General features: G+C 41.6%; 2 protein-coding genes and 1 long non-coding RNA gene across 3 annotated transcripts; 2 read left to right on the top strand and 1 right to left on the bottom strand.

Moving 5' to 3' along the window:
* The first annotated feature begins 358 nt into the window (after positions 1-358).
* Positions 359-9,834, top strand: CAV2 (caveolin 2). Its single transcript, XM_064422334.1, has 3 exons — positions 359-578; positions 706-893; positions 7,665-9,834. The coding sequence occupies exons 1-3, from the start codon at positions 426-428 to the stop codon at positions 7,813-7,815; spliced, it is 492 nt and encodes a 163-aa protein (XP_064278404.1). The 5' UTR covers positions 359-425; the 3' UTR covers positions 7,816-9,834.
* A 6,286-nt stretch (positions 9,835-16,120) lies between these two features.
* CAV1 (caveolin 1) lies at positions 16,121-35,388 on the top strand. Its single transcript, XM_064422332.1, has 3 exons — positions 16,121-16,311; positions 16,998-17,162; positions 33,041-35,388. The coding sequence occupies exons 1-3, from the start codon at positions 16,282-16,284 to the stop codon at positions 33,380-33,382; spliced, it is 537 nt and encodes a 178-aa protein (XP_064278402.1). The 5' UTR covers positions 16,121-16,281; the 3' UTR covers positions 33,383-35,388.
* Positions 35,389-44,119: 8,731 nt separating this feature from the next.
* LOC135301846 (uncharacterized) lies at positions 44,120-46,436 on the bottom strand. Its single transcript, XR_010363578.1, has 3 exons — positions 45,925-46,436; positions 45,750-45,851; positions 44,120-44,779 (listed from the first exon to the last, which is right to left on the bottom strand). It is a non-coding gene; the product is annotated as an uncharacterized LOC135301846 (long non-coding RNA).
* Between the last annotated feature and the right edge of the window lie 25,653 nt (positions 46,437-72,089).

Below are 72,089 nucleotides of genomic sequence, written 5' to 3'. Positions count from 1 at the left end.
CCACCTCTCCTCCCCCGTCTTTCCCTGTTTCCCCTACAGCTGCAAAGGGACCACAGACACGGCCCAGCGTGGCCCAAGCACAATCCCCTCCGCTCTCTGTTCCTGCTGCCTGTTGTTGCGATGCCACAAGCGCTGACAAAGGCCAGCCGGGCGCCGCAGACGAAGGGGAAACCCAGCGCGGCCGGGGCAGCCCCGGGGAGGGCTCGGCGCTCACCGAGCGGCGGCCAGGGCGAGGGGCAGGGGCTGCCGGAGGGCGCCCAGCCCGACCCCGGCCCGCGGGTCCCGGGGCTCCGCAGGGCTCCCGCCGGCGGCGCGGCCCGCGGGGCGTGTCCCGGGCAGCCCCGCTCCGCCCCGGCCCGGCCCGGCGGGGCAGCGGCGGCGGACGGGGCAGGGCCGGGCCGGAGCCGCGCAGCGGCGGCAGCGCCATGGGGCTGGAGACGGAGAAAGTGGACACCCGCATCTTCATGGACGACGACGACAACTTCCCGCGGAGCGGCGGCCCCGCGCTGTCGGACGCGGAGAAGTGCGCGGAGGACGAGCTGGACCGCGACCCCCACGGGCTGAACTCCCACCTGCAGGTGCGGGCCGGGCCGGGCCGGGGGCGGGCGGGGCCGGGGCCGGGGCTCGGGTCCTCGGCGAGGGGCGTCCCCCGCGGGCTCTCCGGGGCCCAGCTCCCCGTGACGGTAGAGCCTCCTCTTCTTCCAGGTGGGGTTCGAGGACGTGATCGCGGAGCCCGAGCTCACCCATTCCTTCGACAAGGTCTGGATCTGCAGCCACGCTCTGTTTGAGCTCAGCAAGTACGTGATCTACAAAGTCCTGACTCTGGTCCTCGCCATTCCGATGGCCCTGGTTGTGGGGATCGTCTTCGCGACGCTCAGCTGCCTCCACATCTGGTAAGGGCGTGCTGTGTCCGGGCTCTGCCGACAGCCCCCGAGCTCCCCTCCTCTAGCACCCATTGCTGCCCAGCCACCGGGCACCGACTCTGCACCGCCAGCCAGATCACCTAATACTGGCTGCTTTATTTCTAAGGGAACAGGAAAGGAAACATTGCTTTCTCTGTGATTCAGTTCCCTGCCGTGGTTTTACCAGCGGTCTGTCATGACTATATAAGCTCCTTGGGGCAGAGAGCCTGTAGTCCCTCTTGGACAGCACCTACAGCAATGCATTCCAGCCTTGGCTGGCTTCTGGATAATAGCGACTGAATTTGTTTTCTAAACTGAAGTGCAGAATTTGTTCAAACGTGTATTTTAAATTAATTATGTAGGCAGAAATATAACACCTGAAGTTATTACTAGCTTCTTAGTACCGTTACCTCTTCCATTATTTTTCTCACAGACTGAAGAAAGCTTTTGAGGGCCCAGCTGGCTCTATTTTACTGCCATGAAATGTAGTTCCAGTGCCTTGCATCTGGTGCATAGCTATCTTTAGATGCAGTGCTCCAAAACCCTTCCACCTAAGCAAAAAGCCCTGCTGAGCTCAGGAAAGCTGCTTCTGGCCATGGCACATACACCGCCCATCCAAGTCACAGCAAACCTGTGTACTTTAAGCATAATATGATCACAAAATGTCAGGAAGAGTACTTTGAGACCAGAAAGGAAGATGATGGTGGAAAAGGATGAAGGGCAGGGAGTATAATGAGGTTGAGGAAAGAACTGAAAATCCAAAAGGCTGTAGAGGAAGGGATGAATGCAAATTATTGACATTGTTTCTGCAAACCAGGATTTTCTGTATACATGAGTTTTGGGTAAAGTGTAATTTGATTTGGGTAACCCTTGAATCCTTTTCCTTTTATCAAGGAAAACAGAATACAGAAACTGGAAGTGAACTCAAAACCGTAGGAATACATTGATTATCTGAACCTGTGGTGGCAATCTCATGGGTGCAGATTTCAGTTTTTGGAAGTACAATGGAAGCTTGTGTTGGTGACATTGTCAAGCCACTTTGAAAACTGATTAACTTGAATTTTGGAACAGAGTGTTTGCATAATATCCAAAGGAGTTGCCGTACAGTTTAGGGAGGCCCCCTTGCTGTATCTCTTGTTCCCAAATTGTTACAAACAAACAGTTCACAGGCATAGTGTTGCCCAGATTTTTAGATTTGTCAGCTGTCTCTCTGTCATAGTGTGCAGTGCGACTCCAAAAGGGTATGGTGAGTATATATAGATCTCCAGTAGTGAAATATCTGTGGAAAAATTCATCAATGTCAAATTTATTAAAACTGTAGTACTTTTTTTTGTGCTTCAGAAGGATCTTGTATCTGAATTTCACAGACTGGATACAGGATTTTACTGGTCCAGGGCTCAGAGGTCAGTTACTATTTATGCACGTAGTCTCTAGTGACTATCTCAGGAACTGTGGGTTCTCAGTACATGTGAAATAGGACTGTCTGAATGTAGCACTTCACTTGAAAAGTTTCTCTCAACTTCTTGTGAACACACTTGCTTCCCCAACAAATCATTTTCTTTGCCCAGGTTCATTGTCAACATAGAATTCATCTTTGGTTTTGATCTTCCTTGCACTGGGATGGATGTGAAAGAATCACATAACTCAGTAGTGCTATCTGCATCCCCTTGGACTCCATCCAGTACTACCGTCCAAAGGCCTCATATTCCCACAAACTCAAGCTGGATTTGTTCCAACACAAAGGTGGAACACACTGAGACTAAGTTGGCATCTCTAAGTTGGCACCTCTTCATGTTCCAGATATCATGCGAGTGAGGAGTTCAATGTTGCTGCATTTGAGAGGGTAGTGCAAAAGCAGTGCACATTTAAAGGCCCTAAGTACAGGGTACTAGTTCTCTTGTAGTCCCATTGGGTCTGAAAAAAAAGTAACTCTGTTTTGTACGCGAAAGAAAGGGAATTCCATTATAACTCTGTCTTCAGCTGTTTAAATGTCATGGGAAGACCCTGGGGCAAACCCACCCAGAAGTCTGCCACTAAGAGTCTCTGCTTCACTTTTATCATCCAAGCCAGTGATGTTGATATGTTGTAAGGGAGCCTTTTCTGGGGCTAAATTCAAAAGTGTTTCAGCAACTTCTGAAGGTGCTCAAGCAGAAAGCTCTGTTGATGTCACACATGTTGTTGCAGTTTCATCAGCGTGTTAAAAATCCACGTAAGTCTAACTTAGCATGTCTCATGCTCAAGGGTGCCTTGTGAATTGCCCCATCACACCCTATCCCACCTGATAGTAAATGTTGTCATTCATCTTCAAAAAGAAAGCTAAGTAAGAAAAATACAGTAATACAACTAATTTTCATTTTTGACCATATAGGTGGAGCATATTGTGTTCCCAAACTGGGTGCTTGAGCCAGAATCTGGTTTCACACGACACGGTAAAAGATACTGATGGGCTGAACCTGGGCCAGCTAGCAGGCTGATGTTCCATTTACAAGCAAGTTCAGGGAGGTCAACTTCACATTTTTCCTTTACTGATGGCTGCCATTCTCACCAGAGTATACAGGCCACGCTGAGTTGTAACATCTTTCTGTGAAATGAGCAAGTTTTTAAATATGGCCTCACATTGTAGCTCTTAAGGTTGTTGATTTTTGCACATGAACAGAACACTGGTTTTACAGGCGGCTCATGCAAACTTGTTACATTTCTTGTAGATCTGAGACTGATTTGTATTCCAAGACACATGTTTGCAACCTCTTGGAAATTAACACTTGAATGTCATATATGCTTTTTTGTAGTCTTATCAGAATAGCATTCGGATACTTTGCATATTTACACTAAGAATTAGTGATCCATAACTTGAGCCTGGGATCTGAGATGGGCTCACTCAGCTCTGTACATCATAGGCTAAAGCAGTACATATTCACAGCACTTCTCCACTTGAGCTTCCTTTCACAGTGCTAAGACAGAGCCATGGACTTACATGAAAAGCAGATATGGACATGTGTTATTTCTTTCCTTTTTGTATTCCACAATTTCATTTACATAACTGCTGCTATCACATTCAACCCTAAAACCGTGTCCCTACTGACTGCTTAAAATCAAAATAAATTACACTACAGCTAGGAAGGCCTACCTGTTAATCAGGTGGTGCTGTCTTGATGTCCAGTACATATCCCTTGGTTTAGGAAAAGGAGGTATGTGAATGATGCTTCTTTTGGAGTAGTTTTATCTTTTCCAGTCTATCCAGGTCCTGGAATACATAATATTTGATTTTAATGCACTTCAAATACTGTGTATGAATTGTGAAAGGCTTTGGTGGTTATCCATTGCCTCACTTCTCCCAATGGTTAATGGCATGCAACAAGAAACTATACAACTGCTAGGTAATTTTTAGCTATCTTTTCACAAGACTTTTAATTCACAATCATGGTGTAGTACCTGGAGTTAGATAATTTAAGCACAGAAACACAGAACATTTGAAAAATAATATTAAGACATGTCTGAGATTCCATTTTGAAAAACATTACAGGAGAAGATGTGAATCTTCACTTTGAAGCCAGAACCTGAATTAATGGTGCATGACTACTCCAACATTGTTCTCAATTCTGTAAAAAGTTGATTCTCATTATCAGTGGGAATTAAATTGTGCTCTGCCTTTTTCAAGAGGTGTTTGGTTCTTGACAGTGTTCGATAAGGGCTTAGCAAGTAGAAAAAGTAACATGAGCAAAAGTGAGAAATGTTGAGAGGTATAATTTTGTAGATGTCATGCATTGAACAGAATAAAGAGAAAATAGGATACGAGGGAAAAAATGGAGTAATTGGCACTTTCAGTTCAACAGTTCCCAAAAGACACAATTCATCCCACTTGGTCGAAGGAGGGGTATTTTATATCATATACACATAGCAAGACTCAATGAGAGGTCATATAGGTGCCTGTCTTCAGCTTAAATTCAACAGACCTTTTGTTTTCTTCCCAATGTGGTATTACATGGTAACACTAGCAGTACCAGTGGGGCATCAGGGTAGCTACCATGTCTGTGAACAAAAGTGCAGACCAGGCTAAATCCACAGCAAAGGATGGGTGCATTATATTTGTCAGGTCACAAAAACAAACACATGGCTTCTAATGGCGTGTGATTCTTAATTTTTAAGTGTGACTGGTCACTCCACGGACAGCACATTACACCCCCTGGTAACCTGGAAATATCGCTCTGTCGGATAAGACATCCTGTGCAGAACGGGACATAGACTTGTACACATGTAAATACACATAACTTAAAACTTAGAAAATTCCTTTTATGACTCACCTTGGTGTAAAGGATTTTCTTCTCTGAGGAAAGAGGTTTGAATAATTGTCCTATGAGTAGATAGGCTTTTATTTTAAAATTGAAAGTTATTTACATTAATTAGCTTTGGTTGCTGTTATGTCTCGTGTATCCTCCTATGGATTCAGCCTACATTGGGTTTTGCATGCATTTACCATAAATTTAAAAATTTAATAATAAGTGCTTAAAGATTATAAAACATTGCCAAAACATTTTAATATTTCTTTTCCTTGAGATTATCAAAATAGATTGAGTTCCAATAATCAAAAATATGTTCAGTTCCAGTACTGTGTGAATGACCTCTACAGCAATTTCAAGTGCTATAATCACTGCTTCTCCAGCCTTCTACATCTTTCTGTGAATCTTCTGCATACTGTGATATTTGTTTTATTTGTATTTTGTGTAATCCTGTCAACAGAGAGTCCAAAAGAAATGTGTTTTCTGCTTCTCTCCAGTTCAGTTGTGTTTTTAAAAATCAGGCCAAATTGATTATAGATGGTATCAAAGGAACAATTACATTGTCCTTATAAACTATCTGAAATGGAAAAGAGGTAAAGTCAGCACAAACAAAATAGCCATTTCTGGTGCTTTCCCTGTGTTGCTTGGAAAAATAGCCTTTTTTTTTTTTCTTTGCATTATTGATGTTTATGAGCTGTATTCTAACAGGTTAATTCCCAATTTTTTGTTCTATAAATTTTATATTCTATATGCAGTGATATTAGAGGTGGTTATAAACACATAGTTTACAGGGTTCAGTTTAAAACTAGAGGCACAATTTTCCAGTAATGCTCACAGTGCTATATAGGGTGTTTCAGCACAGACAAAAGAGAAGGTTTTAGAAAAACTATTCTTGTTTAAATCCATCTGGGCTAGCTTTGAGTAGAGCATTTGTGTACTAGTATATGGCTTGCATTGAATGACCAAAGCTGTTGGATAAACAGTGAAAATAATTAATTTTGATTCTGTACATTTCTAACCTTCAAAAATTTTTAAATGTGGTAGGTTTTTTCTACTTTGTTAATCTCGGGAGTATGCATTGTAAATACACAGCAACTTTTTTTCAGACTTATGATGAAGTATTAAATTAGGTGTTTTCTGTCATTCCAGTCAAAGCTAGTGAAAGTTCTGCAGTGGAATTATGCAAATGCAAGACTGGGAACCTAAATTTTGAATACAACAGTAAAGTAGAACAGAGTTTATTATCATTGTCAAAAGAATCTATAGCTTCTTTTACTTAGTTTAGAATTAAATATGTTCAGTATGGTAGAGACTTTTTTAAAACCTTGTACTATTAGAACTTCAGTATTATTTATGTATAGATTTAGTTTGTCTGCACCCAAGTAAGAACAGCTTAGTGAAATGACCAGAGGTTTAGGCCAGTAAATGATTATGGAAGGAGAATAACTTAAAATATTGTGGTCAGTTGTCAGGTATCCACTGGCCCCGCTGAGCTGCCTGTATGTGCACTTCTGGCTCTCCTCCACCGTTAGCATGCTTGGCTCAAGACACCAGTAATGACATTGCTTTGGAATTGGCACACGTGGAGAGCAATCCCCAGATGCTTACCAAAGCTCAGCAGATGAAAGCACAATACCTTCTAGTGTGCACCCTGAGTGAATAAAAAGATCTTATCCCCTGATGAGTTCTGACCATATTCTAATGTTAATTTCTCACTCACGAATGAAGAACGTTACAGGATCAGCCCATTTTTCTGAGATGTGGTGTGTACCTGTATTGTAATAGTCTGATGTAACTGGATGTTGCCTCCTGTTTCTGTTTTACTGTAGCATCTTGTAACAGGGATAGGTAGGAATGAGACACCAGTGGTGTGATGTGCATGCATGCCTGTTCATTTGTGTGTGCCTGTGAGACAGATGGATAAAAGAAACACCAGAAGAAGCAGCAGAGCAAGAACAGATTGTAAAGGCTGCTTCCAGTAAATCAAACTGGAGAACATAGTGTTTCTGTCAACCCCTAAAGACCCACATTCAGTATGACCACAGCACAAGTGAGTCCTTAGGGGATGACTGCTCTTCAGCCACGGTGGGTGGCAGCAGGGCTATGGCAGATCATGTACACCAGCCCTGCCAGGACCAGGGAGAGACAGCAGAAGTTCATAATTCTAAATGGTATATAAAGAAATTGCCAGTTAGTAAACAGAGACACAATGAAAAGAAACCTGGTGTTGCACTCCCATGTTGCATACAAATGATTCTGGCCAGAGAACCACATGCACATTGAGGCCTTGAGCAAACAAAATTGATGGAGAATGACTGCGAGAAAGTAGGGTCAAGTTGCTTAAATACTTATATTTATATTATGAAGTTATAAAAGGTAAAGAACCACTTCTCTTCCTTAAGATGTCACACTTGTGTTTCATTATCCTGATTTCCCTGTGCTGTAGCAGCACCAATCTTCAAACTTTTCATTTTCTCTTTTGCAGGGTTGTGGTGCCTTTTGTGAAGACCTGTCTCATGGTCCTGCCTTCAGTGCAAACTGTATGGAAGAGCCTGACAGATGTTTTTGTTGTACCATTCTTTCATAGCCTAGGCCGGTGCTTTGCCATGGTTAATATACGCCTGGACCAAGAGTAAACATCAGAGATGTGACACTGCTGTAGTTGTAGCTGGTGTTATACTTCCTTGCTAACCTAACATACAAGCACTTACCATTCATTCCAAACTGAAATTACAATGGCTGGTTTAAGTGGGAACATGCTGTTTTTATTAAAACTCATTTATTATCAGGGAGATCCATTTAAGAATTAATAGGCAGTTTTCATAGCTCACTATTTTAACAACAGGGTGATCGTGGAGTATATTGGCAACACTTTATTTTAATGGTAGGTTGATTGGTAGATTACATGAGAATTCTCATGGAGGACTAAAAGCCACCACAGTGATAATGATTGGTGTTATTGCTATAAATAAATAAATGAATAGGCTGTGATACCTTAGACAAAACTGATCTCTAGGGTTTCACACTGACTTTACTGCAGTTCCACCAGGGATCATTTTTGGCCTCTCTATGCAGAGTGATAAACCCAGTCCTCTGTTATCAGCAGTTAAAGTGAATGTGACTCATTGCATAAACATACAGGGAAAGGAACTGTTGTGTAATTCTCCGATATTGGGGGGAGGAGAGAAGCTCCCTAGAAGTGTATCCCTTAAAATAAGGTGTTAGCTCATGACCTGTAACATTAGCTAATCTGTATATTTTATTTAATGAGAGATTAACTTTGCTGTATATTTTGTACCTTTGTAAATGACAGTTGATCAGGTTTTTATGAAGCATAGTTTCTCTAGTATTTGAATTCTAACCAACTTATTAAGCAGCAAGTGAGACACTGCAAAAATTATTTTAGATAACTAAAATTTCTTTTTCTAAATTAAGTAGATTTTGAGTGTTGCTGTGCAATTCTAATATATTAATTATATATGATTGTGTGTAAAAGCAAAGATTATATGTGTTTTTATACACAATAATGCAAAAGACTTATCTGTTTATGCAAAAGAAATATCTGTTTATGAGAAATAGTTTTTATTAAAAATTGGGTGTAATAAATGCTACCCTGCCTATTTCTGTATATTATTGGTGTGAACTTTGTGATATTTAAAGCAATAGACACTATGCTAGCACTTTAACTAGGTAGAAAGCTCTTGTAGAAGGCAAGTGAATGTACTTGGTATCCTTGCCTAATTCTCCTAACCTATTGACTTGACTCTCTCTGTTGCTTTTTTACTATTTCAAAATCTAGCCCCTGAAAAAGACCCTTCTTTCTTCTGCACCTAATATGACTTTTTAAACCTGAATAACATAAAATGTGCAGAGGTACATTAAAATTACATTAGCCTTCTGGTGGGCTTATGCTGCTGTTTTATTTAAATACAGATGGTAAGTTGCAATTGTAAAATGTTTGTATTATTTGGAATGTTATTTTCTAAAATGTCTCAAATTTCTTATCAAACAAGAGGTATCTAATAAAATAATAAAATTTCAGCTGTTTCCCATTTTCAAATTCATTTCTTTTCAGATTTTTCAGCTTTTAAACAAACTCTTAAAATGCCAAACACCATAGAGTACGATGCAGTTCTTCCAAAATATCTGAGAGGTAAAGAAATGGATGAGTATCAATACAGTTCCCCTATTATCAACTGCATTTAATGTATTTATAGTAGAAAATGACATATCTCTGTGTGCAGTTAAGCCCATACAGAATGATTGCTATCTCTGAAGTAGGTCTCTGCAGAATTTCAGCAACATTCAAAATAATGCTTAATGCTTTTTACGGGCGCACGCTTTCTTTGCAGATGAGCTGCAGAATTTTCCTTTTCTTGTCTGCTGGCTTGTTAAAGCTACCTGGATATTCTTTGTAAATTAAGAACATCTTTGTATATTAAAAGTAGTTTTAGCATTTGTGCCATTTAGAGAGGGATTCATATGGCTTTAAAAAACTGGATGTTAATGATTAGTGCCCATGAAAACTGGTCTTGTTCTTTTTTATTCTGCAAGAAGTTAGCTTGTTTTTCAGATGTGTTCTTCAAAATACCTTTCTTGTGTTAAAAATGGAAATAACGCTTTTGAAAATAAAAATTGGCCAGGCTAGGCTTGAACTCTTTTGAGAGTTATTTTCTTTTACAGCGTCCAAGGACTTTTACAAAGATATTTTCCACTGAAAAATATCCCCTTGTTGAATTCATTTAAAAGAGAAAAAGAAAATAAATCAATCAGTACTAGTTCTTGTATCTAAAAGGAGTCCTATAAAAGCCTAAGCTTTGAAGGAACCCAAGTCTGCAATTCAAATTTTGAGAATGAGGCCATTCCCCAGAGAAAGATGTATCATTTTATGGTATGCATTTCTGGATATATGCATTCTTAAATAGCTTACTGAAGTCAACTGGCTCTAGCTACCACAATTAAGTAGAATGGCTTGGTTTGTTCTTACTTTGATTTAGACTTGTCATTGATGAGTTCATTTCTCTAGCTGCTACAAGACTCAAGCAAGCTTGTAATTAAAGCTCTTTGTTTCTTAGATATTTATAGCAATATCTTTCTCTGGAACAGGTGTGCCCTTACTATCAGGAAGTAAAAAGGGCACTCTCAGACTTTGGGTAAAATACTGGATGCTTGGCAAATACTCATACTTTGTCCATAAAAGGAGTGGGAGGAAGTAGAAATATTTACAGACTCTCCAATACTCCGGTGTGAGTCTGCCCCAGGCAACTCTGGCTGGCAAGTATTCTCAGGGTTTTATGGTTCTGACATACATACTGAAGGTCTGGCACAGCGTATACTGTGAATTCCTCACATCACTGTTGGACAGTGGACTGAATGGGAGCTGGCTCTGAACTGTGCTCTTCGATGTAGGAGCAGGTTTGTCTCCAGTTTGTTTGAAATGTGGACAAAATGTCCCTTAAAAACAACTTACAAATGAGAATTTAGGCAAAGGAGTCCAGAAACTGAGTCTCATTGTCTGCAACAAATGTAAGAAAATGTATGCCCAATTCAGATTACTTTGATGCATCTTCATGTCTGTGGAATGGGGAAAATGTTATTGCTCATAACAAGGGTAGATTTTCCATCATCATGGTAGAGCTATTACAAATAATAAGTGTGAGGTGTTACGATTCCAGCCTGTCTCTTGTTACTGCAGACCTTAGGTCTACAACCATGAGCTGGAAACTCAGTTCTGACTTGCAAAATGTTCCAGCATCTTGTTTTTCCTGAAGATCACAACTAACATTCAGATCTCACCCTGGATTTCTGTTTATGGACTTACTTCACAGAGAAATTTAACCTACCTGCTTATGAGAGCTGTTTCTGAAAGTGCTCCTAATTTGATTGTGGAACTTCTATATTTGTATCTTATCTTTCACCACCCTAGTAGTTCACCATATAAATTGAAACAAATTCTTAACAGAAACTTTGATGTATTAGTAAATGAAGAGCCTGTTCCCACCTATCCAAAAAGTTCACTTAAGCACTCACTAAAAAGTTCAGAACATCCCCGCAGCTCTGGGACCTCAGACCACACACTCGTGTAAAGTGGAAGCCAAAGAATGGTTAGTCCTTTATTTTTACAGGGTGTGATCATTCCCCCACCTGCAGAGATAAAACTATTGCTGTTGTTAGCTCTTTTAACAAAACATGGAAAAATACATCTGTTTGGTTTTGTTTTTTTTTTTTTTTTAATAAAAATGCAAATGGAACAAGGTCAAACACCAGACACTTTACCAGTGTTGTCTGTTGTCTATGCTCATGAAAATAAGAATTGAAGGCCTCCAGAGATACTGTACCAGCAGTTAGGCATTAAAATTGGAGGCTCTTTCTTCATGCAGGGATTTACAAATTAGGCTAATTAATAAAGACTAATTGTAGCTTGGTGACACTAATCTTCCTAAGCTTATTGTAGAAAAGGAAAACATCAGGCAATTCAGAGGAGCTAATAATTTGAATCATCCTCTAGAGACAAGAGTCTGTACTGATTCGTGTAAAATATTGTGCTGGGCTTGGCTTGGTTTCTTTGCTCTGCTACATTAAAAGTTGTATTTGCTGCAGAAATTGGGAAGGCCGATGGAAGGAACTAGAGTTTCATAAAAGTAGTGAGGCAAGTTCTTCTCTACACCCTTCTCTCACAACCTGAGGCCAGGGGTGAGTGTCACCTGTGTTAGACATTCAGTTTCAGCTGTTCTTTAGCTTCCCCTTCCAACTGCAAGTGGGAGAAAGAAGGACTCCTTCACACAGCACTGAATCAGACCCTACTTAAGACACCCAGATGGAATAAAATATAGAGATTCACTTTTATTTCAAACCTTGAGGAAAGTTTGTCTATTTTTCCAACTGTCTCAGCTCAATACGAGCTGCCTTTTCACCCCATGTACCTGATTTTGCTTTTATATTTTACACTATTAAAGCTATCACAATGATACACTATCAGCTAGGGTTTACCAGGCAATGCTTAGGTAGAGAAGCAGAGTGACAAAAAACCCATCCTGCATAAGCCTTAAGGAGTGAGTATTCAAGTCCCATTAATGACACAAGTTCTCATAGTCTGATATTTTCTATAAAACACATGAACATTTAATGATACGGTAGAACTGGAAGAATGGTACAGAACAGCAGTGACATAGACCACTATTCATGATCCAGCTCAGTTTTCAAGGTATCTGATACTGCAAAGGGTATCAAAAGAGGGACTTGGTTTGCACCGGCTCTTGCAGAATTAAAGCTTTCATCTATTTGCCTCTCCATTCAAGGCAGTTACAAGCTATCTAGATAAAGAGCTACAGGGGCTAGCTCTAATAAAAGATATACACACCTACTACAGGATTGAGATGAGAAACAGTAATGCATTTTGATCCAAAACTGTAATCCCTGCCCAGCTGCCACCCACCAGGAACATGTCTGAACTCAGAAGGCACCTCCCTTTCCCATAACCCCCCACAACAATACCTGCAGTTTTACTTTTGTCATGCCCAGAACTGCCCTTATTCGAGCAGCTTGGCATCTTACTCACATATAAGCCCAGTCAGAACCCCAAAAGAAGGGGCCTTAGACTCCTCAAAATATACTTAACTGCCTGTCAGCAGAATAAGGTACTTCCCAAAATACACTTTCCCAGGAGTAAGTCATAATGCAGTGGCACACCTCAGGCAAAAATTGATTTCAGGTTTCTCAGGTGTTGGTTTGAGTCTTCTAGCCCTTAGGCTATTGTGAAATGTTTTATGGCAGCATCACTTTCACATAAAATGAAATCACTCCTGTCTAGAGGTTGTGAGAAGGAAGGAATGTGAGAAGAGCTATCCATTTCTCCTGGTATAACTAATCCTTGGATTCAAGGCACAAACAGGCCAAATACCAAATGTGTACGTGAAGCTGCAGCCCTGTATACTGGGGCCAGGAGAACCTATCTCTATGGAAAAATTCTGATCTAGTGACTTATATTTTAAAATACAGAAACCCTCCAGAGAGTGGGGACAGGATGACCACCGTGAATCCTCCAGGACTGCACATCTTTAAATAATGACATAAGGAAAACATTGGCCTGGTTTATCCTATCCTAATGCTTGTTATCATGTAACATGGTGAGAACTCTAGCATGACTGCTAAAAATTCAATACCAACAGTTTTGGCAGCTAAGGCTTTCATCCAGCAAAACATACAAAACTGCTCATAAAATGATGTAGTTAAGCAGTTCTGCAGGAACAGAAGGCACACAAAAAAGCACTGATCTTTCACTCCTAAGCCTCAGGTTTTTAAGTGCTCTGCATACAGCAGGCTGCTCATGGACAGCCTCTGTTACCTGACAGCCTTGTTGGTGTTGAAACAACACATGAAGGAAGCATAAAGGAAAGTTTCCCAGGGCTGATTTTGATCTTGCTGACACTGGAATATATCAGAGTATTGCTAATACCATAACTGGAATAACTACACAAGCTTAAAATGAAAAGGGGGGTGAGGAGTGGAGGAAGAAGGAATGTTTGATACCAGACAAAGACACTCAGTGAGCAGTCATCCACATCCAGTTCAGTTTCATGACTCATTTTCTGACAGTTTTTGAGGGATTTTGCCCAATCTTTTTTTTTTTCCCCTACTGGTTTCTGGGAATCCTACCCATAACAAAACTTTTCCTCCCCTCAAAATAGATAAAATAAATCACAAATTGCACATCCTTTGCTCCAGGTTTAGAGCAAGTTTTCAACTGAGGTAATCCTGACACTTGAAATTTCAGTTAAAGCAAGATTTTGGAGCAATAAAAACTTTTTAAATTAGGCATGAAATGCCTAAGGCTGGTGTGATGAAGAAAGGCAGTGAGGTGGCCAACCAAGGTGGCGTGTAGTCCTGCTTAGCAACTGACCTGAGCTAAGCTCCATGAGAAGACTGGGTGGCATTTCCAAGGCCAACTTGGGTTTCTACAATTTCTGGTAATTTCTGGCCACCCCTGGATAATCCATTCATGGTAACTGAGAAGGGGAATGGAGCCTTTGCACTTTCAGAAGATTTCTGCAGGCCTTCACCTGGCCCTTTTCCACTGAGCTATTACTCTTCCTCTGAGTGTAACAGGAGATCCTTGCAGAGCTCCTGTGTGCATCCATGGCAGGTCTCTGGCTGTTGAGTTGGTGTGCATTTATCATACAGCAGTGCTGGAGGCAGTGGGCCATGGCTCCATCCCTCTCCATCTCTGCAGATGTAACTTACTCTTACTGCTTGGTAGTAGCCATGCCTTTTTCTGAGTAGGCTGTCTTCTTGGTATTCCAGCTCAAGAAAGCACCACTAATGTTTGTTTCACTTTGCATGCAGCCTATTCTGGAATTCATCTCATAAAACTTAAAAATTCCACCAGTTTATGATATTATTCTAGCTGCAGTAGTGTTATGTGATTCAGAAATATTTTTAAAGGGACTATGGTTCTGAGAAACTATTGCAGGATCAATTCAGCATTTCAAATTGACAAGTATCTCTCTTATTTCTCTTTTTTAAAAGTAATTCTTGAGATACAGAGTCATATTGAATGATGGATCAAAATGTTCTGATTCATGTGGAGGACAGTGACTAATTGAAAAATTTTCCTAGATATGAAAACAAAGAACTGTCTTGCAGTTTTTTTCAGATGGATAGAAAAATTGCAGAGTCTGTGTCCTTCAATACACTCATTTGGCTCCATATTCACACTCAAAAACTTGGACAGGCAAAAATATTCTAATGATGGCTTAAGTGAATTATTGCATCAATAAAAATGTTACTTTTAAAAATTACAACTAACTTGGAAAGTTGGAAATCTTCCATCCAAGGCATTTGTTCTAAAGTTTATGAGCAATATAAAGTAAAGAAAGTTGACTGCTAACTGCTCTATCAGCAACACACATCCATGTGGACTGCATTTTCAACAGGTGCAGTTATTTACATCTGTGGTGTCTACATCCATCTTAGCCAGGGGCTTCTTCAAGGTCATTTCTCTGTTGAAGGGCCAAAGCCAAATATACTGTAGTTAGGAATTTTCTACTTCTGTTGCTGCAATTCTGTGCTAAATGGCATAAAACTAAGGTCACAGTTTTTCTGTTAATGTTATAAATCTTTCACCATAGTCTGATTTCCTAACACAAAACTAATGGCTGCAAACTCATGCACACAAAAAAGTGAAATATACATTTTTAAATGTATAGTGATGCTGCAACCTTAACCTGAGCCATCTTGAATGCAGTGATGAATTTTTATATTTATACCGTTTACACCTACATATGCCCCTGAGCTTACAAAAAACGTTGAGAACAGAGCATGGCAAGACGGTGTCACACCATTCCCCTTTAAAAGTTAATCCCAGTGGTTAAATATGCATGGCAGACATGCATGGATCAATCTCCTCTCAGGAAAAATAGAGCAGTGTTAAAGTGCAGAACTGTTAAATATTTGCATAGTTTTGAAATGAACCAGTTGAGAAAAATCTCTTTTTCTTCATCCCAAGGATATCCAAGTTTCCACAATTGTTCCTGGAGCAGCGATGCTTCTGTGTAAACTCTTGTCAATGCCGGGAGGGGGGAGCCCGGCAAACGCCTCGCTCGCTCTGGACTGGACTTGAACACAAGTAAAGTTTTCCATCTCCTCACCGCTTCCTTGCCCCCCCCCCCCCCCCTTCTTGCCCAGGTGGCTCTGCCGCAGCAGCCACCGTCGCCCCGGCACCCAGCGGCGGGGACCCACTGGCGGGGGTCGTGGGCAGCCGGGACAGGGCGGACGGGACCCTTTCCCTCTCCCTGCCGAGCCCCTGTGTCCGCACGGCGTGCCCCAGGCATCCGGGACCGGCTCCGCCAGCTCCCAGGTTGCCGGGGCAGGGCTATTTTCCCCTCCCACCCCCGGCGGCTCCCGGCCGCCCTGCCGTGTGCGGGGCCGTACCGCGCTGTCATCCACCCCGGCCGGAGGCAGGCAGCCGCCCTGGCCAGCGGCCAGCCCTCCTCGCAGCTACCTCCCCCGGCCGGCCGCTCCGCAGAGCGGAGTCTTCCTGCCTGCGGTCCTGCAAGTCACGGGCAAAGTAACTCGCTGCAGAGCCGTCAGCAGCCCGCGGCAGCATGTCCGGCACCAAATACGTGGACTCGGAGGTAGGAGCACCGGGGCATGGGGCCGGGATGCTGCCCCGCCGCCTGCAGCGGCTCGGACCCCAGGCTCCCTGAGCCGTCGGAGGAGCGGGGCGAGGGGCGGCTCGGCGGCAGCAGCGCGGGCGGCCGGGCACCTGCGGGCAGGGACGGCGGGTCCGGGGGAGCCGGGGCGCAGGGAGGAGGGCTGCTGGCTGCCGTGCGGGAAGAGCGGTGTATGGAGAGCTCTACAGCGAGAGCACCGGGATGGAGAGGGTACGGTGATGGCCATGCATGAAGGGCGGTATAGGGAGAGGGGCAAGTACACTGAGGGCAGGGCGGTGCGGGCGCCGTGCTCAGGTCGGCGCAGCGGGGGCGGTAGGGCCAGGGCGGTGTGGGCAGGGCGCTGCGAGGAGAGCCCCGGACGCTCCCTCTGTGCCCGCGGGGCCACGCCAGCGCCCACCCCGCCGAGGGGCCGCTCGCCCCGCCCGGGGCAACGCCGCGGGGCCGGGGCCGCCTGGCGGCGGGAGCGGGACCGGCGCCGGGCACGGCGGGGGTGTGGTGTGCGCCCGCGGCCGCGGTTAAATAGCCGGGCGAGGGCCGCCCCGCAGCCTGCATCCCGCTGCCCGCGGGCCCCGGGGCCGCCTCCCCAGCCCGCCCTCCCCGCCTCGCTGGGCTCTCCCCTCCCGCCCGCGCTCCCTCTGCTCCCGCAGGGCTTTCTGTACACGGCGCCCGTCCGGGAGCAGGGCAACATCTACAAGCCCAACAACAAGATGATGGCAGATGAGCTGAGCGAGAAGGCGGTGCACGACGTGCACACCAAAGAGATCGACCTGGTCAACCGAGACCCCAAGCACCTCAACGACGACGTGGTTAAGGTGAGGGGCCGAGGCGGGGCGTGGCGGGGGGCGATACCAAGCGCTGCCGAGCAGGATACGCGGGCACTGTCAGGGCGTTGATGCCCGCGAACCACCTGCTGCAGGAGGGAGCGGGCCAGGGGCTGACCGGTTTTTTGGTTTTTTTAAAGAAAAGGCGGAGTGGGCAGGAGAGGGCGGGCAGCAGCCAGGGCAGCCCTGCGGAGCCCCTCGCTCGGGTGCGCGGCGGGGCTGGCCCTGTCTCGGGCCGCGCCGGGCTGGGGGGCCGCGGCCGGAGGGGGTCCCGCCGCGGGCTGTGCCCGCAGCCCGCTCTGCAGCCGGGACGTCCCGCCCGGGGAGCGGGGGATGAGTTGCGTGACCTTGTGTAACACCGTCGGAAGGATTTTCCTTCCCCGAGGCACGCACGGAGGCAGGGCGGGGAGATGTCACAAGCCAGATCGCCCTCCCTAAGCCTGGCGGGTGCAAAATCGGAGATTCTGGTGGCGCTTGGATTTGTGTCCTTGTTCTGTTTTGTTCTCTTTGGTGTTTTTCCTTCCTTTCAAAAGATGATAAGCTAAGCAAAATCTAACTGTGCCCTTGCCTAGATTTTTTGCTTGGGCTTATAAATCATTTTGACTGTTTTGACAAGTCAGGGTCGATGGAGATTTTTGCTTGAAGTCACTTTGGTCAGAAATATTACAGAGATATGTTTTCTTGTAGAAAAAGAATTTATACAGACAAATTTGTACAACCCACGTGTGTTACGAACGAGAGTGTTTGAGATCACTTAAAAAATCATTGGCAAGGGTGTGAGCAAAAGTCAGATTTAATATTAAGTGGCAAAGCATGACAAGTTCATTGGCAAGATTCACTCTACTACTTACAGGACAGCCAAGGCACAAGGGAAAACAAGCAACAACAAAACCAAACAAAATCCAGGGAATCCAAACAGAAATGAACTGAGAACTGTCTAGGGGTGTGTGTGTGTGTGTGCACTTAGGGGTATGTGTGTGACAAAAGACAGTGTGGGCAAGGATAAAAAGGAACAGGGCCTGAAAGCTTAACAACATTCCAACTTAACAGTAATTAACTTATACCTTAAGCCTAACAATTTAACATAGGAAGAGCACTTATACCTAACTTTTAGCCTAAATTTAATTTATGACTAAACCTAACCTTAGCAATTTACTGAGAATAACATTGAAGAGCATTTAACCTAATTTGTGACTTTGAAGTTAGCAACTCAGCAGAAGAACAACACTTAGCAACACTTAGCTTATAACTTATGTTTAACAACTTACCAAAAGAACAATACTTAATAGCATTTAAGTAAGTTTATAACTATAACCTAACCTTACTCGCTAGCCTAACTAACTCAGATACCCAAGGTACTTAGACATCTAAGAAAGCAGTATTTCTCCCAGATTTGCTGTAGCATATGTGCAGGGACATGCACACAGACAGGAAGAGTCAGTGCAAGCAAGGTGCCTGTGAAAAATTCCCCCTAGAGATCAATGAAATACTCACTTTGGATGCTTTTGCACTTCCCAATGGACAAAGGATTGGGCCTTGAGGAGTCTGCATATTGGCCCAGGATGCAGCTTGTTTCAGTGGTCCTCCACACATGAGACTCTGAGAGGCATCTCACTCAGAGGGAGGTTGCTGGTGGTAGTTTGCTGCAGTCCAGGAGAGCTCAAAGGGCTCCAATTTGGGCTGCTGTTTATAGGCTTGCAAGAGAGGGGGATTTAGACATAACAATGTTTCATTCTGGCCGCAGTTTGGGTCTGCACTTTCTCCGAAGGTGTGAGAGCAGGAATGTTGTGCCATTCGGGCAGGAGGAATATTTTCCAAGGGTGTTCATAAGGAAAACAGCACCTTGTTAGCAATTCCTGGGAGCAGGCAGTGTTTCTGGTAAGCTTGAAAAGAGCTGAGCCCAGGTGGTGTTTCCAAAGCCAAGGTCTAACAAGCATTCCTCAGATCACACTGCAGCCCGGAACGATGGAGAGGGAAACACACCGCTGCAATGTGAAAATTGAGGATGCTGTCATCTGGGTTTGTCAGACCCTAGGAAAAATGGGAGCTGCCCAGTTGTAGTGGGTGACTAAGCCACTAAGTGGCTTGCTTAGTGAACTTAGTGGCTAGCAGTGTGTGCGATTCACCACGTTTGTTGCAATGAAGACCGTTATTGAAAAAGAAAAATCCTGTATTGTTTCCAGAGAAGCAAGAGGGTGAACTCTGGATCCTGAATATGTATCTGTAAAATGATTCATGCTATGTGCAGACAATTTAAGAAGGTCATGAGTAAATTCAATTTGCAGACTTCAACACAATTTGAAGGTGCTGAATATGACAAGCCATGGTCATATTTCTGGATCCATGCTAAGAATTATCACAGCAGCCTGTGTCTTTAAGGAGCCATATAAAAATGAAAAGGCATTAAATTGTTACTTGTTTAGAAAAAATAATCAGTGTACCTAATGGTACAAAACTGCCTTAAAAATGGATGATTTTAAAAAGGAGAGAGCAATTCTTTTTTCTTCTACCCATGGAGGAGCAGCTGAGTAGACAGGGAATGCCAGAGCTCATGAACAGCACTGCATCACAGTTTACTGCATATGTCAACAGGAGAAGTCCCCAAAGCAACCAAACCTTCTGAGGATGAGTCATTGCTCCCAAGCAAGTCAGAATTCTGGTGTCCACAACCTAACCTAATGAAAGAAAGACCCTGACGGGAAAAGAGGGAGACCACTGACAGAAAAAAAAAAATACCACAACACAAAATCATTATGGGCTTAAAAGAAGCTGAAACCTACAAAGCCTATCCTGCCCTCTCTGCCTCCCATAGAGAAAAAGATTAAGAAAGTTTGTTACATTCCGTCTTCTAAAATAAACTTGGTGAATATAGGAATGGGAAAAACAAGCTTTTCAGTTTGTCCTTTTGAAATAATTGTGGTTCAACACATTCACCGAAAAACTGCAAACAGCCAGAATACCAGTACTGCCTCCATGTCAGCAAGTGAGCTCCTGGTAGTGAAGATAGTCACATCAAGACATAGGAATATACCAAAATGAATTTGATGTTGAGCAGACACGATCCATTTTACATTGTAAAAACAGCAGTGTATACAAAATAGTATTGTAAATTAACATTTTCTGTTTTGTTACAAGGATAAATAAGAATAACTTTTATTTTAAGTATTTCATAGATAGACCAACCTGCAGAGTAGAGAGAGGATTTTTGCCACAATTTGCATGTTATGGACCACAGGGTTCAGATTCAGTCTATTAGACATAGCAATAAAATTCACACCCAGTACCTAGGGGACAGGCTTGCATTGGGGTGAAAATACACAGATTCAGTCCCTGCCTTAGCCATCAGTCTGTAGTCCCCTTCTGACATGCATCTGCCATTCTTACTTTGGCTGTAAAACTTCCAGGCAGAGTGTTAAACTAACTGAAGGAGACCGCAGTCTTAAGTACTGAAAGTCAGAGGAAAAAAAAGTGTAGGAGTCCTGTAATGCCAGAAGTATGGCTCAGGCTGAGCTCAATTTTGTTTAAAGCCATTGCACTTTTATCAATTCAGAACTTTCTGCTTTTTACCTGCTATTTTGTGCATTTCTTGCCACTTGACTATGAGGCACAACAGCATGGAAACTGGGGACAAATCAGTCAGCCATGAAATAGAAATGATTAGACAGAGGATGAGGAATCTGCTCTGTAAGCAGCTCTCTAAAAGGCCTCAGTGTTGTCTGTATTCAAATACTTCCCATAGCACATTTAAAAAATAACCTTCTCTTGTGAGAAGCAAGAGGCACGTTCCCTTGATTTGCAGCACAGGGCATCTGCCCAGCTTCCCCTGCAGCAGATGTGTGGTGCAGGCAGCCTTAGGGTGGGGATCCAGGCAAGGGGCAGAAACCCAGTCAAGATCCTTCTATGAAAACTAGACACGTGGAGCAGCTTTGCATCAAAGCTGTTGGTGACTTTGCTTATGATTTGTTTTTGAATTAAGTACAAAGTGGAAGCTTAGTGCTGGCAGGTTTCCAGAAAAATGGGGCAAATGACTGGATTTCTGTTCAGAGAGGGATGTGAAGAAGGCCTTATGGAAGCTGAGGTATGCAGACAGTGGAAGTAACAGCTCTGAACAGCAGGAGGCACAAACTAGTAAAAATCAATAGAATTTCCTTTTTTCCCCAAGTTTTTCAGTGGAGAGCAGAAAGGAAAGATTTTCTTCCTCATACAACTGTCCTCATACATCACCTAGACAGTGGGACAACGTGCATTAGTGGTTCCATTCCTTCATGCACTGGCTTGTGAAGGTGGCTAGTCAGGCAGGGGGCAAGGAGGGAATCCAGTAAGGGAGAAACAGCCTCTGTGCATGTGGGCTCTCCAGGAGTCATGCTGGTGATTATACAGGTGGTTGGCCATAGTTTTATCTGTTTCATGTCATTCACTGGACAGTTCTGCTCTTAGACTTGTGTCCTGCAGGTTTTATTTGTGATGAGACAAAACAAACAGGGTGGAAAGCTTATTGCTTTTTTCTCTCATTCATTCCCCAATGACCCAGGACTCACATGAAGGTGCCTGAAGTTCAGGCTTTACTTTTCTTTTTCCCAACATAGTATTTGTGTTTTTCAGAGTACGACTAAATTGCAGCCTTCGAGTTTTAGAGTTCAAACTTTCTCAACGTATCTGTGGTCAAGTCTGCACAGAGTTTACTGAATTTGGGAAACAGGAGGGAGGGAGCCAGCTCTCCTACAGCTTATTCTTCTCACCAACTTCTTGCTCCTTGCTGAGAATGGGAACGGACGTTGCAGCCAACCCTACAAAGTCTAATTCTCACTTTTACTAGTGAGGACCAACTGTGCAGTTGTCACATCTGCAGCCAGCTTACCATTTTTTCCTACAGTGATGTGCCAGGAAGAAAGGCCTGTGGCTGGTCTAGCATCTAGAACATAATTATTATTTTGTTTCAAACAAGTGGTGTCTATCTGCTGTTGGTTGTATAGGAGTCCTTTGCTCTGGAACAAAAAAATCTAGTACTTGGCTGCAGATGTGAGGATGCAGAGCTTTTGTACCAAGTTTCAGAAAGTTCCGTATTAATGTCTTCCACTTAAAACTAATGCAGTTGAGAGCAATTCAGCTTACTGCAAGGAAAAGTCTGGAATTTTTAGTCAGATGTTGACAAATACTGTAATACCCTTATGTACTCATTAGGGAGGAAAGTATTACTCAGGCATGCTTTTACAGCTATTTACAATTTCTGCCTCATAATAAAAAGAGAGGGTTTTTCAAAAGCACTTTACGTTTTATGTAATTTTTCATTATTAAGGTCCCTCCCTGTTGTACTGAGCACAGTCTAAGATGCACAGAGAGATGACTGGTCAGAGCACTTCCCATCCCCACACCTGAGAACCTCCTGGAAGGAAAGCAGGTCTCACCCCATGCTGTTTTTGAATGGGAGACCTAAGGTGGGCTGTCACTCAGATGTGACAACAAATGTCAACCTGAGAGGAACACAGTTCTGCTCTTCCACATAGTAAAATGAGAGAAAAACAAAGCCCAATCAGGTGCTATTTCTGAAATAAGCAATTAAATGAAATTTAGTGCAGAACCTCTACTTTTAGAAATTGTTAAAAGTCACAAGAACATAGATAAATGTTTAAGTTTAAAAACGTCCATGTAAGTACATAGATACACGAAAATATGTGTGTATGTGTTCTAATCCAAGCTTGTCACCTGGGCTCTTGCTCTTGGCAGTGACCAAAGTGTGATGGCCCTGGAGGCAGATTCACATCACAGTGTTTAACCACAGGACAGGAGAAGCAATGCTCTCAGAGGGCATGCTTCTCTCAATTGCTGATACTCGTAGCTTAGACAGGACACCTTACTTGTGCAAAACAACTAATTACACTAAATGGTTCTGTAACACGGTGTCCTATTAACAAGCTATGGGATTTAGATTTAAAATACAAGCAAATTCAAATGTTTGACTTTGGCTGACCACATGATTCAATTCTGTTTCAAATATTTCTTCCAAGGCTTCTCTAGGAGTATGGGATAAAAAACTTGAGTCATTATGAATGCCAGTTTATACAAGGTCTGAGTGAGGTTTGAAGAGTTCTGAAAAATAGTTTTCTTGCACATCAATCAGGAGTTCTCAGACATGGAATTTCTGAATGTCCATGAGAGTACAGCTAATAATGGCATCTGTTCTAATGAAAGCTTCTTTCTCAAAAAACTGTGTTCACATTTAAACTCATGGTATTATTAAAGCCTTATGCACAGCCTTCTTGCTTGGCATGATGAACATGACTCATAACTCCACAGAAAAATCTGATGGCCATGGAGACAGAGCAAATGATTCAGCATGGCTGTTTCTTTTGTTAGAATTTATTGGAAACTATCTCAGATTCAAAAGAGGCAAATACTTTTCAATTCTGGTAATTTCAACAGAATTTGGATCATATGTTTGAAAATATTAAGAACAATTTGAATAGATTGTGGAATTTTTAGCCCATTATGTGGATAGAAACACTTGTCTTCTTGCATAGAGTATGGATATCTAAAACAAACAAAAATATTGAAATGTAAAACTCTCCAAGGGAAAAATGGGATAATTATGTACAGTGGAATGGTGCACCAATGAGGTCCCTAGGGAGGAAATTTTATCTTGGTTGTATTTGAGGCAACAGAAAGAAGAAAATACAAATGAACTTGGGTGATTGTGAAACACTTATGATCTCTGTAAAACTGAAGACAGATATAATTTTAAACTGAGATAAATTTGTATTTCCCACAGCTCTCAAATACCCTTCTCCTAAACACCAGGATGAAGTCTATATCAGTAACTGATTTTCTGAGCTTTTTGATCTAGAACTACCATATTTATTTGCTAGACAAATGGCAGTTATAAAACCCATCTTGGACTTTAAAAGGGTTGTTTATTTTGAACATGAAAGAGAAGTTATGCCATTGAATTTCATTTGATTTATTGGGGAGGCAGGTTTTACGCCATTAGTCTCTTTATATTTTCATTACAGATTTCTTAGGAAAATGTATTTTGATGCAAAAATATTTCTAAATTTTTTAATTTTTAAAAATTGAAAAAGTTTCAAAAAAATTTGAACTTTATGCAGTATCATTCTTGTCAGAAATTGTTACCAGATTAGCAATCAAAAAATAATAATTTAAGTGCCACTGTTCCATTTTAATGAGCTCATTAATTGATAAAATATGATTTTATTCAAGATGTAGGAGTTGTGCTCTAGATGTAAGTGGGGCTGTACAAGGGTGGAGTTTGTAGTTAAACAAATAGGAACTGATAAATTCAACTTCATAGATAAGAAGTGAGAAGACATTCTCACAGCTGAAGGTGAAAGCATCACATTCTCTGTCCAAACTCCTGCTGTGCTGAATTTATATTCTGAGTTCCAAAAAAAGCCTAAGGGAGTCTCATAGATGGATTGCAACATTTCCTCCTTCAACTTTGAAATCCCTTCTTGGAATTCAAACAGATGCTACAAAAAAGAATCAGTTTTCCTCAAGATCCGGGATCTCCCATAGAGCTCAGCCATAAGATCATCAACTGTTTTATGAAGTCCAAGTTCAAGTATCATAGAAAGGTTTGGATTGGAAGGGACCTTAAAGATCATCCAGTTCCAGCCCCTGGCATGGGCTGGGATGCCACTCACTAGATCAGGTTGCACAAAGCCTCCTCATCCCAGCCTTGAACATTTCCAGGGATGGGGCATCCGCAGTTCCACTGCCTCTCCTAGGAATTTCTTCCTAATATCTAATCTAAACCTACTCTGTTTCAGTTTGAAGCCATTCCTCCTTGTCCTGTCACTACATGCCCTTGTGAAAAGTCCCTCTATAGCCCCCTTTATTTACTACTCCAAGTCTCTTCAGGCTGAACAAGCACAGGTCTCTCAGCCTGTCTTCACAGAGGGTGTGCTCCAGCCCTCTAATCATCTTTTTATCTCTCCTCTGGACTTGCTCCAACAGGCCCGTGTTCTCATCTTGGAGGCCCCAGAGCTGGACACAGCACTCAGGTGGGGTCTCATGAGAGCACAGTGGGAGAGCCACCTTCCTCAGCCTGTTTCTTTTGATGCAGCCCAGGGTGCTGTCAGCTTTCTGGGCTGCAAGCCAGATCCTACTGAGCTGCTCATCAGCCAACATCCCCAAGTCCTTCTCTGCAGGGCTGCTCTCAATCTAGTTACCACCCAGCCTGTATTTGTGCTCGGGACTGCCCTGGTACAGGTGTAGGACCTTTCGCTTGGCCTTGTTGAACTTCATGAGGCTTACAGGTGCCTAGCTCTCAAGCCTGTCAAGGCATCCCTTCCTCCAGAGTGTCAGCCTCACCACACAGCCTGGTGTCATTGCAAGCTTGCACTCAGTCCCATTGCTGTTCTCACACAGTTTATAACAGGAGCAGAACTATAAAATATATTGATTTTCATGAAACACTAAAAAATTTTCTTAAATTTAAGGATCAGCAACTTAAGCTCTTCCATAATAAGGACAACCTCCTAATAGTACAAATGCAGGCATAAGTTTCTTTTTAAAGGGAAAGAGGCAGCTGGGCATCACTGCATCACTGTCAGCAATAGGCATGGTTCAGGTAGAAATGAGAGGAAAAGGTGAAAACATAATCAAGAGTCTCCTCTCCTTAGATTTCTATAAAGAGAAAAAAGTGGTTTCCAGCTCTAAAACAACCTCCAAGTGTCCCTGTCTCTCCATGCACTACTAGATAGTCTGAGGTCACTACATTTCCACTTCTCATTAGTGCCTAAATTTAGTAATGATAAAGTTAGACCAAGTTCTAAAAAGTTATGCTTAATAGCAGTTTATTACCTTAATAGTATATAAGCATACAATAATAAAATAGTAATCTGTCATATTTATATTTATTAAATATAATTTAAAATATAACATCAGTTTACACAATGTTTTTTATTAAGGCTTTTGGATTCAGTTTAACTCCAGCCACCAGTGAAATAAAAGAAAAAATTTCTATGTTTAGTGTAGTCAAAACTTCACACTGGTGTTCATGCTCGTAAATATACCTCTTTAAACATACAGATGGACAGACGTACGTGGATATACATAAAGGTATTAGGATTCTTTGCTAAAATAGCTGTGTCAATCAAGGAACTGTGGAATATGAACCAAATAATAAAAAGAAAGAAAGCTTCTTAAGCGTTTCTCTTTGGGAAAGCTGCAATAACCTCCCAGCAGCCCAGTTTCCAGGGAGGAAAACAGTAATTTTATTTTCTGACTTCTTACTCCAACAACATCAAGACATTTGTCAAAGAACTAGCTGACATGGTATCCCCACTTGCACAGGAAGATCTGCTCTCTGCAACACAGCAAAGCTTTCCTTGAGACTGCTTGTCTTTCCTTCTGCCAGCCTGTGTTGGAACAGGAGAGGCATGTGCTTTAGGAAGAGCTCTCTGGAGAAGAGCTGGTGGCTACAGTGCTGACCCATTGGCATCAATCACAGTTTTCTCACGACTACTTCCACAGGTTTTGGTGAGCCTGCCCATCTGATGAAGCAAAGGCCACCAGCAGGGCTTTTCTGGTATGTAATCAGCACAGGCAGGGAGCAGGACATTGTTCTCTCAGTAAATAGAAGCACTTTTTTTTTCTTTTTTCTATGATTTTCAGTTTGTGAAATGGTGATCTGCAATTACCATTTGCCATGGCATCATTTACACATTTTCATAATACATTTGGGTATTTGTTGTGCATGCAGTAGGAGTAACTCCTGACCAGACTGGTTTTCTTCTTTGGCTAGAAGAGTGCAGTCCTTCAATTCCACTTTCCAACATGAATATCCTTGTTTGTTAAAGCATTGTTTGCTTTTCTGGCATACTCTGTAGCACTCAGGAAAGATTCACTGTTTCCATTAAGAGATCTGCCAGCAGAACACTTTTCTTGCCATACTGTGGAAAGCAGGCACAGGGAGACAGGAAAGGTAGAGGAAATTCACTGGTCAGTTTGTGCAAGTAACTGGGGTGCTTGCTTGTTTAGGCTTTCGTTCACTTGGGAAACACTTGTTTGTAATTTTTCTGCACTCAACAAGCCTTACACAACAGCTCTGATCGTAGCCATCTGCAGTCATGGCATCTTTTTTTTTTTTTTTTTTTTTTTTTTTTTGCAAAGAAGCAACTGTTGTGCCTTGTGATCTGGCCAGTCCCCAGAAGAGCAGTGTGCTCTGAAGACAGAGTTTGAGGTTGACAGGCAAAGCCTAATCATGCTGCAGCCCAGCCTGGGGGGACTCTTGGGGTTCCCTTGTTAGATGCTTGCCACCAATACCAAGATTCAAGGTGATTTCTTTTCTTGTGAGGGAACAAAACACTGCTAGATGCACACGTTTTGTAGTCCCACTTTTGCTTGAGGTTTCCCTAAATACTGTGGAACAGAATGAGTTTTTGCTTTAGTAAACACCTGAGATCATGTAATGTTTGCTGTTGAGACCTGATTGGTGAGGAAGTAGACTATCTAGGAATCGTGAAGCTCCATGTGTTCAGGAACAAAGTGCCAGCTTTCCTACATAGCTACAGGCTTGCCAGATGGAGATAACACAGCGCTCTTAAAAGGGTGAGTGAGTCTTTGGGTGTCTGGGAGGGAAGGGAGAAGAGCAACTTTCTCCTGTAAGTCCCAACAACTCCTGTCCTCTTCCCTGCAGATTCAGTAGAAACAATATAAACTTTTTCATCATTTTGTCTTAAACTGTGGCAGCAGTCAGGACAAGCAGTCAAGACAAGCATATGTAGTAATGTGATATTCCAAAGGATCAAGGAAACACATAAATGCTTAACTGGCATCAGTGATTTAACAGAAAGGTTGTGAGTTTATTGCTTGAAATTTTTTTCAGCTGCTGTGATAGCTTTCTTCTCCAGGCACTGTAACTGGGAATTTTTAAGTTCCAAATAGTATGTGTAAGTGCTAAGATAATAATAATCTCATATGCTCACACATTTTCTTATTTTTAATAATACACATCACAGCCTTCTCCAACATAAGAACAGTGTTGCATCTGTCCTTAACATCACCTCCCTAACGTGACCCATGCTATATAAAGGCTTGTCATTTTGTAATATTTTATGCATTCTCTTATGGTAATGTTTCTTTAAAGAACATTGGATATATTTGGTAATTTTACAAATTGCATTTATTACAACAGAAAAAAAACCAAAACATATTTGCCTCATGCCTTGCAAGGACATGATTTAATACAGTGAAACAGTATTACACTTATGGTCTTGAAATCAGAGAAAACCTGTTTAAAAACAGCCCAGGGTAAGCAGTAAAGATAGTTTCCACACTCTGGGCATAAAAACATAAAGAAAACTAGCTTATGACTCTTTTTTTGTGTACATTCAGCCTGGTCTGGCAGAGCACATAAGCATATTGACATCAATGGGACAATTCACATTTTTCATGTTGTGTGCATATAAGTGTTCTGCCTGCCTGGACATATTAATGATCAATCAATAGAGATACAGTAAGGGTCTAAGCCGCCTCTTACTGACTCCAAGGGATATTGAAAGCACACCAAAATGTAGGCATTATCAGCACTTGTTTGGGTTCCTCTGGAGTGGAATAGGGGTGGTGCCTGGTTATGTGAACTGTGTGCTGTGAGCACAGTGGCAGCATGCAGCTACCGCACACAAAGGTATGAATTGTGATAGTTACAGTCACAGAAATGTGGGTCAAAGCCTGATGCTGGTGGTCTAAATATTTCTTTTTTTCTGACAGACCAAGCACAGTAAGTTTTTCTATATAATGAATATCACAAACCTCAAAGAACAAATCTTTGAGAAGCACGGTGGTATGTAGGTGATTTGAGCCTGGCATTTAATATACCTTTCCAACCAGCTAGCTTCTGATTCATAGGGACTTGAAGTGACAAGGTCAGCAGGTCAACTGGTTTCATACATGTAACATGTATTATTGAGTCAGATGATAACTTCACACTGCTACGTTTTTTGATTAATAGTTCTGCTCTTTAAATAGATATTTTCCCTCTCTTGTAAATAAATCTTGTAAATAAATCCCATACCATTTCCCTTTCTTGTAAATAAATCTATTTTAGAATCAAAGCAGGTTCCTCAGTTTCCTGATAGAAGTTTAATAAACATGTGCAGAGCAAAAGAAGCTGCATTAATTCTCATAGCAGAATCAGACAAAAGCTTCAAGCAATGTAAAAACTGGCTTTACCAAACTGAATAGTAGGAAACAAAGAATAGCTGAAGTCAGGAAGTGCATTGTAGGCATGGAGCAGGAGTTGATAGTGTTTAATAGTTTAGTCTGAAACAGAAGGCTAGAGCGAGTTATTAGCATCCTTTAGAGGGTCAAACCAAATTTCCTGTACTTCTCTGGTGTCACAAGTGAATGTGCACGTATTTTCACTAGCTTGGCAACTGCCTCAGTGTGATTTCACAGCACATCCTGACAGTTCTGAAGGAACAAACTACACAAGGAGCATGCAAGCTACTAAACAAGACCTGTGCACAACCTAAGGAAACCTTTATGTAGATACAATGAGAGTTCACAGATCTACATGCACATGATGCTATGACAAAAGTAATCTTGAGAACCATACCCTAAAAATGTTGTCTTATACTTGCAAGACAATTAGATTCATTACCAGAAATGACAGCGTCTTTCTTCTGCAGGATCATATTTCTGGGCACTTCTCTTTCTCCTGTCAGTCCTATTTTTACTTTACTCACTTCAGTTGGACACCCTTTATCAGTCTGATGACACTCACCGTCAGTGAGTGCTACTGAACTGAAAACCAGAGGAGAGTAGTAGGAGGGACTGAGGAGGGACTGAGTAATCTGAGTGATGTAAGTGCAATCTATAGCAAAGCAAAATGCATCCAGCCACCTGTTCCTCCTGCGGCCTGTGGAGAACTGATCCCTACAAGTCAAAATCAGGATCCTTCATGGGAGTGGTTTACTGCAGGAAGAAGCTGAGTGATATCTCAGTTCCTGCAGCATAAGGACTTATCTGTACTGCTTGAAGAGTGACTAAATAGTGTTTCCCAGGCAGTATTCAGTTAGCACATGAGTAGAAGAGCCCAGATTACCTCAACTCTTTGCCTGTCTTTATTTAGATATTGCTGCAGGTAAGTCTGGTTTTGGACAGCCCTGCAGAGGTTGACGTGCCAGGCGTAGCTGGACTTTCTTGGCATGTACACAGTGTTCTTACGTTTCATAATGTTCTTACAGTTCTTGGGAAGATAACAGCTTCATTTTAACACTGTATTCAGCTACGAGTTTCAGTTGCCAGGCCATTTTTGTCTTTTCACTCACAAGTTCCCCTGTTCAAACTGGAGTAATGTGAAATGGAATTTGAGGAGTAACGAAGTGGGCAGACACAGTAGTGCAACATCAGCTTCCATTCCTAAGGGCCGTCTCTTCTACTTCTCTGCATTGTTAGAAACATTCTGAGAGCTGTTGAAATTGCTCCAAGAAGCTAATCTCTTGATAATGACTGGTGTAGTGAATACATCGCTATTATCTCACAGACAGATTCATTCCTGAGTACTTTTAGGACAACAGTGTATGACTTGAGCTGGGAAATTGTGACCAAAGATATATCATAAATGTTCTAATATTGGTATCATCTCCTGGAAGGAGTACAGGGCTGTCCATCTGGAAATGGTATATGCTATGATTCTTCTGTCAGCTCCTCAGCTCTCCACGAACATTTTGTTGAACACAACAGGCGAAAAATATTAGTTACTGAGAATCACAATTACAGAAAGTTTACTATTTGATTTGAAAACCAGTGAGTTTATTGGCTTCCTTTTTCCATTTAATTACAAGGAATTACTTTGAAAGTAATCAAATTATGGGCCAATTTTATATATTTTAAAAATTCTAGAAAATTCACATTAAACTTCAGCTTCATTTTGCTAGCCAAAAAAAAAGGAATTCCTGATAAAAATAAGTCTCATTTGGCTAAAATAAAGATGCAACCATGAAAAGGCTGATGGAGCTCAATTAAAACTTTTTTTCCTTATGAGATCTAATACTTCCCTATCAGCCAGTTGAAATAACACAAGATGGCATTTCCACTACAACTGAAATGAATAAAAAGACTTCAGATATCACATTGACAAGCCCTCGATGCTTTGAACCTCTGTGATGGCTGTGTTACCTTTGCCAAGGATTACAACGTCAGCTGGTGGGAAGCATGCAATAAATTTACTAAAGTTTTAAAATAAGAGGGCTATGCTGAACCATGTAGCCTTTATGTAGTAATATTTTTTGAGAAGCAGCTTTTTTTTTACTGTCATCATCCTGGGTTTTGCCACCATATGGATATTTTTATTAACTGATTTCAAGGAAAATTTTGATAAAAAGCCAAGAACACCCATTCACTTTGAAAACGGGCTAACATGAGATGTGGCTACAATTAAAAGTTTGCTTTTGAATAGCTGCAGAAGCAGATTGCATGTCTGCTTGCTTATGTATTCTAAAAAGAAAATCTACTCTGCCAGTGCAGGGTCTGACATAGGTTTCTGTGGAGATCAAGTGTCAACTCAAATTCTGCCTTTAGGTGTGATGGTGATGATGACAATGAACATCCATCCCAAAGAATGACTTTCAGATCACTAGAACCCAGTTCAGAGTAGCAGAAAAAGAGGAGGTTTATAATTTGCATGACAGGATGTCTAGAGAGAAGCACTGACGGAGAGAGTAAGGTGAATATGTTCAATTATGCCAGCCTGGTGTTAGGCATTCAAGGTGTTGGATATCACAGATAATTCAGAAATTTCTTCTCAAGGACTTACCAGCCATTCACGTAGATTGCACCTAGACTGTACACTTTTGCTTTGTAATTATCTTTTTTCTTTAAGAAGCTGGAAAGTCCAGTGATATTATAATATTTGTCCCTTTGCTAGTAACTTATGTCTGGAGGTGATAAAAATTTCATCAGGAGAGAAGAACGAGTGCTTTTCAATTGTTATGTACATTTTAGACTAAAATAAGTGACTGCGAGCCTTTTCTTACAGTATAAGCAGTATTTATGCAGAGTATATGTATATTCACCTTCTTCCAGCATGCTAAGGTACAATTTCAGAGTTTCTGAGGCTGCTGGCCCCTGTCATACTTACCTTGCACCTGTAAATCTTCACTTTTGGCAGCATTATTATCTCACTTCAGGATCCAGTCCCAGGAATGCAATTTTTTTTTTTGTCTTTCATCTGACTTAAACAGTCATTTATTTCCTTGCAGAGGAATAGTGTTGTGATGTTCTCTTTCCTGCTGTTTGCAGTGCCTATACAATTGATTGTGCTGACTAAATTAAATATCCTGCATTGTGGGTTATGTCAAACACGTCTGTGTGACATGGAGCTGAACCATCATTGCAATTCTGTTAATTTTCTTATAGAAATGTTATGACAATTAAGCTTCCTGAACAGGTCAGTATTTCAACAGAGAGTGCTAAAATATGCCTGTTGGAATGCACTGCTTCCTTGGGTGACTTTTTGAATGATTATGAATAGTCAAAACTATGAAATACGATTTTATTCACCTGTTTTGTTCCTTAAGTAGACCAGAAGAGCACTGCATACCTTAGGGCTGTAGGAGATGAGGAAAATGTATTCCATTTTGTGGAAAACTCCACCTAGAAGTTAGATGTCTAATTTTGAGCTAATCATTGAGGCTCCCTGGTAGTCACTGGGTAAAGGTTACTGAAGATTCATGACTTAAATCATGGGTTGTAATATTGTAATAGGTTGAATCACGTGGGGGTGTAGGAAGTACGTGCTTCGTGTTTTCTTGCCGGGGACCACAGCTCTCCAGGAAAGGTGTTTCTGGAATACACCCTTGATGTGAATGTCTGACTGACCTGACTTTTTGTGTTCTTTGCTGTAGATCGATTTTGAAGATGTGATTGCTGAGCCAGAGGGAACACACAGCTTTGATGGGATTTGGAAGGCCAGTTTTACCACCTTCACTGTAACGAAATACTGGTTTTATCGTTTACTGTCAGCAATCTTTGGCATTCCTATGGCTCTCATCTGGGGCATCTACTTTGCCATTTTGTCATTCCTGCACATCTGGGCGGTGGTGCCGTGCATAAGGAGCTACCTGATTGAGATCCAGTGCATTAGCCGTGTCTATTCCATCTGCATCCACACGTTCTGCGACCCGCTCTTTGAGGCCATAGGCAAAGTGTTCAGCAGCATCCGAGCCACAGTACGGAAAGAGATCTGAGGGACAATTCAAGGAGAGCCATCAGCCTAGGAAGGGGGTGAAGGTTTTGTGTTTTTTGGAGTGTTTTGGTGCCAGTTTTGTGTTTCCCAAAGCAACATACAGCAACTGGTGGTGGACTGGCCCAAAACAAAGAATCACTTGCTCCATTTCTTTTTCTACTGTTCATTCTTACTGGATTACTTGCCTTTTTATTTTTTTTCCTTTCTTTTGCCTTCTCCCCCCGCCCCCACCTCCCAGCTTTGGTCTGCGTTTTAAACTAACCTTAAAGGGCTATTCTTCCATGCCAGCTGCATAATATTTTGCTGGCTGTTCAATCCAGAGATTGAAGTGTTGTTGGATGCCTTTTTATCTTACCCTTCATTCCTTGTGAGATAAATCCACAGTGATACTGAAGAATGACAAAAATGCTTTCCAATGCTATAAAGCCATTCATTTTATTGTGGCTAAAGAGCGCAGAGCTATCACAGCAGAATGAACGTGACCAGCTGGCAGGTTTTAGCAGAATGTTCTTTTTCAATTGGATTGTCAGTTGACTGCAGCTATTTACAGTTGTGGTCAGATATTGTGCAGTATGATAAATTAGTTAAGTAAACATATTACTGAACAAGCATATGTCCTGAAAATTTAACATTTTGTCAGGCTGGAGACATTGACGTGTGAGAGCTTTGGTCGGTGCCTTTCTGTCTCATTCTGTCTTGGAAGTTTGCATCCAGTCATTTCTCAACCTTTTCTAGGATTGCAGACACAAACTGCAGTTGAGAGCTAAAACTGGTCATTACAGAAATGTTTTCCTGACTGTGACTTATGACACATCCCTTAGCAAGCATTTAGGTGCTTATCTCAATGGCATCTGGGATATTTTTGCAAAGTATTAATATAAATGCATATCACAGAGATAATCCTGAGTTAAAAGGAAAATGAAGGAGTGCAAAACAAGCCACAGGAGGCCAGGGAGGAGCTGCCCCTGCGAGAAACTTTTCTACAGCTTTCAAAACTTCCCTATCAGCAGAGGTCAGCCTGCCACTAGCACACAGATTGTTTTCAGGATGCTTTGCTGAGTCTAAATTATCCATCACAAGAGATGCTTTAGAATCTTCACATTTGTGTGTTGCTTTGTTCATTTTTAGCTGAGCTGCCACATCAGGAAGTCTTAAACAGAGGGTGTTGTGTGAAACTATCATGTTGCAAAGTGGAAGGCTTCACTAGTGGGGCCTTTGCGACATGTTCTGATGCTGTGACCTGCAAGAGCTTTTTGCCCCCATGATAGTACTGTGTTCAGAGATGCTCTCTGCATCCTCATTGGTTTGTGTGAAGCATTTGTAAAAATAGCTGTGAGGCTAATCAGCTTTATTGTAAACCAAGCTGGGGTCTGAGCCTGCTCCAGCTGGAATCTCTAGCAAACCAGTTTTTGACATGCAGGAGTGCAAAATTCACCCCTTGGGATGAACATGGAGCTGTCTGGTACACCTACAGCTTTTTTATTTAGCGCTGATATTTCACATATTGCCTTACCTAACATGGAAGTGCCTTCCACTCTGTTTCTGCCAAAGCATTGAAAACTTTAGGAAATGCTGCGTTTTTAAGTGGGGGTGGGGGAGGAAAAATGTGGGCGGGAGAGGGTGCACAAAAATTTACAAAGCTATTAACTACTTTTTGCATTTAAAACAGACACTGGTATGGATATAGTTTTATGTTTTTCTATGTACATAATGAAGAGTGTACTATTATAGATTTTTTTTCAGTATTAAAAACAACCAAGATTGTAAGCAAGAAATATTTTATCTTTTCATGAGGAAAATCACTCCAAAGAAAACCTTCTTGATTTACCATATAAACTGTATATCCTGAAAGATGTCTGTTCACTTAGATTTCTTAGTCCCTAATCCAAATACATTGCTGATCCAAACATTTACATTATTATTATAAGCTTACAGATATAACTGACACCTTTTTTTAAAAATTCTGCATGTACATTAAAGACTACAATAAAAAGATGCTTAATGGTAGATCCTGTCTGACTTCTTTTTCCTTGAAAGTCATGTGGACAAAAATTGTTTAAAGCTTTCTTTGTCAGTCCAGTAGAAACAGGATTTTTCCTAATAAAAGCTCATTAGCCTTAGGATTTAATGTATGGAAATAGGGGAATGACAGCTTTTATTCAGTCATGTATGGACGTAACTTGTGACAGGACAGTTCATTTCTATGGGTTTTCTGCACAATACCTGTCACGCTGTTACAGAAAAGCCCAACAAACACGCTATTATGAATGGTCTACAAATCTGTTAACTGTATTTTAATGTTCAAATGGCAGATACCAAATAATTGTAGTCCATCATATCTTTTCCAATAGCAGAATGGTTTATCAGCAGCACTCAATAGGCTAGTGGTAGCAAATAATATGTTGAATTGGACTATGTTAGAAAATGTAAAACATTTTAAAAGTAAAAGGGAGGTTGTAATGTGAAAGAAAAGCAAATACACCTTCAGTATCCAAAAACGTCTTGCTTTTGCAAAGAGCCTGATATATTCAGGCTTACCTGTTTGTAATACATGACTCCAAGACTCTTCATGGGAGAGATGTGCAGATTCACATTATGACTGCACTGTCCCTGGCGCTTCGCTGAGCCGTGGTCACGGGGCTGGGCTGTGGGTCTCGTACCCATGCTCCTGCCATAAAACTTAGGCCATAGCCAAGATGCACCCCATAGCAAGATCCAGGTTTGTCACGTAGAGGGTTAGACATTAGGTGTTGGACAGTGGCAATTCTTGGCAATTTCTTGGCTTGGCTGTAAATGTGACAGCCTCACTCTGCTAGATACAAGTCAGTATCATAAACTGCCTCAACACCTGTGCATTCAGGTGGGCTCAAAATAGCTTTCCCTCTTACCAGAAAACTTTTGTGGCTGTCATTGGTCACTCTTCTCATCCTCTGAGTCACCAGTTCTTAGATTTTGCCATGTAGTTTGAGCTCTGTTTCCTGAGAGAAAGTGTGGGAGAGCTGGGCACTTTAAACAAGGTGGAGTACCCAAGTACTGAGAGCATGTGAGCTGTCTGGCTGTGTGGTTGATCCGTCTGAATTTGACTGAGAACTAAATACAGAACATTTCTTTAAAATATACTTATTGAAATGTAGTTGCAACAAAATACAAAGACAAACCTTGGGCTTTTAGTAATGATGGAGAATTTCCATATCTGCCCCCAAGTTACCTTTTAACCCTCACTAAGGTCTAACTGGAGCTCTTCTTTGTTAACTTGTTTGCTTTCATTGCCTTGTGTCTGCAGCATCCTTTTGTTTCCTCATGTCCTGAAGAGGAGGAAAGAAGCACAGAATAAAAGTCTTTGCTAAGATAGAACACCTTTGTTATCCTCATTTATGTCTTACAAAGCCTGACTTTTTCATTTCATGTTATCTGACACTGGGACACCGTGTGACATGAGTTTTTTATTTCTATCTTGCTCTCTTCTGTAGAACCTTTAATTAAAATTTCAATCGTATAGTACAACTAGCACATCCTGTCTCCAAGATGCTTTTCTCTGTTAGGGGCTTCTGAAGGGATGGTGGTAAAATGTACATTTGATAACTGTGAAAATATAAATGCACAGTAGTCTCACTAAATTTGTAACTGCTATTACTAAGCAGTCTTTATATAAAAAATACCCAGCAGGACTAGGGAAATTATTGCTCCTCTGTACTCAACACTTGTGAGGCCACACCTTGAGTGTTGTGCCCAGTTCTGGGTCTCTCATTGCATGAAAGGCATTGAAGGGCTGGACTGAGTCCAGAGAAGGGCAATGAAGCTGGTGAAGCATCTAGAGAGTGAGTCCTGTGAGGAACAGCTGAGAGAGCTGGATTTGTTTATCCTGGAGAAAAGGAGGCCCAGGGGAGACCTTACCTCTCTCTGCAAGCACCTGAAAGGAGACTGTAGCCAGGTGGGATCAGCCTCTTCTTCCAGGCAACCAGAGACAGGACAAGAGGAAATGGAGTCGAGCTGCACTAGGGGAGGTTCAGGCAGGACATCAGGAAGAATTTCTCCACTGAAAGGGTGGTCAAGCATTGGAAAAGGCTGCCCATGTAGATGGTAGAGTCACCATCCTTGGAAGTGTTCAAGAAATGACTGAACGTGGCACTTAGTGCTATGGTCTGGTGGATGTGGTGTGTTTGGTCAACGGTTGGACTCAAGAATCATTATTCTTGAGGTCTTTTTTAGCTTAAATGATTTAAGAACAGCACAAGTGGGAAGACAGTGATTATACTTATTAGAAGCCTGTGCCTTCTCTCATAGTCAAAGCAAATTTTGGTGTTGATTCAAGACAAAATCCACAGTGCCTGGGCTCAGTTCTAGTAGGTGGTTTGCTTTTGTTCTGAGAATCTGAACTTCCTGGGCCCATTATTGTCTCTAAAACTCACTGAAAGGGTGCTCACATACATACTGCAGGGAGGTATTAAGGAGGTGCTACTCTATCTGACCCTCTCCTGTAGGAGCTGGAAATGAGAAATGCTCTCAGGGATCCTAGCAAGTGCTAGGAAATGATGTCTCTCTGAGGCTTGTAGTCTAACATCTCACTCCTTGAGAAAGGAGATTTAAACTCCTCTCACTGCACTCCCAGGTGTAAACTTCAGCTGCTCACCACTCAGTTTGCTGACTATCATGAATCCAGTTTTTATAAGACTGATGGTGTGCTCTGAAGGAACTAATCATAGACACCTGATGTGACATGATGGCTTCCAACAGGAGCCAGATCACCTTAAAGGCATTGCCTAAGCTCTGTGACACTATTTTTGATCTAAAGTCTCCAGATTTTCCCTTCTACCTAGTGGTTATTAGTGGTTATCAGAGGGGAATCAAGGCATTATGGTCTCCAGTTCTAGCATTTCTAGAGATAACTCTGTTTTCCAGCTTGGAACATTAGCAGTCTAGGCTGAAGGCTGTTCTGCAGACTGCCAGAAGTCCTCAGAAGTTTTGTTGGCATCCAGGGACTAACTTCGATATAAGCCTGTCATAACTGTGATATTCTCATGTGATCATATCTTTGAACCTTTATCCAGGATGTGGAGTACCCCTGCAGCACATCCGGGCACTGACAGCCTTTTCCTGGCTATTTATTCTGAGCTAGAAAATGTTTTACACCAGAGGATTCACTCAGAGGAAAGCCTTAAAGGATGAAGGACTCTAGAGTTGTATAACTTTTTGGCAACTATCAGAATATAGGCATTCATCTGTGACTATTAGTCATCAAAACATTCAGCCTGCTGATCTCCAGGAACCAAGGCTCCAGATGTAGCATGCCCAGATGTACATGTTGCCAGAAATCCTACTGGCAGAAAATCCTAAGTGAAAAAATTGGCATGGAAGCTAACTAGTTGGTGCAATGAAAAAAAAAATCTGATCAAAAGGAGCAGGTATATTCTATACAAAGTACAAGTGGATGAGAGATCTCAGATCTGCCTTTCACATTCAAGGAATGACGCAAAGCTGTGCGCAGCAGACACACTTCTATCTGAAAGGAATGGATGGAGATTTCTAAAAGGAAAAAAAGGAATGGGATGACTTTTCCTACCTTTTTTCAGTTCATACCTTGAACTTATCTCCTTATTTCATGATGTGTATGCTCCCATTCAAATGGTACCCATGATTGTCAATTCAGCTGTCTTGACCAAAGCACGTGTCCTTACTCTCTGCTAGACAATGATTAATGATTCAACTAGATTTGGAAGCAGCTAGAATTCTGCAAGTTTCATTGTATTTGTGCTGAAACAGTCCAAAGAAACCCATGAAAGAGAGATACTTAAAGATGAAAAACTGGAACAGTTTTTGTCATATTTTAGCAGGATTTTGGTCTGAACCTGAGTGTGTTCAGAACATCATCTCTATAGGTGTAAAAATTCCTTTTTATGTGCCTAACAAATATCCTTTTAAGGTGACCACTGAAAATACAGATTTACTCCTCTAGGTTGCAGAGTTGTCTTAGCAAATTCCATTATTCAGCAGTGAGAATTTAAAGCCAGCACTGCCCAGCTATTCAGTGTATTGAGGAAAGCCTTTCTGTTGCAGAGTTCTCAAAAAGCTTGGATTTCTTCCTGGCTGGGAGACTAAAAAATTTACAGTAGAAACTGTGCTGGTGGACACTCATCCAAAATTAATTTAAAAAAAACAAAAACACCAAACATCATTGTAAATGAGCTGTTGCATTATGGATTATTGAGAACTGAAACTCAAAGAAACCCTGCTGCTGATGGCAATTGGAACTGGGCTAAAATGTAGAGGGATTCCTCTTAGCAGTAGCAAAATAGGATTCAGTCTGAATCCTCAGCTTGAATTGTAGGGACACTGAACCCTGACTCTCTTGATAAGCAAAATTTCTCATTTAGAACACTAAGCCTTTGTAGACACAAGGAAAAGTAAAACAAGAATTAACAAATATTAATTAATCATTTATTTGTATCAACAGAAATTAAAGGCTCTATCTTTATGTCTTTGCACTAAACATTTTACTTAGTTTCACAGCTATCACAGCCACAGTACTGCCTTCAGCTATTGCCATTTTGTGATCACTACTGTTATTCCAGCTAGCCCTTCTCCCTATTTCACCATCAGAGTTACACCACCCCAACATCTGGGAATTCCTTCATTTACACAGACATGTTGCTGGCTGATAGGAATGCTCAGACTTACCCCCCTTGTTTCATGACACAGAGAATTCACAGGGCCATGCTTCTCTGTTCAGCAGCTTCAGCTCAAGGTATTTCTTTTCAAAGTCACCTCCATATTTGCTCATCAAATCTTGAAGGAGGTCTACAATTTGCAGGAGTCTTAAAGTAGTCCTTGCTCCGTTTCTGTTCTAATCTCTGTTCTAGTCTTCCTCCATTCCAGCATGGGCTTCCAGCAGTTATGTAGGTGATTCTGGAGAGAAAGCTCATGCAAATAGAACCATAGAATCAGTTAGGCTGGAAACTACCTCAAGGATCACTGGGTCCAACCTTTGATCCCACATCACCATATCAACCAAACCATAGCACTAAGTGCCACGTTCAGTCATTTCTTGAACACTTCTAGGGATGGTGAATCTTCCTCCCTGGGCAGCCTGTTCCAATGCTTGACCATCCTTCTAGGGAAGAAATTCCTCCTCATGTCAAACCTGAACCTCCCCTAGTGCAGCTTGACACCCTTTCCTCTTGTCCTGTCTCTTGCTGCCTGGGAGAAGAGGCTGATCCCACCTGGCTACAGCCTCCTTCCAGGCAGTTGTAGGGAGCAGTAAGGTCTCCAATGAGCCTTCCCTTCTCCAGGCCAAACAACCCCAGCTCCTTCAGCCATTCCTGTTCCTCCTATGACTCTCTCTCTAGGCCCTTCACCAGCTCTGTTGTCCCTCTTTTCCAGCACCTCAATATCCTTCCTGTGATGAGAGGCCCAGAGCTGAAGGCACACTCGAGGTGCAGCTTCACCCATGCCAAGTACAGGGGTAATAAAAGCACTCTGTTCTTCTCCCTGTTCAATAATACTTCATAAGCTTCTCATGGGTGGAGCTTGCGTTCTTTTTTGTCTCCATTTACAAACACCAACTGGAAGCAAAAAGCCTTTATTTCTTTAAGGAAACCCAGATAAAATGTGTCTAAAAAAGTGACAGATTACCATTCTATTGCTCTGAGTTCTGAGACTATTTTTCTAAATTCCAATCAGGTAATGGCTATGTGATCAGATAACAATGTATTAGATCCAGTTTATTCAGTATATGGTGCTACTTGCCATGGCTTCACGAGTCACATCCAATGCAAATTTTAAAGTGCTTCTCAAAACTAAGCTGTCCTTCTGGGTGTCATTTTTTAACAGATGAAAATCTGTTAAAAAATAACACTTTTATCTTATATGACTATAGAAACACCAGCTTATCTGTCAACCAAGGATAGGTGGGTAGTTGAGGCCCAGATGAGCAGTCATGATGATTGATTTTCATGGCACACACTATCAAGTTTCATATGTATAAACACCAAATGATTTTCTGAGGCAGAACATAAGTCCCTTAGGACCTTTACAGTCAGTGATTTAATTTTGCATAAAGAATGTAACAGGTGCAAATACTTGGCATAAGGCACGTCTGAATATTTCTAAAGCCAGTTCAATAATCTTGGAAAGGGGCATGAAATGGAATAGTTCTCACAAAAGGAGTTGTCTGTTTCCAGAACAAATATTGGTACACATGACAGAAGTAACACTTTCATTTTTCCCTGCAGCATTGCCTGTCCTACGTCTCTTCAAAGGGCTGGTTCTCATGGTAAAGAAATAAGATGCAGGAATTTTTTTTGCATAGCCAGATGTGAATTTAAACTTTGTGGTACTCTAGTGTGTGGTATTTCTTGTGGAAATTTGCTGTATTGATCTAATTAAAGTTAGAATAATTTATTTTTCATTTCTTCTTCTGGTAACTATTTTATAGTTAAACACAACAAAATGCAGAAAAGCATAAGTGTAATTTTAAATGTTTGACTGAAAAAATTTGCATAAGGTACTCCTAGTTCAATGGTTCTAATCTATGTAGTCACCACAGCTATTGTAAAACATTATTGGGTTTTGTTTCTAGTAGAAATATTGCAGCAAGCCACAAAGTCCCACAGAGGTTATACAGGGTAAGTGTAATTCATCAGGCAACAAAATATCTCCTGACCAAATGGAAATCCAGCCTGACCATAATTCTGTTTTAATCAAGTCTGGTCTCATATAATTTCATGGGAGAATTTATAAATATGACACTATGTAAAAGCTTTGCTGAAAACAGGCCTCATTCATAGAAATCTTTGGTCATGGTGCTGTTACTATTCTGTGCTGAACTCTGGATGGAAGTTGAAGGTGGGAAGTGTGACCTACACAGACATGGGCTCTCCACTGTGGATGCATTGCAGTTTGTGTCTCCAGAATAGCTCAGAAAATGAAAGGAAGTCCAAACTGAGGTCTGAGTCTAAGGTCCAACCCCTGCTACTCCCACACGGATCCATAAAGCACCTGGGGCTGGCTGTGAGGGCCCTGGAGAGCTGGTGGGAAGGGAGGCAGTGCTTGCTGAGAGCTGTGTCTGGGGGTCACAGCAGGGCACAGCTGGACACCCCATAATTTGTGTTTGCTGGGCCTCCACAGCCACACTTGCTGACCAGTCCCAAGCAGGGGCTGAACATCTTTACTGACACCTAAAAATGGCATTGTCACGCTGATTAACCTCCATAGTGAAATGTGGTATAATTTAGGATGTATTTTCTGACTTCCATGACATCAGAACCCTTCTAATGTTGTATATAATTATAAAAATGTCTCTCTGACTTGTTGTTGCTGAAAATACATGGGCTGTTTTGTTTTCAACAAAACAACATGTTCTTTCCCTCATGTTTATCTATTTTTGGGAGGTTCTACCATGAAAACTGTGGTGATTATTACAGCTAAAAGCTCAAGCTTAAGATTACAGTCTCTACCCTGAAGTTTTATAAAGGTATTAAGCTTTTAGTTTTCCTCCCCGGATTACTACAGATTCTCTTTATGTAGTACTCCAAGCAGATGAAATACACTACTTTTTTGTAACTGGTGCTAAGATCTTACTAGCAGTATCCACAGAGTAAACTATCACTGCAGAGGGAGATATGCAGCAGCAGAAAGGGAGTAGGCACTGAAATACACCATGCAGAAGCCTGAGTAATGGGCAAAAAATGGGAGTGTAACCCTATGACCATATTTAGTTTCCACATGTGAATCTTGGCTGGCTGAATCCTACCCCAAATGCCAGTGAGGCCTGAGAAGCTGGAAATCTTTTGCTCTGTGCATACAAGCAGAGTCATGACTCATGCAGAAGAGAAACAGTTTTCTTTTGCAAGAGGAACATTTTTCCTTATTGACCAGGGAGACACCCGAAAATACTTTTGCTTTCTGAGTGATTCTATCAATTCACAGCAGCACTGTGGAGGTAAGAAAAATCAAGAAAAGCATTTACAGCTCCAGGAATTTGCTAATTAGAAGTGGAAATCTATGTTTAAAGACTGCCAACCAAAATCACTATATAAGTCAAACTCATTGAAGACAGTGAATTAAATTAAGTGTAACTTGGACTGTTCAATAAATTTAAAATGTCAGGCAAAGAAATTAATTTAAAGACCAAATAAAAATAATGCAAGATATTTTAAATGTGCAATTTAATCTGAGTAGGGAGGTCGGTATATAATTGCATTTGCACTGGGTATTATTTCTGGTGTGGTGCATTTTCAGCATTAAAAGTGGTGCATTAAGGTTCTGCAGATGATAGAGCTCTCTATCGCAGAAGGATTATGTTTCTCGGAAAGGAAGCACACTTCAGAGAATCCCAGATTATAGGAATTTGTTTCCACCAAAGCTGTTGGAATTTTCCGAGTTACTTCAATGGAAAGTGAAGTAAGCCAATGAAAATCCACCCCGTAGTGAGAGAGAACATCACTAAAAGGTGCTAGCAATCAGAGAGCAAAGCAAACAGGACTGATTTTAGAGCTGGTCCTTTTTCTCTCCTGACTGGCTCCAGTGACCCTGTGGATGACGCTGCCGTACCCGGAGGAGAGGAGCCCCTGTCCGTCCCACCGAGCGCCCCGAGCCCGGCGCGTTCCCCCGGCGGGAACCGCAGGAACCGCCCGGGCAGCAAGGCACAGCCTTTCCCTGACAATACCCCTCGGGTTTTCCTTTAAATCCATGGCAACGCAGTGTTTTATTTTTGTGTCCAAGGAGGAGGAGCGGCCCGGAGCCGAGGCGGCTCTGCCGAGCCGAGGCTGCCACCTCCCGGCTCTCCCGGCCGGAGACCGCCCTTGGAGCTCCGGGAGGAAATCATCTGGCCCTGCTGAAGCCCTTGCTTTATTTATCAAAACATCCCGCTGTACATCATCTACAGGAATGATCTACTCGAGCTCTCTCGAACTTAGGAGGTGGTAAGGAAGCATTTTAAATTATCCATCACTTTACAATATGTCAGGGATAAAAACGCTACAGGAAAAATCCTAATGTGAGAAATCAGTTCTAAATATGAGAAATCAAAAGAAATGGACAATAACATATCAAACTAAGAAGACAGCTTGGTAAAAGCACATTAGTAAAGTTACTTCCATTTATATTTCATCTGATAAAATAAAGTTTGTCAACAAGTTTGTGGGTAGAAATATACCCTCTGTTTTCATTTTAATAGGACTGTTTCAAAAAGTCATCTGTTACTGCAAGTGTACAGGAGAAAGTAATTGGAAAAACCCCAACATAAGAAACATGTGATGCAAGTCCTGAGGAGGGTCATGAAGGTACTCAGAGGGCTGGAGCAGTCCCATGAAGACAGGCCAAGAGACTCACAGGTGTTCCACCCTGAGAAGAGAAGGCTCCATGGAGACCTCAGAGCAGCCTTCCTGTACATGAAGGGGGCCTACAAGAGAGTTGGAGAGGGACTTTTGACAAGGTCATGTAGTGACAGGACAATGGGGAATGCTATAAAACAAAAGAGGGGAGGTTTAAATGAGCTATTAGGAAGAAATTCTTTACTGTGAGGTGAGACACTGGAACAGGTTGCCCAGAGAGGTTGTGGATGGCCCGTCCCTGGCAGTGTTCATTGGGCGAGGCTTTGAGCTACCTTGTCTAATGAAAGTTGGCCCTACACATGGCGGGGCAGAAACTATATTATCTTTAAGGTCTCTTCTGACTCAAGACATTCTGTGATTCTATGGAAAGACTCCCTTGAGGACAGCAAAAATGAATCGTGCAGTGGGAGCCATGGATTGACTGAAATGAGTAGCAGGATTTCCACACCAGGAAAGTGCGGCCAAAAACAAAATACGGAAGGCACAAATTTACACAAGCAGACCTTCCACCTGTTAATCATTCACAGCAGAGAGATTAAGCTAGAGCAAGACTGAAAAAAAATTTTTTTTTTCTGCCTGTCTTTCCTGAAAATCTTTGTTGGAATTGAACTGAGCTAGAAGCTCCAGAGATGCCAGGTAATGCTGTTGTAAAGATAATGCATCAGGTGAACCCTTTAATACTGTGCTGTGCTTCTCAGTCCATAGGGGGCTAACCCTGACTGGATGCCAGGTACCCACCAAAGCCTCTCCACCACTCCCCTCCTCTGCTACAGAGACAAAATACAAAAGGCTCATGAGTCAGGATAAGGACAGGGAGATATCACCCATGGGCAAAACAAACTCACCTTGGGGAAATTAACTGAATTTCTTACCAGTCAAATCAGAGCAGGAATATAAGAAATAAAACTAATTTTTAAAACACATTCCTGCCACCTCTTCCTATTCCTGGGCACAATTTAATTCCTAAATTCTCTGCCTCCTACCCCCAAGCAGCACAGGCAAATGGGGAATGAGAGCTGTGATCAAGTCATCACATACCTGTCACTCCTTCCTTCTCTGCTCAGAGGACTCCTCACACTCTCCCCCTTCTCCAGCATGGCCTTCTCTCTCCACAGGGCCACAGGTCCCGCCAGGAGCCTGCTACAGCACAGAATTCCCATGGGATACTGTGGAGTAGATAAAATCTATTTCCCAGGGGAGATAATAAATTTACCTGTAACTGCTATTTTTTGCAAGCATATGAGCTCCTTTAAGGAAACAGCAGTGCTCTGAGAAGCCCAGTCCTCCACTTCAGAAACACTGGTGCTGCTGGTGGCACTCCCATGTTTGCTCTAGTTTTAGAGGAATAATGGGCAGGGAAGCACCAAGCTTGAGTAGTTGCTGGTTAACATCTGGCTGTTTCCTTCTCCTTCCAATATCACAAAACAGCCCTAGGCCTCAGCTCACCAGCTGGGCTCAATCAAGCAAGCAGATCCTCTGTTTTTAAAGCCACACAAGGCACCAGGAGCAGATTGGTGACTCTGGCATAATATCTATTAATAAATAAAAGCATCAGGCTTTGCATTTGAATAGGCCTTTTTCTTTGGCAGATCTCAAAGTAATTTCTAAAGAAGGACAGGCATTATTATCTCCATTATGGGGCTATGTTATATGACAAGCTCTCGGTTGGGGACTGGGCAAGATCTTGGCTCTCCAACAAGGAACAGCTGCTCCCCCTGGTTAAATGCCACACACCAGCAGTCCTGAAAGCTTCCAGGTTCTGGCCAAGCACACAGAGTGCCTCAGCCAGATGGGCAAGAGCAGCTGCTGGAAGGCTGGTCCTGTTACCCAGTTGATACTTGAGGCAACTAAATCTTCACAGAAGACTTACCCAGAATTCTAGACAAGCAGCACTAGTTTTCAATGTGACTCACCTATTTAGCTTTCTTTCCTCCCCTACAATCAGTTTTGAAATGCTCCTCACTTTTCCTTAGTTTTCAAACTGAGCTGCTGTCCTGAAGACATACAATTTTTAATTTGAAAATGTTCTGTTAGGGAAAGTTTTAAACATGTTTCCATCTTGTGGGTTTGCTACAGGTTTTAGAATGTTTCTATAATGCTTGAAAACATGGTGTCCTTGCAGAAGGACTACCCTGCAGGTAGCCTGCTTCCCTTCATGATTCCTATGTGAACACACATCATAGCTGATATTTTAGCCATTGAGTCATGTTATATGTTAAACCAAGGACTTATCACAAGTCCTTTTTGATTCTTAGTTAAAATGTCAAGTTGGCTTCTCTCCCAGATCCCTTTGCAAAATATAAATAATGTGTATTTCCAGTTAATAGTTCATTAAATTGAGTCTTACACATTAACTTGTTCTTTTAGCTAGTGAGCCAGAGCAATGCAAGCTGTGCTTTGCAGACCACAGCACAGGGTTGTGTGTACCTTTACATGAGCATCCATTAGCAAAGAGAAGAGCTGCTTCCCGGCACAGAGGCACTTCAGAAGTTACACGCGCACCACACAAACAAGCACACACAACAAAAACAGGCTCCTGCTGTTGGATACTGGCATTCGTTGTGTCTGACAGCTGCTCTGAACCAGATGGGAAACAGCCATTCCAGTCCTGCTGAAAGCCACATCCCAACACCAGCATCACTGCAGGCTCCCAGGCTGGCATCTCAACTGAAAGGCAGCGCGACAAGCGAGTAAAGAAGCCAAATCCCCCCTCCCCAGGGCCAGTGTCATCTCTCCAGGAAAAAACTGAGCCATATTTGATGTGCAGAGGGAAGAAGCAGAGAGGAGTAGGCTTTTAGATGCTGTACTTGGAAAGATATGACCACATTTGTTCTGAACACAGAGACTGTCTGGGTCCAGTGTTGACAACCTGGCAGTGACTGAATGCTGTCGAGTTCACTCAGACATGATAAACAGAAGGAAAAAAAAAAGTAACAAGTCATCACCAAAAGCTGTAGTGCCCAACCCATGAGTCAAGCCCTCTTAGTGAGGCATGACAGCATTAAAGATAAGATATAAAAGAGAGATCAGAGGTACTGCTGACACTCAAGAACAGAAGAGAGAGAATTGTTAGGTTATGTTTCTTTACTTCGTTTTACACTCTCAGGTCCAAGTCTAAGAGCAAAAGAAGATGCTGCTTGGTAGGAAGGAAATATAGTGCTGTAGATCTCTGAAGACAGGGACGCCGAGGAATCAAGGGTCACGGGATGTTGGAGGAGGGGAGAAACAAAGAACATAATGAAAAGCTACAGCTATAAGGCATGCCTAACACAAATAAACCATTACTACCCTGGAAAAAAGTAATAATCTGAAGCATTTCTACATTTCTGATAGTAAAACCTGAGAAATCCAATACAATGATACTAAAACAGTTGGATTCAGCTCCACCCAAGTCCAGAGACATTCTTAAAAAAAAAAATTAATAAATTCTCAGCCTTTTAAATTAGGTGTTGGCAGTTATTTTTCCTCAAATTTTATCATTCTGGGACTCTGCACACAGATAAGCTGTAAACTGATCACAAATTAAAAAACCCACTTTAAGGGGAGAGGTTTGGAACATAGAAGCCCACTTCTGTAAATTTTATATATAACAGCAACCTGATACTCATAAAAAACCTTTCTGTTCTATAAATGTGTGCTTCCGTAGATCCATCAAATTACTGGTTGTCTCAAGAGTATCAAAGTCCAAAAAGAGAAAGCTCATATCTTTCCCTTTTGTTCAAATTTGAGTATGTTATTAGACTTCAAAGATCCTTTTGACGTTCCAGTTACCCTGCATAACAGACATCTTGTAGTTCTGTTAAGTTCAAATCTGTCTCTTTTTTATGTTTTAATAGCTACAAAATACAGTAGGTTTCACCTTGAATTTTTCTCTTTTCCCCATTCCTCTTGGAGAAGTCATCCAAAATTGGGTATTAATTGATCATTGCCTGGATTGTACTGGTTTTGCTCAGCATCTTCAAGCTTGTTTGGGGATAGCTACTATAGATTCCATGTCAGTCTCAGCAGTGCTATAGTGCTGATGACCTGTTTCACCAGCAGTTACAGTGTAATACAAACATTAGCTGTTGGTCTTGACCTTCACTAAAATTCAGATGATTTCTACATTTGGAAGATAATCATCATTCACCTGTGGGATGATACTCCAGCTCATAAATTCAATGTGTTTGGTTTTCATTGGCTTTGGGGTTAGTCTAGGATCTATGCTTTTAAATGCCTTTGCTGTTTATAGGTTACATATTCTAGTCCACTCCCTTTAATGCCTTTCATCCAGTGTGGGTCATGTCTAGACTTGAAAAACCTGCTTGCAAGAACAACTGTAGTCGTGAAACATATAAAAACTGACACATTCACTTCAGCTAGTGTTGCTTTTCTGGAGTCCCAGGATTCACCTCATCAGATAAAGATGCGAGTACAGCTCTCCTCCTACATGAGCAATGCAAACACCAGCAAGTTTTGATGGGCTGCTACAAACACCTGTCCCTAGGCAGGGGTCCTCTCACGGCTTTAGGCATCTGTCATAGGATGGGCTGTCTACAGAGAGAGTCTATACATCTACATGGCTTTTTCACTGGCTACAGAAGGAGCCATGATGATGAGCTTGGAGTAGCCTGACTTTGCAATGGCCATTGACAGGGGAGGTGGATCCATCCCCACTGGATCCAGAGATGTCCTTTAGTACAGCGGGAGCATAATACTGCTTCCAATATGAGTAAATAGCTTAGTCAAGTGGACTTCTTTTTTTCCCTTTCAAAATGGTGGAGAATCGTCCTGCAATAATTTCTGAAAATGGAAACAATAAATATTCTCCACTGGGAAGCAGTGCTGACTTCCTCCCCTAGTACATGATTAAATCATCAGGGTGCAGAGAAATATTAACATGCAGACGGAGATGTGCTGCGTGCAGAAGAACAAACCACAGCATTGGCTCATCTTTGTGTAACACAGACAGGAACATGCTGCACACAGAAGAAGAGATGAATAAAGTAAGCTGCTTGCATGCACACAGACCCACACACCATGCATGTACAGGGATGAATGATATCACCCTCAATATGCAAACCAATATACACAAAGTTAACATGTGGCCCAGATGGGAATGAAGAAATAATAAAAATGGCAACTGCATAATCATACACACCAAAGACACACACATAAATAATAAGCTATAATAATTTTAAATGCCAGTAAGTTTAAAAAACTCAACTGTACACAGACACAGAAAATAGCCAGTGAAATTTTCTGTGTCCTGGTGACTGATGTGGTGACACTTTGGGTCCCAGCGGGTGGAATTATAGAGAAGGAATCAACAAATGGCACAGGAAAATGCACTTGTCAAAGGTATCACTTTGACGTGTCTTAGGCAAAATGAAATATGACAGCCATGCACTGACCGAAAACCTTGGGAGGCTTCTTCTGCCTCAGAAGCCATAAGAGCAAAAAGGGTGCTGGAATAGCAGCCCTGGCAGGGCAGAGGCACAGAACAACCTTCCCCAGGCTGCAGCTGGGTCATGGGACTTGTGACAGGTTGGGAAATTATTGCTTACACTGCTGAAACCGTCAGATACAGGGACTAGAGACATCATGCAGGGGAAAAAAATCAGGAAATCATTAGCCATGATATTACACCCACAGCTTCTGGGGCAGGTGCAGATGTTTGTGTCCCCACTGCTGGGGGCAGCTTGGCTCCTGTGGCCCCAGGAGAGGAGGGGCAGGGGGCAATAAAAACAAGGGTGATAAAATCAGAAAACAAAGCTCTGCTCAACAAGCTATGCTGACAATTTACTTTTCTCTGGAAAATATGCACACACTGGGAGGAGCAGGCTGCAGACCTGCTGTGCTCTCAAGGAGGGTGTTCACCCTGGGGGAGTGCTGCTGCAGTGAATGCAATGGGGTCCCTGGCAAGGTTCCCCAAAGCTGTAGGAAAAGACCACTTTGTTCTGAGAAGATGAGTGACCATAAAAAGCTGTGTTTGTGCAAAATTTTTGTACTCAAAGCTGAGGTGTGGGGAAGGTGCTGCGAACCAGTGTCAATTTAACCACTCGAAGTTCAATTAACACTGGCACATGCTGCCCAGAGAGGTCATAGGTGTCCCATCCTGGGAAACTTTCAAGGTCAGGTTGAACCTGGAGATGTTCCCGCTCAGGGTTAGACCAGATGACCTTGGACAGTCCCTTTCAAACCAAAGTATTCTATGATTTATATGGAAAAACAACTCCATCCCACAAAATAACCATGGACAGGATTTCTAGGCCCAGAACAAAGGCTTAAGGAGATTTGTCAGGGAAAAGTGACAGATGTTTGTGGACAAAAAAGCAATGGAGAAGTAATATTTTCCACATCAATAATAAAGGACTTTTACTTGGTGCTTTTACCTGAACGGATCAATGAAAGTTACAAATGTTATGGATAAAGCAATATATTCACTGTTCAAAATGCCAAGAGTTTAGGCAGAGAGCCAGGTTTAATAAAAATGAAATAGAAGCCGTGGTTTGACTAAATCATTCTTTTGGATTTCTAGACAACATTATAAAGTGTTAGTGGCTGTGGTAAAGAGCACTTTGAGGACATGATTCATGGCTGTTTTACTCCAGTTGTACACCGGCTGAACACTCCTGGACTCAATAAGCACCCTGGTGAATCAGATATGAAAGCTGTCAAGAGAAAGGAAATACAGAATGCAATGATCTTTATCACTAATCTGGTTATTATTGTGGAACACTGATCCCAAAGTCACGAGAAGGGTCTTTGTGTCAGACACATTGCTACCAGCCTTGAGCTCTGATTGTGACTTTTGTTTTCCTTGTTGCTCTTCCCTAAGCTCCCAGGTGCTCAAGTCAGATGATTAAATAAAAACTGTTGGCTTTGTGTTGTTATTTTTAAATGGGGCTTTCTGACCCTCACAGGGCTGCTGGAAGAACCTGAATAATAAAGTTCAAAGGTTCAAGACACAAATGAAAAGGAACTATGTTTTCACTGTCACTGTTTTCAAATACTTCTGATTTTAAGCTACTGTAATCCTGGAAGGTCTTGCTACATCATTTTGCAGAGCCTGGAGCACTCATTTGGCATATGTGCGGTCCAGATTTAGTATTTCAGAATTAGATATCACTTGTTAGACTCTGAAACAGTTAAAAGTTAAGGGAGAATGACCTAAATAAAGGTAGCAGAGGTCAGCATAGAAAATAACAAGACAAACCAGTAGCACAGATTTACCTTGAAGTTTTAAAATCTTGCTTTGCAGGATTTATTGTTGAGGCCATTAACTGCAGTGCCCAACTACAAAAACTAATGAGACCATTAAGGAGAAAATTAATGAAAGGCAGAGATTACTTCTTTTGTAACTTACTGCTTGTAAGTAGATTGTTAAATTGTTAGCATTGCTATTTAGTACACATTTAGTGGATTTAGGTAACCACATTGACAGGCTTTTGGAGGTATTAATACAAGCTAGTGGAGAGATCTACTATTTAACACAGCAGAGAACTGAGTCTACTAGAGAGAAATAAGAGCCTGATTCCTTTGATAAGAAATGTGCTAAAGGCCATGATTCCCATGTTGAAAGAAATCATAGGAAACATTTAGCCAAATAAATTCAGATCAGTGAGCTATGAACGACAGTTTTGGGTGTTATGTTGTTTGTTGTTAAGTGTAAAACACATTTGACAAACAGTTGTCATCAGCACTGATTCATGATGCAGTCTGCAGCTTGTGACCAGCCCTTTTGCTCACAATGTCCTCACCTTCCCAGGTATAAGGTGTCCTGCAATATCAGAACTGAAACAATTCAGTGCAAATTGTAATTTTCAGGATGGGCTCATGCTTAGAGGCTTTTCAATGATGTTGTCTGTAAGAGATCTGCTTGAAACACCAGCAGTTCAGGGCCCTGGAGACTCTGCAGGTGCTTTAAGAGCCTGGTGATTCTAAGAAGATTTGCAAAATGAATGCCACCAAGAGAAAAAAAAAAATTCTGTTTTATTCATTTAAATCAGTTACACAGCAGGGATGTGTTCAGTGCAAACATTGTACACTCAGCCCATACATTTCAAGGTGTGTGTGAAGTAACATCAGTATTCTCATTTGAGGTCAGATATCAGTTTTAACGTCTTCTTATATATTTTTTCAGATTAATTTTAAAGCCAGTCCTAAGTCCAAATCTATGTCTGTAAACTTCAGATAAGACTCATTTTGGACTTGCTGGCCACAAAAAGTGGCATAGAAAGTAGTTCTGTGTTGGGTTTCCTCCTTTGTTAATTAGGAGTGGGATTTGGAAACATTCCAGCGAAGCTTCCAAATCATCAGGTGTGTAATGATTCTTTTTAACTAAGCAAAAAATGAGGGCTTCGGGTAATAAGATATAATAATCTCAGAAGACCTTAACACAATACGTGGATGTTGAAGAAGGAAGGAATGGGCATGGACCTGGGGCAAACTTCCTCTAGCCCATCCAGCTGTGCCTGCTGGTTCAGAGCCTGCAGTTCAGGTGGCTGCTCACCAGTGTGCCAGCAGTGTACAACAGCAGTGAGCGACGCTGGAAGCTGCACAGCCCCATATTCCCACACAGCTGAATCCACTGCTGCTATTCTGGTACAACGAGAGTACAATGTGTCAAATAAAACCAAAATCTTGCCTGTATGGATCCAATTTTTTTAAGAAGTGAATTCCAAATTATTGTTTCAATGACAAAGGCATTATTAGTATCCTCTATAGGGTATTGGTAGAATAGCAATGAAATGTCCAGGCTCTGTCAAACACTCAGAAGACATCCTCTCTAGATCTTCTCTCCAGTGAGCTTTTTACTTTTGGTCCTTGAGCTGCAAAGATGAGATGTGACAGGAGCGGCTGTCACTTTTGGTTGACAGTGCTCTGTCAAGTCAGCAGCTTCCAGCTCACCGGGGAGCTCAGGCTCTGTGGGTGCCGTGGGCAAAGTCAGGGCCCTTCACTGTCTCATCCCATCTCTTCATTACAGCAGGGTTCAATTGCTCTGGTGGATGTTTTCCTGCATCTGGATCAAGGTCTGCACACTCTTAAGGGTAATTCCATTTCCTGGTGTCAGTGGGAGCTGTGGACCTCCTGTAGCCAAAGGAAATACATTTCATTGAAATTGTGCTGTGGCTGTGCTACGAAGATCAACAATGTGATCATCGTTTCTGGGACAGGCACATCGTATTTTAAACTCCTGTTTAGCACAATCCAATGTTATTTTGTTGTTGATACAACTGGCAGACCTTCAAAATATGTTGGGCAAAATGGAAAACTTGCAAGAATTGCTTCTTTCCACGAGACTTGCAAAGGAACATTTTTCTTCTGTGTTTCATTAAAAGATAAGCATTCAGAAAGTCATTCATGTAGATGGGAAAAGCCAAAGAGACAAGAGAAGAGAAGAGAAGTTTTGAAAGGAAGGCTCACTCTAAGTTACTTATCACCTGTATCATCATACCTGACTAGGAAGAAGTCTGTTGTTTGATCTTTAATATTTCGCAGTCTGTAAGTCTGTAGACGTCCCTTATGTTCAGTTACTTTCTTCTGGTCATTGTAGTAGAAATTCACAGCCTTCAACCACCCAAAAAAAAAAAAAAAGGGCCAGATCTGGCCCACATTTTTAAAGTCCGTAGAATTCAGTATGTTAATAGAAAAGCACAACCCGAATAATTTATGAAAATTCATGCAAAATCCATGTTACTTATTACCTTCAGAACCCTCAAAAGCTCTTTCAGGTTAACAGGTAACACATTCACAAATCAAGCTGGATAAACTAGAGATTTTCAGCAGTGCTTCACATGCAGATTCCTGGCAAATAAAATTTTAATTCTGGACTTTATTTGCTTGCTTCCAGTGCACATCAAGCACCTACAATTAAAACTTATATTTTCTCTTCTTTTGTTCAAGTATTTATACCCTGTGGCTACATGGTAGCCCAGTAAATCCTGTTTACCTTTGTAAACAGATTTTTTTCCAAGCAATTAATGAAGGAAACGTTACTGGGTAATCACAATGTTCTTTCTGCCACACAAAATCCTCTGCTACTTTCCCTATCATCTTCTTCCTATTGCATAAACTGATTGTGTGAAGCTGAGAAAAATCCATGGTGAAGTGTTTTATTTACCTGTAAAGAGGAGCCTTACAGCCTCTAAATGGGGTGCTTGCATTTCCAGGCTGTCTTTTCTAGGCACCCTGCCAGGGCCAGAAGGGCTCAACTGGAGGACAATGCTGAACTGTCCTTCTGCACTGCTGTGTGCATCACCTGCACCCAAAAAAGCCCCCTAGAAAAAGGTATTTTTAAGAAGAGTGGTTCAAAATCACAATAGCCTCAAAAATCAACAGCAGGATTCAGTATTTCAATTGCTATTGCATTTCTCCAGTTGGAAGGAGAGTTTCAGATAAATCAAAATATTCAGCAGCAACTTATTAATTTCACTGGAACTGTGAATTAAAAATCTTGTTGCAAATTAATTTCTACAATGTTGAAAAAATTCACTGTTATCATTTCAGCTTTTCTGTCTCATGTAACACACATTCTCAAATGTTTCACTAGGAGCAGTCAACTAAGAATATATTAATTCCTACAGAGCAGGACTTCCCTTCTCTAGCCTGCTTTAGAGCTGGCTTTAATTATGTGCAGAATAGAAAGGAAATCTTTGCACAGATCCCTGTGTCCATAAGGCACTTTGGGGGATCTTGTGTAAGCAGCACTAACATCTATTAGGCAATCCTAGGACTGCAAACAAACAAACAAACACTGGAAAACAGTATATAATATTTTTTGTGTATTTATGAAGTTCTGGTTGCCATAATTCCACCAACTTTGACCAGAGCAGCCTTAAAACTTACCTGAGCATATTCAGCCTGCACCTTATGCCCAGGCTGAGCATTCCTCCACAAGGCACTAAGCACTGTATTCAGAGATCATTTTCAAGAAAAGTTTAGAATATCCTACAAAAAATATTTGAATCTGTCTGGAAGAGACCTCACCTTTGAATATGCAGATATGTCTTTGGAAAACTTTAGTAATGTAGCAAATCTTTAAAATCTCCACAATTCTGAAGTGGACAAACTGTAGGTGGTGTGTGTGGTCATCAAGTCATCGTGGGGAGCTACTGGCAGCCCTGTGCATGGAGATGGATAAAAATCAGAGGCAAGGCTGTGTTATAAAGAATTTAATTACAGAATCTCTATCAGTCAGAATTTTAATTGGCTTGTCAATTCAAAAAATAAAGCTATTGCTATAGAATTAATGCAGTTTTAATTAGAAATAATGCTTAAATTAAAAATTATGATACATTTCTTATTGTAAAGATGCCGTGATGGTTATACTCTGTCAACGTATTTGGTTTTTTAAGTGAATAAATAATATTATAATAGTACTTGTTTTTCATCTTTCATTACTAGATCTCATTAGTGTGAACCTCTATGAATAGGATGATGTTAGATAAGTATTTGAAAGTGTTTATGAAACATTAATGAGTTCTGTCCACAACCCTTGGGGGGGGAAATGTGCTCTTATAACAATTTAACAGTTGGATAAACTAAGGCAGGTGGTTTATGCAAATTATTAGAGGTCAACACAGAAAAATAGCACCTCTCACATCCTGAATGCTCTTATCCTCCATTAACAGTTTCTGCACTTTTTCTGTTTCTATTTATTTTATTTAATTACAATTTAAAAGACTCTTCTGAAAGGCTGCTGCCATAGCTGCAGGCAAGGTAGTATCTGGAAAAATACACAGTACCCTGATTAAATATAAATACATTCAAACAGACAAAATATGAGGCAGGCATCACAATGCTCTAAGTCCATATTCAGAGCAACCGTAGATTGTACATAGGTTTTGAAAGGTGAATTAGCTGGTGATAAAAAGACAATTCAGTGCCACTTCCACCTCCTTATTTCTTCCCATATTCCATCTTCTGTTGTTTGCATAAGAAAAAAAATCAACATATTAATGGAAAAGAATAGTCTGTCACCTGAGCTTAAATGGGAGTGGGTTTGTGGAAATCTACTGCCCAATCTGTTGCATATGGAATCTGACAGTACATCAGAGCCATAGGGCAGTTGTACCATTTTGCTATTGTACAATACAGATAGGAAAGGCTTTTCAGATTTTTTTTTTTTTTAATAAATAGGAAGAGGCAGAGTGTGTGGGTGCCTATGTATGTCCCTAACTGGAAGAAGCCCTCTCTGAGGAGGGACTCAGTAGAGTACTGTCACTCATGGCATGGGCATGGAGGGGCTGCAGGAAGGGGAATTGCATGGGATCCACTGCCCCTCCTCATTTTTTCTGAGAGCAACCCTGTGCCTTGTTTAATGGTTTGTAAAATCACCCTGGCAGAAATTTAAAATCTCTTCTGACCTGTAAATGAAGTTCTACTTTGAAGCCACTATTTAAGCTGACCTAACAAGCCATGTTGCTATCAGCTGGTTTGGAAACGTGCTGAAGAGTCATTTGACAAGCAGGAGTGATGACATTTCTGAAAGATTGTCACAACATTAGTTATTTAATACTGCAAAGACACTTGACTGTGTGGGGGAAAGTTTCTGTCACAGATCCAGCATACTAAGCACTGAGTATTGGCTAGATTACTAACAGTTGAAAGCAAGAATTAATGTATGCCTTGAGCACTGAAGTAGTAGTCTAGAAAGAAAATCTTGCTGATATTTTGTTGAATATTCAGCTGTAGATGCTAAGCCTGGAAGATAACCAACAAGTGATTAAAAAGATAAATACTGTTCAATTATAGTCACAGTAGTTATGTTTTCTGGTTATTTTTAAATTTATTTTAGGAGTAAAGATATATGTTGTGATTTTGAAACACAGTTCAATTAAACCTAAATTGATTAATTTTAATGTTAATGAAGCTTTAGGTAGTTGTTTGGAAAAGATTAAATAAACATGTAAAATACCTGGAGACTTGCAATCACTGCAGTCCTCTTTTCTGGGAAGCAAAAACCAACATTCATATCTATGTTGGGCAGAACAAGCTAATAAACAAAAACCATCTGAAAGGTTCATTTGCTCTCCAAATTGTGACTGCACAGCAACTAAGGCTTTTCATGCAGAAGGTGCTGTGGTCCTTTAGTAGATGGATACCTGCTTATTTTCTAGTCACAGCATGCATTTACTGCTTTTTACTCCATGTGGTTCTGCAGAACCATTATAGGCTCTTACAGGGACACCCAACTGCCACAGCGCTGTCAGACAGGGGACACAGGCAGAATCCACCCAGGAAGAAGCAAACTTCACTTGCCCATGCAGATGAAACATCTCTAGGCCCTTAAAAAATAGCATCTCTGAATCTGAGACTTGGACACATCCCAGAGAGTTAGCCAACATGGGAGCTAATGCTGCAGTTCAGGTGCTGACATTTTGGAGTAAAACTGCCGGTTTGGTTACTTCCTCTCAGGCAATTCAGATTCTTTGAATGAAAGGTAGATCTTACATGATATAGTCATGTTTAACAAAGGAAGCAAACTGACTGCATGATAGGTAAACATGTTTTCCTATCAGATTATCAATCAAAATTAATATTTTAGAAGAGCACCCTCCAGAAATATCCTGAAGACATTTTTTTTCCCTAGGCACAATATAATTACAGAATACCATTATGAGAAAGACTGTTGTTGTATTAAAATTATCTTGGTAGCTGTAGATTTGCTACAGTAGCTTTATTAAAGCATTCAGAAAATACACCAAGTAATCTTGAAAGCTCCTGGGCATATTTGGCTGTGACTTTCATCCCATGGACATCAAAGGAGTCAGTCAACAAATCATGCCTGCTCCATCAGTCTCACAGGAGCAGGAGTGGGAGACAAAAGACATAAGGTGTCTTGGAAGACACAATAGTTTGTTTTCAGGATAATAATCAACTAATGTGCCTAAATAACACCAATTTTTGTGAATCCACTGTTCTTCAGTGCTTGCTACTTTTGAAAGAACACAAAAAGTCTTTAATTGGCCTGAAAGAGTGAACATATTGGCTTGACTCCCAGTACCCAAAGAAGAATTGTTTAGCTGCTGTGCTGTTAAAAAGGTGTCAAAAGACTGGACATAGAAAGAACTGAACACAGGGAAGCTAGAAAATGAGAACATCTCACCAAGTAGTTCACTGACATGAAAAATACAAGTTTAATACAGATCATAAAGGCCAAAAGCATTTGAGACAAAGCCATAAGGACCAGAAAATAATTCTGTTGTAGGTGGAAAACTGTCAAATTTCACAAAGAAAGCAAACTTGACACTGAGTATACCATAAAACTAGTGGATTTATATCCACAGTTTGGGTAGAAGGAAATTTCTCCCCAACTTCACTTAGTGCTGCAAAACCTGTCTGAGGCACCCACTACAATAAAAAGAGAAAGAAAACCTTCAGACATGTACCCAGGCAACTCAGAGACCCGTGAAAAAGAGGAAAAAAGCATGAGAAAGGCCCAGTTGTGCAAACAGCAAAGTGAGGGAAGTGAAGAGATGGCTGAAACAGGAGAGGAGTGTCTGAGAACATAACAACAAGATCTGCTGCCACCACAGTAGAGCCGAAACAAAAAGTCAGGCTCTGACTTAAAAAGACAATATATTTCCTTCCAGAAGATCTAAGACCATATAGTAAAAATGAGAACACAGACAGGGAAACATATGACATTCAGGAGGCAGTCATGCCTCCTGAATTCGCCTTAAGTCATCTTAACAAATCAGTACCAAGAAATTTTTAAACCTCCCTTGCAAGACTTTCTGGTCCAAATAACTTGAAAATCAGCCTGCAGGAATTTGGAAGCAGTTGTAGGTGATGTAGAATGCTCAGTATTTTTAGGTGCTACAGGTTTGCTGTGCAGCAGGAGAGTTTAATCCCTCAAGGACAAATGGTCAGGTATGTTTCCTAGTTTCCCTTGAGTTCACTGCTTTCTGGTAGTATATCTCAAGTGCAGCCATTTGCAATTTCATCAGACATATGTCTTATAAACCTCCCTCTGGTGCAGCACAGATCCGCTCTCTGGCAGAAACAGCATTATTCTTTAAAAGGGGAAAACAGATAATTATTTTCAAGTTCTTTTTATCACACTGTTTTCTGGTAAGTTTTCAGCTAAATTAAATTCTTGGTGAGAACTAGCCTTTTACCAGACAGTTTCATCTTTTTTGAAAAAGCAGTGTATTAGGTTTGCATGACCAGGTTTTGGTAGTGAGGGGATACATGAATGGCTTCTTTGAGAAGCTGCCAGAAGATTCCCCTACATCCATGGAAGATGGACCCTCCACTGGTCAAAGCTAAGTGACAGTGGCAGCACCTCCAGGATCATGTTTTTAAGAAGGGAAAAAAGAAATTGAGCAGCCAGAGAGAGGAGTGAGAACATGTGAGAGCAGCAGCTCTGCAGACACTCAGGTCAGTGAAGAAGGAGGGGGATGAGGTGCTCCAGGCCCTGGGCAGAGATCCCCCTGCAGCCCAGGGAGGACCTCACTCCAGGGCAGGTGATGCCTGTAGGAAGCTGTGATCCTGTGGGAAGCCCAAGTAGGAGCAGGCTCCTGGCAGGACCTATGGCCTTGTGCAGAGAGGAGACCATGCTAGAGCAGGCACCTGGCAGGACTTACAGCCCTGTGGGGAACCCATGCTGGAGCAGCCTGCTCCTGAAGGACTGCTCCCCATGGAAGAGACCCACACTGGAGCAGTTCATAGAGAACTACAGCCTGTGGGAAAGGCTCACATTGGCAGCGTTCATGGAGCATTGTTTCCCAGGGGAGGGACACAAATGGGAGCAGGGGAAGTGCATGAGGAGTCCTCCTCCTGAAGGAGGAAAGAGATGTGTGAAGAGCTGACCACACCCCCTGTCCCCCTGCACCACTGGGGTGGGGAGGGAGAGAAAGGCAAGAGTGAATTTGAGTCCAGGAAAAGAAGGGTGGGGGAAAGGTTTTTTATAAGATTTGGATTTATTTCTCATTACCCTGCTCTGACTTCATGAAAAATTCAATGAAAAATTCAATTAATTTCCCAAAGTCAAGTCTGTTTGGCTAGTGACAGTAATTGGTGAGTGATCTCTCGCTGTCCTTACCTCAACCCATGAGCTTTCCATTGTATTTTCTCTCTTCTGTCCAGCTGAGGAGGGGAATGATAAAGAGGCTTTAATGAAAACCTGGCATCCAGCCAAGGCCAAGCCCTCACAACAAATTGCCAGAAATCTAAATAATCTAATTTTTTTTTTCCCTGGCTTTTCGGATTAGGTTTTTTTTATTGTCATTGTGTTGGCTTTTTTTCTTTAAAAACCCAAAACATTTCAGAATTGTCCCTGTGGCAGTTCATGAAAGCTGTAGCTGTCTCCATTCCCCTCTGTTGCCCAGGTTTTCTAGCTGGATTAGATATCCTACAGCCAGGAACTCACATGGCAGGTCAAGGGAGGAGCAGTTTGTTTAAGAAGCCCCCACAGCTGAAGCCTTTGGAACATGAAGCATGCAGACTACTGCTCCCATGAGACGCTTGAGGTATCAAAACAAAACCATTTCCAGTTGAAAACACGAGCTTCATTTTTCATCATAAAGCATAATTTTCATTAAGAAAAATAATTTCTGAGCAGCTCCAAAAACAACAGTCGAGTGGCATACACAGTTCAATGGCTTATTAAAACCAAAATGGGGAATTTGCATGTAATAAAATTGAGGCGCAGCCAGGATATTCTGGGAAAAAAAAGAACCAGGAGACCTTTGCAAATTATTAACAGTCACAGATGCCAGTGAAAACACATTATCCAAAACCTGTTACCTCCACAGTCCTGCACCTCCCTAAGACTCTGTGAAGGAAGTAATCAGGAAGGATTTGGGAAAACTTAGCAACTAATAAATGCTTACTTTTGCCAAAGTTGAGTAAAACTCCTTTCCTTTGCCAACAAGTGAATGATTCAACATGTACCTCTTTCTCCATCTGTATTAAAATGGAGTGGTCTTTCCTGTATTTGATTGCTGGGATTATTAGAAATACCAAATCTACAGACAGGATGCATATTACCGAGAAAAGCCTCCGACATTTTCAGCACAAACTGATGCAAATCCCCCCAAGTGCATCTTCAATAACCCAAGTGTGGCATGGCAATCCAGGTTATTTCAGATTACTAAACAGTTCTTGCTCTCTCATGTCAGGCAGCTCATCTTGTTTAGCACTCTGGGAATTATTGGCAGCTGTGAACTTGCAAAGGCTCTCAGAAAGTGGGCACTACTTTAGGGTCATATTGCAACAACTTAAGAACTTTTCCCAGCAAAATATTTTTTGCCCAATGGTTCTTACAGCCAGGACCTTTCTTTTCTCTCAGTGATTTTTCTGTGCTCTCAGAGACTGTGTGAGAGGAAGAAAGCAATGGCACAGCTGTGAAGAGCACCACCAGAAGCTGTGTGACTCCCAGCAGTGAGCTCCAGCCCTGCAGGCTGGCACCCAACCCCAGCGCTGCCTTTGCAGAGGGGGGAAAGGACAGGCAGCCACGATGCACAGGCAGCCTCAAAGCAGCTGCAGAGTTCATCCATAATGTCCTAGTGCAGCTGTCCTAGTGCTTCAGCAGCCCTGGGATGGAGGAAGGCTGATGGAGGTAGATTTAGAAAGGTTAGACAGTAAAGACAGTGGCTTGCCAACAGTAGAAGAGCCCAGTCTGAGAATTAAAGCCTACAATAGCTAGTCAAATCTATAGAAAGGTGAAAAATCTGCAGGGGGAATCCTCCTTTAAGACTGTAGTGAAAGAGCTGCTAAAAATGGGGGAATATTTGAGCATTGTCCTTTGCTACAAACATCATATTACATTTTCCTAGGCTCATATTAAATCTCAGCACAGCATTTTTTGTTCAGGTTGTTTGGGTTTTGTTCTGTTCTTACAAAAAAGAAAAAGGAAAAAAATCAGATGAGAATAGGTGCAAAAAAACTCGTTAGCACGATCAATGGTTCATTACAAGCTGTCTAGTGTTTCCTGACTAGCATTTTTAAAGCAGACTTTGGAAAGAGATTAATGTATAGTTTATAGTGCTTATCCTTGTCTTTCTATATTCATTCTGCCTTGGACTCTAAAATATCTGTTGGAGTCAGACTTCTTTCCTAAAAATTCTAATCTTCACTGGCTTACATTTCCAGTGTTTCTTCAAATAAAAGAAAGTTCTGAAATGCAGCTGTTTATCTCCCAAAAGCTACATTTGAAAGTATATCTGCACACTGTTCCCTAAATCTGTTTTGTAAATTTTCAGTCCTTTAATTTAGTTATTTGCCAGTGGATAGGATAATCATCAAACTGCACGCTATTGATGAATTCATAAAATGGTATTTGGCCTCTACTTATGCTGTGAGATTAAGACAGGCTTGTGGACAAGCACAAGGACATGAAGCACCTTGTCCTGCTCTCCATCCATACATATCCCTGCCTAAGAGTTTCACTCAAAGCACCTGAACTTAGGGCAACCCATAAATAAGCTCCAGCTGGAATCCAGCCTCCCCCACACTCCTGTATTCAAGTCATCCAAGAGAGAACAGGTGCCATGACAGTGACCAGACCCAGACTTTCCTCCCCAGGTGAGCACCAAATACCTGCCTGAGCCCACAGCAAAGCACATACCAGCTCATAAACAGCTTGGAAGCTGAGCTTGAGCAAGGGCTTGAAATGAAAATATCAGGTTAGACATGTCAACAGTGCTTCTTCTACACAAGGCTGCAGAAGTGTATTGCATGCCACTCATTCACGCCTACAATTACAGGAGCAGAACTCTGTAAAATTCTCTTTATTTGTACATGTATATGAAAAAGATCAGTCAGTCACAGTAGAGAAAGGTATTACTTAGATGCAAACCATTGCTTGTATCTGCCAATGAAAACAATAAAAATACAACTCTTATGTGAAATTGCCAACTCTCTAGTCTTTTGTTTTTTTAAATATATTATTGATGTTGGTGTTAGATCTTGCCTGATTTACTTTCATTTGATCCAGGCCTCTACAGAAATCTGTTGCCTAGGTAACAAATGCTGTGCACCATAATAAGGCAAATTGCTGTTGAAATAAATAGTAATTATGGCCCTGGTTTCAAAAGTATTATCTTTCTCTTTGTTTCAAAGTATCCTTGGGTACAGCTGTGATCACTGGCTTTGTTCATTTGCATCATCTCCTTGCACGGCAGCCGGGAGAGAGAGAGTTCCCACTCACCTCTGCGTCCTCTAGCTCTGCTCCTGAGCAGCACTAAGTGTGTTTGTATGGATATTTTCAAATGCTGTTTAATTCCTCAGGGTTATATCAATACCAAGTGCAAAAATCCCGTCAGAAAGAGCAGGGTTTGATGTTATTCTTGTTCAACACCTCACGCAAGCACATGTGAGTGCCATCTCACAGTCAATTCCAAATGCCCTGCCCTCACCTGGGGCCTTGCAAGCCCATTCATATCAGTGAGATGCTGGATTTGTTCAGCATACATCAATCTTCATCTAATAGTTTGGTGATTCAGAAACAAGTATGAGCTTGAGGAATCAATAACAATATCTTACCTAACATTCCTGCATTTGTACTTATAAAGTATTTGCACTGGAAAAACAAATGTGGAAGAGAATAGTGAAGGTTGCTTCCACTTATTGCCTTATTCATCAGTTTTTGGTAGAGCATGGTGGTCTGAGCTCTCATGTGCAATGACCACCTGTAGGGAAGCTTCCCTGTGGGTGCCCTGAACTAGTCATGAGAGAGCACTGGCTGTGGGGAGTACTCATTTCCCTGTGTCAGGGGTTCCAGGCGCAGCCAACTGCAGCACACAGCTGAGACAAAGATCCACGCTTCACCTTTTTGCAGAGTAATCAGGTCCCAGAGCAAGGAAAACTATCACTAAGCAGATATGTGAGGAACAAATTAAACCACTTAGAGAGACTGTAACCCATTGCACATGGGAGCCATCAGCCAACACTTCTGCAGGAAAGGAGCACACAGCCTCTCTATTTGGTCCTACCACCCATGCAGTGGTAGGAGGATGCTCAGGCTATCACTTCACACAACAGCTCCTCTGGGTGCACCCCATGTTTTCCCCCACAGGAAGACAAATTTATTCAGATGTAGAAGACAACTGTCTGTAAAGAGTGACTGGGATTCTATCCCTAGGTGTACTTTCCATTGACACCAGATGTACTGGATTGTAATGAACTAAAAAAGATAAGTGAAGATCCTCCTCTGGACCAGCAGACCACTGGAGTGGTGGCACTGCCTCTAAATCGTTCTCCATCTTAATGATTTTCCTGTGATTTCCTCTTGCACTACAGAGGGTTGTTTTTTGCATGTTTTGCATGGCTCAATTTGGTCGAGATTCCTTTTAAATGGAGTCAGGATTACACGGTGGGTATCCTCATACTCCTGTTGTGGTAAGGTTTGTGTACCTTTTCCAAAATGCAATAGGAGCCGAAGCATCAGCAGTCAGCTGACGTAAGTGATGCTGGTGTAAGCTCTGGGACACTGCCCTGGCAGTGGAGGTTTAGTCAGCTTTAAAAGCTCCATGCTGAGCACAAAATGATCAGTGATAGGAAGTGAATTTTCACCTATTTTGTTCACTTTTTGAGACTTCAAAAAATGTGCAGAATATGGATTCATTGCCCCATTGAGAAAGAATAAGGGGATGGGAAAAAATAGGGCCCGGCTTCTTTACAGAGCCCTTAAACCACTTTAAAAGTATGTGTGTGTGTCTGTGTGTCTCTGTGTGTGTGTGTAAGTGTCTGTATACATGTACGTACTGGGGGGCAAGGAGGCAGAGGGAGTCAAAGATATTTTATTAACATAACCTGTTCTTTACAGACCTTGACACACACAATCTTAACTAATTGTTGAGAATATTTAACATCACCTAACTCCAGATAAAAATCTCTTCCCTCCTCCCCTGGCCCCTCTTTGCTGAAACTTAATACAGGGAGACTAATACGGCACAAAACCGTCTCACTGAGCTTTAAAATGTAAGACGACAATTCGTGACCTTTGCCACTGATTGCCAGCCAAGTTACACACGGCTCGGGGGCTCAGTGGCCACCATTTGTCACCGTGCTGACAGTGAAATACGGCTCAGCCTATTGTTCTGCAGAAGCACCCTCAGCCTGGGGAAGTTATCAGGATGTTGTCCTGTGTTCCCTGGGAGACCCTGCGGTGCTTCATTCCCTGGATAATCCAAGGGGTTTGGGACAAGGCATAGCCATCAGGGCAATGAGAGAGCTATTCCTTGGAACAGCTTTGGAAACTAGGGGTTACAGCTTTGCCAGCCTGGAAAAGGTGAATAAGCATCGTGCTTTGGGAAAGAGCATTATATCTTGGACGAAAAAAGGGAAAAAAAAATCACCTTCCTCAACAAGACAGTGTGTTTTTACAGTAAGCTGCTGTTTGTGATTACTGTGTTCTGCACACTGGGGGTTGCTATTCCCTCTATGCACATATCATTTAGGCAAAGGAAAGAAACTGAATCAGACTGTTTACTTGGGTGTAGCTACTCTCCCACCATGCTAGCCAAATTTGCCTCATAGGCTTAGAAAAACAGCTAAGGGCCAAGCAGGCTGTCAGACAGCTATTCTTTACAATTTGATGCCCACAACTGCATGGGTACAATTGTGAGGCACTTTACATTATGTGAAATAAACAGTCATGCAATCCAAGTAACTGAGCACTCAATATATATGAAAAAGCTCTTTGCCTCCAATTACCACTTTCACAACAGGAACTATGTTTTCCAGCTGACTCCTGAAGTCCCAATTTAACATTCTTAAAACCTCAATTTAACACTAGAGATAGACACAAAAAAATCTTCCTGCTTTCTACATTTCTGCATGTGAGTATCCCAGAACCATCTGAATTTTGGCAGCACTGAACTGTTTGAGTATACATCTTTCACTTAAATCTTAGCAGCACTGCTTCATACCCAGCACCACAATAATATGGCCTTTGCCCAACCTTTGAGAGCTAACCTGGTAATCAAAATGCATTTAATCCTAAAACCCATGCTGTGATGAAGCTGTTGCTATTCTAATTAGTGTTCTAATTAAGTACCTATTTTGTACCTATTTGGGATGGCAGGGATGCTTTCCTGTCAACAGAAGTAAAACTGCAAGAAAGCCATATGCAGCCAGATCAATGATCCAGTTCCATCAGTATTCCCCCCAGCAGCAGCAGCCTCTGACCTTCCAACTTTACCAACCAGACTGCTAGGTCATCTACATAAAGGGCTGCTCAGTTCTTCCCATATGAGGATGGTTCTGATCACATGTGTAAGTTATTCAGAGAAGAGAGGGACTGCCTCTCCTATAGCCTACAGGAAAGCTCAAAATGCTGCTCCTACAGTGACAAATATATATTTGATGCCAAAAGGAAGCAAAAGCACAATAAGAAAATGGGCAGAAATACCTTGGAAATGGGAGATCTGAATACCATCCCACCAGGCAAGTGGAAGGATATAAGTGTTGACCCACTCCCTCAGGTGAGCCCCTGGACTGCCAAGCTGCCAAAGAAAAAGAGAAGATCTCCAGATTGGTTACAAGAAACAAGCTGCTGGGACCCCAGCTCTTAGCATAGGCAAGGGTTCCAGACTTCCAGCCCACAGGGTTGGAAATATCCTGGACATGTCATCTTCCTATCTCCTAGCATCCTATGCTGCCACATTGATCTCATATGTGATTCTATATTTTAAAATGTAGGAGCACGTAAGCTTTGGTAAAAGACGACAAGCTTTAATTCTAAGAGCAAATATTTGTACTTCTGCTTCTAAGCACTATGGTATTTGACATTGTTCAAATTAAAGCTCCAAATGTTAATCTGAGGCTCTAGCTGGAGTACAATGAATACAAGCCTCCTTCTTTGCCTGCCCAGTGACCTTAACCATTCTCTCCAGAAACAAAAATTCTTCCCTAGGATGCCTCCATGATTTCTGGCTCATCACCTAAGTATTGCTGTGATAAATCCAGAGGGAACTTGCTTGACATGTGTAAAAAGACTGACCATTTCTCTTTCTTGTGTTTAGCGATACATCATTTCAGAGTAAGGGAGTTTGGTGAGGTTTTTTTATTCTGATCACTGATCTTTTACTGTGAAAAAAACCCATAATTGTTAATTGTGCTGGGTTTTGTTATTCATGCTGGTATTTTCAAACTCTAAAAGTTAGCTTAATTGGATTAGGCTTCCTGAGGGAGGATTCGAATAATTTAACAGCAGAGTTGCAATCACAAGAGTACAGTAAAGGCTCGAGAATGTCAGACAGATAGGTCCACTCAGCCCAGTACTATATCTGATAACAAGCTAACTTCAGAGCCTGTGAAAGGATGTTGGAACAGGGTAAGCACCTTGTAATACCCCTTCAGCCTCCAACATTTTGCAGATGCTGAGCTTCAGTTTGCATATGATAAATAAACTTTGGCAGGTCTTTTTTCTTGGGCTTTTTAGAAGAGAAAAGTCATTCTAAGACTGGAAAATACACTGAGGGAATGAGATAAATATCAGAGCTCTGCTAAAGTCAATAGATTTACATTTGAATAAAGCTGGTAGTAGAGAAGAAAAATGAAGGTATATTTTAAAGTAGGCTACGGATAAGCAGAGGAAATCATCTTAACTGATTAAAGAAACAACAGGAATATGCCCTGGTATTGTTTTATTCATCTTCAGATTGACTCCCAGCTTCAAAATGTAAACTCCAAGTACTATATTTCTTTTTTCACACTGCTGAACATCTGTACTCTTCCTTCATTTCAGCACACGTGGCATTGTTCTAATCATATAAATAGTAAGATCCACAGCAGTACAATTTGCAGTTATATGCAGTTTGAAATCAAGTAACTACCTCTTGGATATGATGCACATCCTATTTAAAAAAAAGCTTCCATTTATATATATATTGTAGGTAGAAATTATAGTAGAATAAGCCAAAACATCTCAATGTATATAATCAACTGACTTTTGCCTCCCCTCTACACAGGGGTGCACCAGCAGTGTGTAACACCCCTAGCAAAGTGTTCTGGCCACTTCTGAAAAGGGAATGTGATGGTGCTGCAGCATCCACCCTCCATTCCCTACTCCCAGCAAGTAGGGAAGCAGTGAGTGTGCATGGTTTGTAACTCAGTCTTGGGTGCATTGCAGCAGTTCCGAGGGGAAGGCAAGAAGCCTGGCAGCCAGGACAGGACAATGTGTGAAGTGTCCTCAGAGTACTGGCTCAGTCTTTGTGCCATGGGGGCGGGAGGATTCTCTGCAGTCTGTCTCCTCTTGATGATTCAATTGGTTCTTTTCTTACTCTTTTTCTTGAGAATTATATGAAGCAGAGAGCTGTAACCAGAAAAAACAAAGGATCACATTATGATGGATATGATCCCAGGAAAGTGATGGAGCCACCACTCCTGGGTCTATTTGAAAGTGTAGCAGTGGTACTCAGACGTGTACTTGGTGGCTCAGTGGTGTATTTGGTTGTGCCTGGTTAATGGCTGGACCCTATGATCTTAAAGGTCTTTTCCAACATAAATGATTCTATGGCACAGAAATGAATGTTTTGACTGTCACAATACAAGACCAAACTTTATTCTCCTCCTAAAACTCTTTGTATATGCATTTGATCAAACTAAAAAAAAAACATCCTGAGAAAGAAGAATATTTGAATTCTGAATGTCTTGGGAATGCTATAATCCTGGGATTTGCCTCCACTATATTCCCTGTGTTTCCAGTCCTGAGAGGCATTTCCAAGCTAGATTTGGCTTAGTTACACTGAGTACTGACAACAGAGCTAAGGAGGCATGGACTATAATAGGTCAAAATACTTAATGTTCCTGGCAATATTAAATTCATAATGAAGCTTCTTACAAGAAGGGCAGTTCCTTATTGCCAAGAACACTGGTAATTAACTTGTTTGGTGGAAAACACAAAGATGTTCAGTACTGGAAAATTCATCAACTGCTGTCTTCTGAAACCATTTCAAGAGTTTCCATTGAACATGTTCAGACCAGAAACACTGTCACACTTTGTACCTTCTCATATCTCCCTTGACCAGTTCCAGAAGGGTCATCCTTCTGCTACAAGAAATTTCTGTCAGAGCACCTCAGTTTATTGGTGCAACAGTGTTAGGGAGAATGTAATTCTTCATTAAGATAAGCTCATACTTAGAGTGACATATCTTCAGAGAGAAAAATTCAAAACAACCCCTCCCTGAATGAAGATAACAAATAACTAAAATTTCTAAACTTCTTATGCTATGACTGTCTGAAATAATTCATGTTCACATCCCATCCTTATTGAAGTAAAAAAAATGCTTCTGTAAAAAGAAAAACAGAATAGGGAATCAGAAAAAGTCTTATCCGTGAACTCAAATACATCATTACAGCTTAATCAGAATTTTACCTGTACAAAAAGCCAAGAAATAACAATGGCAGGGGTAGATTATGTACCTATATAACATAAGAGGTTCTCTAGTCTTCACATTCAAAGCCAAACTACTTAAGCAGCCATCTAGCAAAATCCCTTCCCCTCATCAGGGAAAAATGTATGTATTTGTGTGCATGTGAGTGTTTGGAGAACTAAGCATAAAGGTAATTTCAAATAACAAAGTATTGTCTAGTTAATGTGCTGATGACAATGCCCCTAGTCCCACGCTGTGCTTTACAACACTCTTGGTGACACAGAGTATTGTGTTCATTTCTTCTGTTTATTTGGTTCTTGCATTACCCAGAGTATTTCTGTTTTGCAGTGCTGGGAGCAGCTAGCCCTGAGATTCAGGGCCACTGCCCAAAAGAGGAGTCAGCCCCACACAGAATGTTTCCCATGCTGTGACACCTCACCTTGCAGCACAGCCACGCAGCCTCTAAGTGCCTTGGACCAAACCTGCTCCTTGACAGGCAAGGTGGGCTCCTGGGGGAAGGCAGTGGAAATGGTGGAACCTTCTGAGGGTGCTGTTATTGGCACCTCACCTCATCCTGCCTGCCTGGGAAGTCAGCCACACCAGAGCACGGGTCCCTGCATCCACCCACAGAGCTGCTGGGAAGCAAATATATGCCAGTTCTGAAAAATGCCAAGGGAAAGCTGAAGCTGCAAGACAACAGTGCTGTGAGCAATGTTTGATATCTGCTCTCGGAGGATTACTGCTGAATTAGTCTCTTCAATTAACACCTTTGTGGGAGGTACCTTTTTTAGGACTTTGAGTAATGACTCAAAGTCATTACATCCTTCCACTCCTAGACTTTGTGCTTCGAGCAAGAAGTGCAGCCACAAGCTGATTCCAGCTGCCTTGAGAAAAATAATGGGGCCAGTCAGGTTATCTGGCAGGTTTCCCCTTGGGTTCCTTATTTGCTGTACCTTTTATATGTAAGGTTTTTTTTCCATTTGAGTATCAGTCCAAGTGCCTCTCAGGATGGGATTCACCTAGCAAGAATGCTAAATTTCTGCTGAGAAGATGCTAAAAAGTGAAGTCTGAAGAAGGCAAAAGGTTGCTCTCCAAAAGACCCCATCTCTCTTCATTGACTACACAGAGCATTGGGCTAGTTTATATTACACACCAGGCTTTTGCACTCTCAGAATTAGGTGAGGTAAATTTCATTTTCATCAATTACAGGAGCTTGAGCTATATGTTTTGAATTCTGAGGTGATGAGCTCTATGAAAAGCAGGTTGTCAATGAAATTTGGAACTTATGTCAGCTTAAAAACTCTGGTGGGTATCAACAGGAGGCAGGTCCAATTCTTTAGCTTTTTCTGAGCCCCCTTCTCTGTTCAGAGGCGTTGACCAGCAGCTTCTGTCATTATTCCAGGTTTTAATCTGAGCATGTACTGGGCAATCTTCTCACTAATAACTATTTCAGCAAATACTAAGCACATAAAGGGTAATAATAGCAGAATTTTCAGAAGGTTAGTAAAATGTTTACCAGAATATCCTGTGAAACCACAGCGGTATAAACCAAAGCTCTTATTCAAATTTTAACCCTCAAATCCACCTACACAAACCAACAAAAAAAATTACCTTCCTTTGGAAGTACCTTGAGAGCAAGTAAATAATGCAACTGAATACTGCAGTTGGACCTGTTTTGTTTTTCTTAACCTAGTATTTTGCAGTGAGGATGCTGACTAACTCAGTCAAAATCTGATAGTCTGCTACTATTTTCCCATAATTTTCCTTGAGGGATAAACAGATTTTATTTTTCCCCAAATTGACTGGGAAAGCACAAGAGTTAGGGACTTCACAGTCAAATACCTGCAATAAATTTTAAAAACTATGAAGAAACCACTGTGCACATGTGGGTGTGCAGTTCACAACCAGCTTGAATTAATTTGTCTTCTGAGACCTGAGTGACCAACTCTCAGGCTAGCTTTGAACAAAACAAACTCCAAAAGAAATTAGTACATTCTCAAAATCTGAAATATTATATTAGTTTTAAGAAAAAAATAATTGTTTTTTAAAATATCTGTTTTTATGGGCT

This window comes from Passer domesticus, chromosome 5 (genome assembly GCF_036417665.1).
Source record: "Passer domesticus isolate bPasDom1 chromosome 5, bPasDom1.hap1, whole genome shotgun sequence".
Taxonomy (NCBI): domain Eukaryota; kingdom Metazoa; phylum Chordata; class Aves; order Passeriformes; family Passeridae; genus Passer; species Passer domesticus.
This window is presented reverse-complemented; position numbering and strand designations above follow the sequence as displayed.

Coding starts and splice junctions, on each gene's coding strand:
- CAV2 (XM_064422334.1), top strand. CDS start 426: ATGGGGCTGGAGACGGAGAAAGTGGACACCCGCATCTTCATGGACGAC. Junction 579..705: donor GGCTGAACTCCCACCTGCAG/GTGCGGGCCGGG, acceptor CTCTTCTTCCAG/GTGGGGTTCGAGGACGTGAT. Junction 894..7,664: donor CTCAGCTGCCTCCACATCTG/GTAAGGGCGTGC, acceptor TCTCTTTTGCAG/GGTTGTGGTGCCTTTTGTGA.
- CAV1 (XM_064422332.1), top strand. CDS start 16,282: ATGTCCGGCACCAAATACGTGGACTCGGAG. Junction 16,312..16,997: donor CCAAATACGTGGACTCGGAG/GTAGGAGCACCG, acceptor CTGCTCCCGCAG/GGCTTTCTGTACACGGCGCC. Junction 17,163..33,040: donor TCAACGACGACGTGGTTAAG/GTGAGGGGCCGA, acceptor TCTTTGCTGTAG/ATCGATTTTGAAGATGTGAT.